General features: G+C 43.9%; 1 long non-coding RNA gene across 1 annotated transcript; it reads right to left on the minus strand.

Annotated features, from left to right (window-relative positions):
* Positions 1-12,037: 12,037 nt before the first annotated feature.
* LOC118497297 lies at positions 12,038-36,721 on the minus strand. The gene is made up of 3 exons (XR_004899821.1): positions 36,711-36,721; positions 34,679-34,683; positions 12,038-12,159 (listed from the first exon to the last, which is right to left on the minus strand). It is a non-coding gene; the product is annotated as an uncharacterized LOC118497297 (long non-coding RNA).
* Between the last annotated feature and the right edge of the window lie 35,368 nt (positions 36,722-72,089).

Consider the following 72,089-nt stretch of genomic DNA (forward strand, 5'->3'; position numbering starts at 1 on the left):
TGCTCTACCCACCGTCCTTCCTGATGAGAATGTGTGTATTTGAATGGCGCACCTCTGCTCCGGCAGAGGGCGGGGCGGAACCGCACTGTGGGGGCTTCCTTGCTCCTCATCTCCAAAAGTCCCGTCTCTCCCTCGATGTCTCCCTTGACACCATGCACTTTTAAAGATGCTGGTTGAAAGATGCATCCTTTCCCCACGTCCAATCTCCAAACTCTTAAAATCAGCAGTGCGATATTAATTAAAGTAAAAGGCAACACACTTTCTGTCCCTTTCTGAAACATAATCTTAAATATAACAAGAAAATGGAAATTGGACATGGTGCTCTTTTCTCCTTATGCCTTATTTTGAAAGCCCAAGGGAATAAGATTTTTATTTGTGTTATTTGAGCACATTGGTGGGTCAAATCTATTTCCTGAAATCGGAGGAGCAAAACAAAGGCCTTCGTTTTTCAGCTGTGCAGGAGGGTTCAAGGTCGAAGGTCTGAGGCAGCGCTCCTCTGCTGGGGTCAGATCGCCTCTAAGCCTCCAGTTGTCTACACCCCGGCATTGAGTAGAGACGCTACATCCACAGCTGAAGCGTCCCTTTGAAACACAGCAAATGATGCAAAGCAACCATTGGCAACGCAGCAAGAAAGAGAAGGGGCCTGCTTGTGGTGTCTTCTCTGTTCCGCTCTGGCCCAAGGGATAGCCATTAAAATATTCTCACAGTGAAAAGAGACATTGATTTATAATCAAGGCATGCTCCACACGCCAAGCCACATTGCAAGACACACGTCCCTGCACGGGGCTGGAGTGGCGCCACGGCCACAGTGGCGGTGGGCTCTGTCCTCTTGGCCTCACAGGTCTACATGCCGGTGCGGGGTTGGCTCCCAGCACAACACACACACCACACACACACACCCCGTGGGGTCTCCCCGCTTAATTATGGCTCCTGTTCCCAGCATATGCCTTCATACTGTCAACAGAAGGAAAAAGCTACTTCCATTTGGACCCAATTGAATGTCTTTAAAATATTCAAAAGTGCTTTTTTTTTTACAATAACATATGGCCATGTACGATAGTTTTCCATTTTTTTCGAACAGTATCTATCCTAAGGATAAATTATATATTCCAAGATTAAATTAAGTGGGGAAGGGTCCTGCTGTTAGAGAAAAATGTTTCTGTGCTTCTGCTTGGCTTTCTATATTACTGTTCTTAAATCTTTAAAAACTTAAATAACCCTATGATAAATTTAGGGAGATGAAAAATTGCATGGGCCTCTATCATAATGGGTTTTAGTATATTAAAAAGTCACATTAAACCCATGATCGGATAAACTAAAATAATAGAACCAGACTTTAGGTGGCATCAATACTGCCGCGTGCATCATCCAACAACGTTTTTGGGTTTTCAGTTACTACGTGAATCCCGTCCCGTCTCCTTTCCTGCCTTAGCAGTGGACAAAGGTTTGACATCTGCTATCGTCCTCGTCTCTGAGTAATAAAGGACAACCATCTTTCTCCTTCCTCTTCCATATTCACAACACTGTGCATCTACATTTTATTTTCAAATGTGCAATGCCCTGCCACAACCGTGACCTCAGATCTTACAGCCATCAAGAGGGCGGAACTCATTAGATGTGATACCATGCCCTGACTTTGGATCTAAAGCTGTTCCCTGCAGGTAGCTGCTTCCAACCTATACCTTCTGGAAACACACAGCTAGGCCAGCTCCGCCCTTTGTGCTCTCCCTCAGGGCAGCAAGTTTACTTCCCTCAAGGCACCAGTGGCAACTTGCAATGATCTTATTTAAATATTCATCTGCTCATTTGTTTTCCATCCTGCTCGCCAGAACCTGTGATCTGTGTGGTGCCTGCGTCCTCAGAATAGGCCCTGGCTACCCTAAACCGATGGGTGTGGCTAAGGAAGGTCTGTGTCTTGTCTAAGGTCAGACCATGGGCTCCTGTCAAAATCATAACTAGAAGAAATAACCATGGGGATGGCAGTCTGGCGCACTCCTCCCCCACGGCTTCCGTGTGCGATGGGCAGGAGGACAGCTAGGGATTAAGGAGCAGCCTCTCGCAGCCTGGGGTCATGCTAATGACCCCTGCCCAAAAGTTAGATCTAGGGTAGTCACGATCGGCCAACAGACAGGACAGGTCATAACACATCATTTCAAACATATGCATGTTTCGGTAGACATGTCATTTTTCTTTTGCAATTGTTCCTCTGTGTTTCCACCCGCGCCTGCCACCGCGGATCGCAGGCGGGAGCAAAGCAAGAGTCGGAAGGTCCTTTGAGAAGTCGCCGCACCCTTTGTCTGCCCTACTGTCAGTGCCCCGCTGTGCTGGAGAGAGAGCAAAGTGGAAACGAACATTCCACACCGGTCTATCTCCCTGCATATGTGAACATGAACTACATCTCTATGCTATAGGATACATCTTACAGTATTTATGGAAAATTACTCATGGCAGCAATTATGCCCTAAAGAATATCCTAGGGACTGAAGGAACAAAGGCAACACTCCGGGCAAACTTCTTACTTTTACAGGTGATCTTGCTCAGGTAGTAGAAGAACATGCTTTAGAAGGCTGAATGCCGTTTCCTTAAACATGCTAAATAATAGCCTGGCTAGATGTGAGACATTCTTCATTTGTTTCTTGTCAATGTTCTATTTTATTTCACATGAAATGATTTAGAATATTAATTGGATAGATGCAATTATTTTGCCATAATGCTTAAAGATTATATCCATGAGTCATTTAACAGGATTATTTTGAAAATAAATGAAATCTAATCAGATTGCTCATTTTGATATACGGTGCCCTATATGATAATTTTAAAAAGCAAAACTTATATAAGCCTACTCTCATGGAGAAAACAGGCATTCAACAAAAAATATAATAAAAGTTTTCTTTGGTAATGAACATGAACTGAACCATTTTTTCACATAACATTTCATCAGTTTTCATGGGCTTCTGATGAGAGGACAGATATACATCTCGTCTATAAAAACACTTTTTCCACTGAATCCAAATCAGGCTTCATCCTGTGCCCCCCTCCCAGCCTTGACCCCCAAACAGATAGTCCCACGTGGGTGGGCAAGCCCTTTGAGAGACGACAATGGGGAATGGAACTCAGCACAAAATAGGCATTATGGAATCCATTAAAGGCCTGCTGTCCGTTCGTCACAGAAAATGAAACGCAAATACTGGCGCAAAGTGCCGCTGACCTCGGAGTACTGAGGCCGTCCGGGCATGGGCTCTAATGCTGGGAAATTGCAGCCCCTGTGCCCTCCAAGCCCTGGGACCCCGTCTGCTCGGCTAATGACGGCCACGTTTCTCAACCACAGACGCACGGGACCAGTGACCAGCAGCACCACAAAGACGTTTGAAAAATCCATTACAAGAGGGCTCTGGCTGACCCTGCGGCTTGAACTAGCACAACAGCTTTTTCTCCTGTTCTCTTCCAGTCTCCAAAGAAGGGGGGAGAAAGATCGATGAAGACATTGCTGAAATCGTTTAAAGAAACTCGGCATGGAAAATAATTGGTTTGGGGAACGCCTTGGCAGTCACATCCACCCAAGTTTGTGGCAAAGCGAATAAACTTCAGAAGCACAGAAGTCACTCCGGAGAGCAGCTGGGGTGTGTCTCTGCCTTTTGGGCAGGAGACCAGTGGAACTTTGGCAAACCGTCCTCACCCACAGAAAGTCCTGTTTTACTTTGGATCTGCTGACCCGTGCTTATTAGACGGTGGAACGGCAGCTGTACTACTCACGGAACTGCTGTTTGTGTGATGTTTAGAGCACAGACAACACGCCCTGAGTATGTGTTGCCAACAATGTAAGTGCTTAGTTTCACTCTTACTATGATATGCGTGTCTGTGTAAACACTAAAAGCACGTTTTCATTGGCCTCACGCAAATCACTCATTTACTCCTCTCTTCTTGGTGCGTGATGGACGGTGTATCTGGACTTCAGTAGAATGTCCAGAGTTTTGCACAGCAGGATTGGAGGGGACTCTCTCTTCCTCCACTTCTGCCCTTTGGGGGCCCCCCTTCCCATGGCCCCCGCCACAGTCTGCCCAATCCCCCGGAACACAACCGACCTGCAGACTTAACCACAGCTCATTTTGGGGGTGCCAATGCTGATCAGAATTCCACACTAAGAATGTGTTTCTTTTTCTTTTTTTCCTTATAGCAAAATGGCAAAGGGCTTCAGTTCTGCGGTCAGGCTGGGTGTGAATCCTTGGACCATGCTCCAGCAGTCCTGTGATTTTAGACAAGGAAGGGGACTTCCTGAGGTGGTTTTAGCTCGGACAATATTGCGATTGGATGTGATTTCCCGTGTAAGGTGCTTCGTATCTGCTTTGTAGATCATTAGTGGTCAATAGGTATTAGCTTTGTTACTGAGAATATTTCACTAAAGTATATCCAACTAGGAAATACCCCTCTCACAAGTTTTATAAATTTGAGAAATAAGTTTGTCCTTTTTTTTCCTCTCAGAGCCTAGATTTTCTTATTTATAAATGAAATTAGCAAGAACACAGAATGGAGAAAAACTGAATGCTGTATAGGATTATTAATCCCAGTTACTATAGAAAGTCCCAAAAGCTAAGTGAGAAGACAGAGCGCCTTCACCCTCTGCAGAGAACGGGGAACCTTTTCTTTCCACGAGGCTAATTACTTGTTCAACCACATGAAACTTTCAGACACAAGTGTGATTATTAGGCAACGCTGTACGATGGTTATAATCAAGTTCTCAAAACACGCAATCGAAACGTGAAGAGGAAATTATCCAGCTGCGTGGGAGACCTTCACAGAGGAGGCGGCGCTAGAACTTGGCCTTGGGGAAGAGCGTGAGAACGTGGCTGTGGGAGGAACAGTGGGAGTGGAGAAAAGGAGCTGCCCCTGAGCAGAACGTGCCTCAGGAATCGCCACCCGCCGTGAGTAAATCGAGAGCGCACATGGCGGAGGTGTGTCTGTATGATGAAGACGAGGGTGTGCCCACACACCTCCACCGTACACACCCGCGGGTGTGCAAAAGCACACAGGGGGCTAGATTAGGAAGAACTTTTATTTTGTGCCAAAAAGATTTCTCAGCACAGTAAATCCCCAATCCTTGGTATCTGTCAATGGTGCTACCTTTTTCCCTGCCCCCTTTGACAATGGTTTTTAAAAATTAGTCTATTATTGCCATCCCTCCCTCTGCTTTGCCTCTCCCCCACGTGCTCACCACGGACACCAGCCCATCACTCACAGGCAGGACACCAGCCCATCCCGCACACACAGGCCTCGGGGCCCGAGACAGTGAGCAAAGGGTCTGCAGACAGACCACGTGACTAAGCAGCTTGGGGACCGACGGCGAGGCGCGTAGCTTGGCTCTGGCTCTATGTCCTCACGTGTGATGGGGGGTCACAGCACCCCCCTAGTAGGGTCATCACGAGGAGTCTCGGTAAACTCATGATGGCGTGTAGGAGACGTCGTAGAGCTGTTGTGTGAATTATAAAGAAGTGACTGCGCTTCCTTCTAGGGCCAGGTTAAGGTAACTACATGGATTCTTCGAAGGCTAACCTGAGCTCCTTATTTTACATGTTTTCTGAGTGTATGTTCACAGTCTATCAAGCAAAATCTTCTAAATGTTCTGCCCGTGAAATCTCCTGATTAAGTTTCACTCAATAACTGTGCTTCAAAGGACTCTGGCTCTTTCACCCAATATCTGCACAGTGAGTGTTTGTGGAAAGCTCCCAGCCTGCCCTGGCCTGGGCGACGGGGGTAAAGGGGTCAGAAACGGCACAGTCCTTGCCCGGGTGAGGCTGGCGGGCGGCTCCTTCAGGTTACAGAGGATATCCTCTTACACGTACTACACTGATACTTTCAACACCGTAAAGTCGAAAAGGTTATTATAACACTTATTATTATCATACTCATTTTACACAGGTGCGAAAACTGGCCCTTAAAACACAGTGACTTTCATCAGCTTCACACATCTACCTTGAGACTTCAGGTTCTTTCATTCCTAATGCAAGACTCTTTCCACTCTACTACTGCATGGTGTGTCTTATTTCTACAACTAGGTCGTCCATCCCTGGGGGGGGAGGGCAACTACCTGTTACTCATTGTTAACAGGTAACATTCAGTACGGCTCTGAGCACATCCTGAAGTTATGTTACATGCGAAGTGAACAAACCTGTCACTGAATCTGTTGGGTCAGACTCGGTAGATGTATGTTCTGGTTTCAGCTCATTCCTCCTGTGCCCTGCGCTTTAGCGGGGCTGGGGGTAAGTCCTGGTGGGAAGGCAGCGGGGAGCTCATATGTGCTATGTCATCAGTCTTCTTCCGAGCAGTGAGCTCTCGCCATGCATAGCACTGACACAGGTGAGACAGCAGTGCAAGGGAGACACTCAAGGTGACAGATGTGAACAGCGACAAGCACATGATTTATCTTAAATCAATGTGCGAGTGCCGGAGAATCTAAATGTGCACTGTGTTACCTCGACGGCTGTTTTCCTGAACCAGGAGGACCCTAGACTGATGAACACATACTATAGTCAATATTAATGGGTAGATAATCACACATTATCTCACTGAGTATTCACCACAACCTCATGAGGTTGGAGCTATTACCCCTATTTTCCCTACAGGTTAAATAACTTGTCCAAGACATTACAGCTGGTGGCTGACTTCCACAACACAATCACTGTTCATTGAACTCATCACGGATGACAGCCACGTGAGTTAGGATGGCATGTGATGAGCAGGAAAAAATATGCAGCCTCCACATGGCAGAAACAAATCAACCAAAAAACTGGGCTCAAGACAAAGTTAACAATGGCTGTTCTAAAGTTGCAGGTGTAAACTACATTGATCGAATGGATTTCTGGAGGGTCGCACACTTAGGACAACGGTCACAGTGCGTGAGGCTTTTCTCGCGGCAGTGTATGACGTTCATTGCGAACCACCAGCCTTTGCAGCGTCTGGACGCTAAAGAGCTCATCAAGCAAGAACATGGAGCTTTCACGGCAGCCCAGCCCATCCACGAGCTTTGACTTGAAGACCCCAGAACACTTTTTTTTTTCATAACATCATCAGGTTGGCATTTGTTTCAGAGATTATAGAAGAGAAACGGAACAGAGCATGGGGACTGGGACAGGGCCCCTGAGCAGCTGTTCTGCAAGGGTCTGCAGTATTGTTCCTCTCTGCCGCCGCGGCCGGCGCCTTCCCTTACAGCGCAAGTAATGCGGGAGCAGCGGAGAGTCTGACAAATGCCCCAGGAGTCGGTCAAAACCCACCTCGGCTCACAGGGCACGTGTCTCCGAGAAAGGCAGCAAAGTAGCACCAGGCGTCCCGATGCAGACTTCAGCGTGGATCTTCCAGCATTTCCGTGGACGGCTGACAACTCTTTGGAAAAAGTGGGAGATGAGGTAGATACTAAAAGGAGGGGGCCCCTGCTGCTTTTGTATTGGACCCGCACGAAAGCAGCCAGTGGTGCCTTGAAGCCGATCCCAGGGAGCGAGTCTGGCTTCGGGGGGAGGCTGCTAACTCGTGAGGTGGCACGTTTTCCGTCAAGAGTTACTTACATCTCACTAACCGCTAGGCCCACACTGCGGCTGGCAGCACCTGGCAGCATTGTTAATGAGTTCACCACCGTTTCCAAGAAAACGCTGACGTTAATAATTGTAATGTTACATTTATTGCAAGAGAAGTACAAACATAAATGCACTACACAAGGAAAGGTCACTGCCATCGAGCTGCTCTCAGTGCTAATGGGGTGTCACAGCGCGCCAGGCGGGAGGGAGGCTGGGTAAGGCCTCCTGTGACAAGGAGGTCTTTCGTGGCCCTGACGGATCGCATCCAGGCACCTGCTCAGGTGAGTTTGCCTGCAACAGTGCTTTCAGCATTTTCCAAATGGCCCCAGAGTTTCTGTCCCTATAACATGCAGTCTGTTACTAAGTTCTATGATGTTTCCTTCATAGGTGTCAAGGCAGTCCCATGATTTCCATGTTCGTGGTCTGGCAGCATCACGTCCTGACCTGGCTGCATTAATTTCTGCAGCTTCTTCCAACACAGTGGAATAAGGAAGCACAAGTGACTGTCTTCCCAGGGAGTTGGGACCCATCCTGCAATCCACGCGCGATTATGGAGTGCAGGTCAGGTACGGGGCTCAGGGCTCGGTGCCTTGGGCACTGGCAACAAATAGCAGGCACTTTCCACTTCCAACAAGTTCATACCAAATGAGGAGGCAATGAAAGTCAAACAGTATCGTTGACGAAATGCCATTCCTGGCAGGTATGAAATAAATTGCTGGGCTAGCACAGGGCTGGTGATTTCAGAGCAGAGCGAGGTCATGGCTGGGTTTTCAGGCGAATCTCCAAGTTCTTGGATTTCTTGTTTTTCAGCTCACACTGTTTACTCCGATAGAGCCAAGCCTACTTCACGTGTTCAGATACGAGCGCTTCTCTCCGGCCCTGGGATAATACATGCCGCCTGTTCCAGATCATCCCTCCTTGAGCTCTGAGCTTCCTCCTCCTCCTGGTCTTCCTCTCCCAGTTACTACGGTCCTTCACATCCACTCGGGAACACCATGTGTTTTAGAGCGTTGCCACGCTCCATGCTTGTGTCTGTTTCTAACGAGCTATTAAACTTCTGAGTTGTTTTTGTTAACTTGACATAGTAAGTGTGCCGGCGCTGGGTCTGTGTGTGTTTCCTTCGTGCAGGAAGCGGGCGCGGCAGGGTGGGCAGGGAAGCCTCCATTCACCAGGTCCCACCGCATCCAACAGAGCCGCGCCCCTCCCCACGCCCTGTGCGCTCTGCAGCGCTGGTCCCCAGCCCGGCTCACCAGGGCGCGCAGGACAGGAGTCCCTGCGGCGGAAAGCAGGCTCTTCTAGAAAAATTTCCTAAGTCCCTCCTACTTGTCTATTACTGCTCCTGCCACGGCCCCTTTTGATGAGAGGCGTGTCACCTTTGGCAAAATATTTCTTGAGTGGGGTCCTTTTAGAATAACCCAAATCAACATTTTTACTGATAGCCTTGCATTTTGTCCCCAGGGATCCCTGTACCTGAGACTCGATGCTAATGACAGTGACTCTTCTCACCGTGCCTTTGCATGAAGGGCTAGGCACAGCCTCTCCCACCAGACTGGGTCAGTGGGCATGGGCCCAGTTCTCAGGGTGGTGGCCCCAAAGGTTCTTTGCTGTGAGGGGTGGCGGCCCCTTCCTTGTCCTGCGTTGAGAAGGCTGGACTCATACTTCAGCTGTATCTATCCAGAAAAAATATTCTGCATTTTGATCTGTCTTATGTCTCTTCAGTATCTGTTATGCCGTTGGTGCCTCAGTTGAAACTTCCAGCCCAGTGCCCTGGTGCCATTGCATCTGGGAACGGCAATTTGTTTAAACATCGTGCAGAAAGCACCAGGGAGCCGCTGACAAAGCTTAGGGAAAGTCTATCTACATCAGATACGGACTGAGATAGGGGCAGTAGGTGGTTTTAACACAGTTGCTGGGTGAGTCTTTTTTTATGTTTTTTAAAGATTTTATTTTTATTTTTAGAGAGGGGGAGGGAAAGAGACAGAGAGGGAGAGAAACATCAAGGTGTGGTTGCCTCTCACGTGCCCCCTACAGGGGACTTGGCCCACAACCCAGGCAGGTGCCCTGACTGCGACCCTCTGGTTCACAGGCCGGCACTCAGTCCACTGAGCCACAGCCACCAGGGCTGGGTGAGTCCTACAAAGTGTTACACGCACACGTACATTCTATGTCTAAATAACATGAGTGGTTCGGGGATGGGCACACACATTGGACACACTGGAGCAGAACTTAGCTCCTCCTTTCTCTGGGATGCGAGAGAGGACCGGATGGCGCCCCTGCAATCCCAGGGGTTGCCCGGGGTGGACCCCGCTCAGAGATAAGAGCCCACCCCCCTTGCTCACCATTCCGTGTGCCTTTTCATAAACCTCCCGCAGAACAGGGGGCAGTCCCACACTGGACACCTTCTTCGGGAGCAGCGGTCCCACGGGCCAGCCGCCATGTCCTCCTCACAGCAAGGTGCCGTTTGGGGACTGTCTTCAGGCGCGAATAGTTTAAACATAATTTCCTTGTGGAAACAGTAATATCTCAGGGATGTAACGAATCAAAGTTTGGCAACTACTGACTGGAACTGAGGACGGAGAAAAACTGCCTGGCACGAGGCGTCCAAAATCACGCGCGTTGAATAAACATCATTAGTTCTAATAACCCAACAATTCCTCCACGCTACTTCAAAGCGTCCATATTTTCGCCATAATTGGTTTGTGGAATTGTATGCATGACATTAATTCACTCTTTTAATAACTTTTGAAGTCATTATGGAATAACCATAACCGCCAGGTATTAATTTTTAACAAGGTATCTATAGTCACCTATTTATCATTGCTCACATGGATGGCAACAGCGTTATCAAACATTTATTAAGCATTTATAAATAATTTTATTCTACTTCTAGCATGGTATAAATATATTATTAATTCTTTCTGAATTATTGATGAGAAATCACTGAAACTGAATATGAGAGTAACACTTATCCGCATGTGACATTTTGTCACACTTGAATCCCCCGTCCTAGGCTAAGTAGGCATAGATCAGTGGAAACCATAGGTGGGGTGAGGAAAGGATATTTCTTGGGGAAAAATAAGATATTTAGGTTAGCATTTGACAAGACAGACACATTTAATACAAATTTCACCAAGCCAGATCTCTCCAAAATGAAAATTCAATTAATTGGCCAGAGGCTTTGGTACCGACTGGATTCTTCCTGACCGCTGAGTCATACTGCATGGGCAACAGAGATAGGGTGAGAGGGGACCCCGCCGAAAACGGAATTCACCTATACAAAATTGTGCATTTATTTTTACATGTTTCAACTTCAGTCACCTTTACACCACTCTCCATTGCATACAATGAAACTATGGAGCCATTTTTTTCCACTGCTCAAACCAGTTTTTGGACATGTTGATTTTGATGCCTGTTAGTGCTTCTGCTGTATTTTGTTCCACCTCCTCCACATCAGCAACACGTTTCCCTTTGAGGACTTTTTTTCATCCGGGGAAACAAAAAAAAAGTCACTCGGGGTGAGACTGGGTGAACAGGAGGGTGGGGCATGGGGGTTGGGCTGTTTTTGGTTAAAAGCGGCTGAACATTCAGCCCGGGACACCCACCACTCACGAGGCAGATGCGCTCGTAAACCATCCATCCTGAAATGGGCAAATGCGCTGAGAGAGTCTTTAAGAAGAATTCACTGAAGCCGAACGCAGCCTCTCACAACAACGGCAGACGGCTCACTGATACAGATGGGTTCCTAGAATGCCCACCTCGTGGAGGAAGTCCGTTCTACAGGGGGCCTGCCCTCCAGAAGATGATTCTTGATTCTGGGGGGAGAGCCCCCCTCATATAAGCACTGTCTTTATCTACTTGGCTCATTGGCTGCATATGCAATACTCCCAGACAAAAGAGAACGCCTTTTCACCGGAGGGGGTAAAAAAGCATGTTAAATCTGCCAAGCTGGGTGAGCATTTCTGGTGCATAAAAGAGTGGGTACGCTTTCAGAACAGTACCAGAAATACCGAAGACACGTGGGCGAACTGACTTAGCATTTCTTCTCCCTGGCTGCAGGAAGTGTCAGAAGGGTCCCTGAGAAACCATCACACCTACTCAGATCTAAGCTAGCGTGTGCTATCACGAGGCGAGAGTAGAGCAATGTGGCCACCACGTCCCCAAACGCAAATGCAAGAGTCATCGGATTGGAATGGAAAGGGTTGAGCTCTAGGGTGACTTTCATGGTCTCTGACCACCTGAAGCAGCGTCTGACCATGTTTCCTTGCCTGAGTCCTGGCCCAGGGTCCCCAGAAGGCCACCCGGAGACCCCGAGTCGGGGAAACCTCTGTGCTGCCCAGAAACCCAAGACGCATCAGGCTAGTGCCCTACAGACTGTGGAACCTCACACTGCCTATTAACATCAGAGAAAACTATTCGTTTTCTGAATCTACCATATTTTTCAGACCATGAAATGCACCTAGGTTTTGGAGGAGGAAAATAGGAAAAAACTTTGAAGCAAAAAAATGTGGTAAAATATTTAATAACATAAATAACATAATATTTCACCAATGTAAATGTAAACAGAATTCAACAGCAGCACTAACAACCACTATTCCTCCTAAATTTGGAGGGAAAAAAGAGCGTCTTATAGTCTGAATAATACGGGCAGTTTTATTTTAAAGGAATGCACTTACTTTCATGCCTTTCGAAAAGTGCAATTTTTCTGGGAATTTTAAAATTTGTTTTCTTGTTATGAATTTTTTTTTCTGTAAATAGTACCCTTTCCTTTCTCCTTGCTACATTAATGTCTTCAGCCATTGTACAGAGATGCCGTAAGACTGGGTGGAGTGCTATAAAATTGTTGGGGCAAAGGCGGTTAGAGTAACTAATGTGAAGACAGCAAAAAAAAAAAAAATCACCAGCTAATCTTGAAACTGAACAACACTCATTACGAAATAAAATAACCTGAAAATGCCTGCAAATGTTTAGAAATAGAGCTCCCTGAAAATATAACGTCCAAAAAGCTACCGTGCTCTTTGCTGCTGTTTGAAGAACTTTTTTTTTTTATTTTTTAAATGAAACAGTGTTTCATTACATAGTTTACCAACACAGCAATAAAAAAATTAGAAAGACAAACACAGGAAGTTAGCATTTACTATTGAGAAGGTTAAGTTTTCTAAAGTAATCCAAGACCTGTTGAAGACATTATAAAACATGGAAAATTATGTAATAAAACACAGATATTTGCTCTCTCAACAGATTACTCGTAAAGTATTTTTAAAGATACTATTATACCGGTCCTGCTTCTTAGTTTTTACCTATACTTATTTTTTTTTTTTGAAATCTTGGGTAGTGCTAATGGAGCTAGGACATAAAAAAATGCATCACCCCCCTTTCCCACTCCACACACATACAGCACCTCACGCCATGGTATCACCACAGTTTCTGAGTAGTGCAGAATGTTTGATGAGTTTGAACAAAAAAAAAAAATTCCCAATTTCCCACATGAAAGGATTGTCATAAGCTTTCTTTCAGTATTCTAACTATACTTGTTTTGTATCACAGTGAATATACCTTTATTCTTTTCCTTGTAAAGCCTGGAGAATTTGAGGTAGTTCAAAAGACAATTTTAGTGCCGTGAAACCCTGCGGAGCACTGAGAAAATCAGAGGTCTTCACAGCTACGTAATAGTGTGCCTTTATTTCAGAGCTGGAAAAAATACAGGATATTTTCATTTTCATCAACTTGATATTGCATTGTCTTCACAAATTTTTCTCTGTAAGGTTTGATAAGTGGTAACTGCTATTTACAATAGTCTCAACATCATAAGAGCAAGCATACCTTAATAGGACTATATTAAATTCCAGTTTGATACAATTAGTACCCCTTTCCCTGGAGTGAACATTAAAGGCTAATCTTTGTGTCTTGTAAGGATAATATGGTCTCGGAACGAGTGAGAGCAGGCGAGACAGTAAAGGAAGTACACGATTCGTGAGTTTGTGAGAGGAGACAGATAGCACTAATTAACCTGGGGGAGAAGGCAGCCAGGTTATACTTTACGGGGGACAAATCTTTTAAAGGCTGGCACATAGATGATAGAGGTCTTCCAATCAATGTAGATAAATAATGAACATCTTTAGAAAACGCCAAACTGTGACCAGTGAGAGGGTGGGCCTGCCATTCCATCTGGAGAATTTAAATATCGAAAAGTCAGTTGTTTGGGCATTAAATTCACACTCGACTCGAGCAGTGAGATATGCGGATGAAAGAAAATCTATGTGTTCCTCTGAGCCGCATGCCGAATTCCCCGGGACCTGCATTGCTCTCCAGGAGAAAAGGACACGTTCTGGCGGGTCCATGACCCCTGTCACAGCCTTACAAGCCCAGGAGGAGCATCACGAAGAAGGAAGAGCTGCAGGAGGGAACTCATCCGGTGTCCTGCCCCCGCAGCTGACAGCAGGGTCAGCGGCGGTGGACAGTCAAGCAGCGGCTGTGTGCGAGACTCGCCCTTGCACGTCGCCCCTGCCTCCCGTGTGCCTGGCGTAGGGACTAAGGCATGAGCTGAAGATGAATCTCATTGTTTATAGGAATGCAAAACGTGTCCTGATAAAAGCCATCTCCAAAGCATCGGGTAAAAACGGGCCATGACGTGCATTCACAGTAGAGCATTCATTTCAGAGCACCGGTGAGCTCTTTCTGTTCTGCCCCTCAGGGCACCCGGAGCAAAGATGAAGCCTTATGTCCAAGGAAGGGAGGAAGGGAGGGAGGAGGGAGGGAGGGAGGGAGGGTAGAACAGAAGAAAAGTGACGTCTGAGAATTTAGAAAGCCCAGAAGATCACTGCTTCATTTCAAAAAGGGCCAATCAAGGAAAAGCTCCATTTTTCTCCATTTAACAGCTAGTTATGCACTCGTACCCCATCATTGTGAGACTCTCGTAGCCTACCACTGTTGATCCAAACAGAACTAAACTGTTCTAGTCAGCTCTCAAAGTAAATGGCCTTCTAGCTTTTGCCCACTGACCTCCTCTGCACTTCTGTTCTCCTTGGTGGGGGGGGGGGGGCGGGGAGATGGGGCGGGAGCTTTCCTTGGGGAACAGAGCAGCGGAGCCCACATCAGCCACGAGGGCAATGTGGTCCACAGGCTGCAGGAGTCCCGGGTGGGGAGGCCGTGAGCCCGGGTGAGGGGCACTGTGCAGGAGGTCTTTCCTTATCAAAAGGTTGTGACCGTTTTGTAACTTTTCCGACTCATGCCACTGAGCGTTTCTGACAGTTTTCTGTAGGCTAGCATCTCTAGAAAGAAGCAGAATAGAAACAGGAAGGCAGCCGAATAAATAAGAAAGTTTAGATTAGGCATCTGCAAAAATGTTTAGTGAGACGTTTGCCTATGTGGGCCTGGATTGTATTTCCCTTTATTTTAATACCATTGAAAGTGATGAAAAGCAGGAAATACTTCCATTGATTTTTTTTTCCTCTGAATTTCAGATTTTTTCTCTTTTTGTGTCAAAGGACGCAATAAAGACATCCGGGAACATGGAGACCTGCCAAAAATACATGAAACTGTGGAGAACCACCAAACTCTCTCCCTAGGAGTCTGAGAGGCCAACCAATAGTTAAGAAACCGGGATAATTCTAGAGGAGAATTTATAATAATCTACATCAATTATTCACAACCACACTAAAAGTATAACAGTAAACAAGTGTACCCTTCCAAACATAATTATTCCTGGAAATTCTAACCTAGAAAATATTTTAAATACCTGCATTAAATAATTCACACAATGGGGCCTTTGATAATATTCCAAGGATTGCATTATATATGCTCAATTACTCTTAAAAATGTTGGAGACACATTTAAGCTTTGTTTATTTTTGGGAGTTTCAAATACATTTTAAACAATAAAATCTCCCAAGCATTTCATTTTTAAATACTTATAAAATATTTTCATATCCTTATAAAAATATTTTCATTTTTGAATTATTTATTTATTTATTTAGAGGGGACGGGAGGACGAAAGAGAGGGAGGGATGCATCCATCTGTGGTTGCCTCTCATGCACCCCCCACTGGGGACCTGGCCCTCGACCCAGGCATGTGCCCCGACTGGGAATTGAACTGGCAACCCCTTGGTTCACAGGCAAGCACTCAACCCACCAGCTGGGGCATACGTTTTCATTTTAAATTAAAAAAAATATAGTTGAAGAGCTGTGGGATACTAGTACTCCTGTGTGGACCGTTTATTCAAGTGTTTTCTTTGATAATAAAAGCAAACACAAGCGGGCGTTTCTGAGGGCGATGTACAGAGTAAATTATTTAGTACAGATACGCTTGTCCGGTGAATGAAGGAGACAGGAACGTTCGGATGCTCAGAAACCTGACCCTGAAGTCCGGAGCCTTCAGGTTCAAGAGCAAGAGCTTGCATAGCCATAAGTATGTGACTACACTGCCACCTAGTGGTGCAAAGAACTAGCCTTGTACTAGAGGTGGATGGCTTCCAGTCAGTGGCGATTTTATCAAGGATCCTTTCCTGGGTACAATAGAGGTAAAAAAAAAAAAAAAAAAAGGTTTTTGAACCAGACAGCTAGAAAAGGCTTAGTAAGAGCTGTTATCTGTCTTTTCTTATGCACTCCTTTGCTAAAGCTTCCTTATTCTCATGGATAAACTTCACACGTGGCTTCAGACCAGCTCTGCAAACTCAGTGCCCAAGGCAGGTATGGTTGCATATACGCGCCCACTGTCTTTGAATAATGATATTGCGATATCTTGCTGCTTGAAAGAAGTCTCTTGTCTATAGTCTGTTTTGGGTTTAACTCCCTCTTCCTTCTTTCACATTTGAAAACCAGAACACAAAAGGGAACGAGCAAAATCTCTTCAAGAATGTTTCCAGTACTTCTTAAAAGGACCCGAGTGATGACCAAGCCAGGATGCAAACTGTGGCAGGTGAACCTCCCAACACAGACACCTCTGTCCCAGGGGCGGCGATGCCGGGCCTCGCCCGTGGAGTCGGGTCATTTCAGGGCTGCGGGAAGAAGAGAACGCCTCTGAGGCAACCCCTTCTTCTCTGAGAGAGGGTGCACAGAACTATTGTGATTGACCTATTTTGTATTTGTTTGGGGGGGCATCATTATTATAGCAGGCACCAAACTGTAGGGAGAAGAAAAGCTGCAAGCACAATTTCAAGGGAAATAACCACGATAAAAAATAAATAGCAGGTGCAGAGCTTACGGGGCCTGGTGTGAACAGAACAACCCATAAGGACTGAGAGCACATACATCCCACTTCCTGAATATGTTCAGAGAGATGCCAAGGCCATTTTTCCTTCTGCAGCAAGTAAAATTCTTTCTTCTAGCAGCCCATGCCAGACTGGTCAAGAACCGCATTTTAAAGTTCAAGCTCAGGAAAAGACTTTACTAACCTGTTGATATTTATGGCTGAATGAGATGTCTAATGAAAAATAAGTTTCCAAAACACATTTCCTAAATAGAATAGTACTTATTCTGATGATAATATCTGGTGGATACAAGGCATTTATATCATTCCACATGCGTATTCTTTATTCTTTCTTGAGGATGCTATGTTGAAGATTCCATTGATAGCCATTTAATGTAATTCCTAACTTTATGAATGAGGTGATAATTCAGAAGAATTAAAAGTAGGGCAGGTGGGCAGGGATGGGCTAGGGTCCGATCCTCTTACATCCTAGTCTCTCAGTTCCCATGTATCCTGGAGACTCTCTGTACTATTTTATGTAAGGTGTGGCTGGTAACTGCAGTCAATGGCACAGCCTACAGGAGAGGCTGGTATTCCAAAGCACTTGAAAGCTGTGGCGTCCGCTATCACTCAACACTATTTTAATAAATACAAAAGCAACACTTATGCACTTTGAAGTCATGACATCTACGAAGCTAAAGGTTTTCAGAGCAATGAGTAATTAGTTATATATCACAAACAGAAGCAAAACAGCAATTTGTAGACCTGTGTTGCTCAGTTCCTTAATTGCTTACACTGCAACTTGTTTCAGCCCACTAAAGACGGGCCATCTAAAAACCCCCAGGCAATTAAGGACAAAGCGTGCTCAGACGTGAACAGCGCTTGAAGAAATGCATGGAAAGACCAGGTTTCATCTATAATGTTATTAGGTAGATAAATCACTGAGAAGAATAAACCAGTGGGGGAAAACCTAAAGCACACATGAAGATCAGTCCTTTAAAAATCTCCTCGGAGATTATGCACTTTTCCCCGCAAAATCAATATTGGTTCAATTGAAGATAAATCACGGGAGAAATCAAAAGTGGACATTACATGAGTAAGTGATAACAGCATTGTTTCCTTCGGTACGAAGGGGACCTGATCACAAAACAATGCAGGGGACGGGAGTAGCATTTGTTCGCTGTTTTCTCACTCAACGGCACTTGATAGTGCGGACATTGTTGTCAGAATGCAGAGTTGGCATTGGACGGAGGCTTTCTGTTTCTTTTTTTTGAACATATCCCTAAATGTCCCATCGTTGAAAGAGAGAACTGGCATTTCATTATGTTCTGTTGTCTCCAGTTCAAATACACAGACCATATATTACTCATATTGAATGTTCATAGAACATCAAGAATTGTGTCTAAAGAAAAATATTTAAAATGTAACATATTCTATTTCTTATTTTTAAACTATATTCTATTAGACGTAAGCCATCAAACCAGTACTCCCTAACTCCACCCACCAGACAACGGAACAGCCTCCGTCTACACAAGCACATAGAATAACACAGCCACACCGTCAATTTACTGCTTGGGACAGAAACCAGTCTAGACATGAGTACAAGTAAGATTTAGATAATACGGATTTCAACACACTATGACTAAGATAAAGCCACACTCTGTATTCTAACTCTGCCACTGACTGGTCTTTGATACTGCTTCGCTCAGAGGCATCGTACGACATGGTCTGTGTTCTCGTCGCGCCCTGCTACTTGCATCATTCCGCATGAGTCCTGTTAACACCATGCTCCCAGGTGTTAGAAGAGAATGACCGCCAAGCACATTTTGACTTGAACAGTGAAAGATACCTATGTCGCATTTGGTTGCATGTGTTTTCCAATGATAAAGAACAAACCAGTGTTGTAGAGATGAGAACTCATGTCAAGAAACTTAGTGTATCTGTGGAAATGTCACAATGAATTCATCTTCCCCTTGCCTTTTAATATATGTAAGTGCATAATGTCAGAAAAGATATAAAGTTGATCCTAGAAGTGGCCTTTGGGTCTGTTTCATAACCACATGATTTACAATCGAGGAAGTGCAGGCATGAGGAAGATCCAGGGTAACGTGTCTGCTGGAATTCAGCGTGTGCGGGTCCACCTCTTGCTCTTCACCTGGATCGCTAATGGGCTTGCAAAAGAAAGGTCAATACTGCTAGAAAGTTTTAGATATGGATTTGAGGGGACTCCTTAAATCTACATGATATGGACTTTTTTTAGTAAACAGGCATTAGTTATTAGGGCCCTTGAGTGGAGAACAGAGTGTAAAACACAGAGCTGGATTGAGGGAAGAGGGAATCAAGTATACTTCGGGCAGGACTTCTGGTTTCACATCTTATACGAACGACTCTGTGCTTTGAAGAGCTTATGGTCCGGACAAGAGGGCACACGCCTTGGAGGAAATTTTCAGGCCATGCCCCCCCCCTTCTGAATGTGGAGGGTGACAGGCTCCTCTTTGGGCACGCGGGTGACCCCTGGTTGAGAACCCGAATCCTTGACACAGGTGAGAACAAGCACAGGCACACATTGTGACTAGGATGCTGGTTAACACACATTTTCCACCGTAATCTAACAACTGCACAATCAAGGCAATTGCATATTAATATTCGTCATTTCTCTTTAGAATCTACATGTGTCTTTAGGTCATTGTTTTCTACATACCAGTCGGATAGATAATACATTTGAGAAGCTCTTACAACAAGCCAATGAACGTCATGAAAGTGAAAGGAAAAAAGGCAGAGATTTATATAGGTCACTCCTGTGCGTGCGCGAGAAGGGAAGAACAAAGAATAACTAGGGATATTTCTGTGGGGTTACCTTCTTTTAGATTTTTTTAGACCCTCAGTAATAGAATAAGAGAAACATTACCAACAACATGTCTTTTTGGTGAAAAGCGAAATACGGCACACTGAATAATGGAAAAGCCGTTGAAAATGTAAGCACAGAGAGTCTTATAAAACAGACAGAATTGGGAAGTAGAAAATGCCTCTCGGGGATAGAGGAATACTCGGTGTTCATAGTAAGCTGAATCACCTCTGAACAGGGATAGAGAAAGAAGATGCATGTATGTTGTTTGGCTAATCTCGTTCAATTCCCTCCCCACCTCTCAGGCACGTCTGTCTGTTCCAGGTACCCGTGTCTCTGGCCCCATTTTGCTTGTCAGTTTATTTCGTGCACTAGGTTCCACGCACAAGTGAGACATATGCATAGCATAGCCTGTGGACATGACCCCAATGCGGTGAAGGCCCAGGAAAGGGGGTGGAGGCTGGGTGGATGTGCAAAGTCGGGGAGGGGGCATCTCGAACAGTATCAAGACTAAAAAAAGGAGATGCACCATAAAGAAAGAAGAGGGAGGGCGAAGCAGAAGGCTTTCGAGTCTTTCACTGATATTCACTGGAAATTCCAGACACAGAGAACTTGAGAATTATGGGATCCGATTTAAGGAGACTTACATCTTCTGACCAAACAGCACATGTGTCCTGTATCTGACTTTCTAAGGCTTCACGTGGAACTCAGGAACATCCCCTCCCATGACGTCGCCCAAATTCTGGGCTGCAATTCCTTGAACTAACACATTCCCCACACGAGAAATCTCTCAGTAACTGAAATCTGGTTGGCACCCTGCTCCGTCCTCTGATCTGAAATTAACGTCTGAGTAATCCTGAGAAAACTACTCAGGCCGAGAACCCAGGGGCCAAGGGCCGAGTGTGCCCAGAAAATGCACCCCGTCTTCCACGGAGCAGAACTACTGTCTCGCGGCCACACCAGACACAAGCTCCTAAAGATCCCACTCCCTGGTCAGTTGCTCAGACTCCTGAGCCCACCCATGCACCATCCTTCGTGACCCGCACACCCAGTCTTGCTAACTGTGCCACGGTGCTATCTCTGGGCACCGCCCACTTGGTACAATGTCAACTACCCACACTCCAGCCCAGTCTACACCTACATCATGCCTTGCAACGACGTTTTTAAAATGCATTTTTAGAGAGAGGGGAAAGGAGGGAGAAAGAAAGGGAGAAAAACATCAGTGTGTGGCTGCCTCTCATGCACCCCCTACTGGGGACCTGGCCCGCAACCCGGGCATGTGCCCTGACCAGGAATTGAACCGGCGACCCTTTGGTTGTCAGGTCAGGGCTCAACCCACTGAGCTACACCGGCCAGGGCGACGCCTTGCAACAGCTTTTATACCAGCCTCCTAACTAGTTGTTTTGGATCACCTCTACCCTCCTCTTTCCAGTCAGGAAGGTTTATTGGCAGTACAGACCTTCTCAGCACCGGTCAATGCCCTCAGGTCCCTTCCTGTTGCCCCCAGGAAGTAACGCCACTCTTCTCCATCTGCCCTGCCAGGCCCCGCTGGGTTGGACGTGGGCTCATCGCCCCACCAACAGCCAGGCCGGTTTCCTCCTCCTCCTTCAACCCTCCAAGCCCACTGTGTTGTTGTCCTGCTCTGAATCATCGCAGACATGGGCCTGCCTCGTGGATTTGGTCCACAGCGCCCATTCTCATGTACTTTCCCTAGACACCGACTTCTGTTCAACCACCTCTCTAGTGCAGTGACATACCGCTGTCCCTACAGAAGCCTTCCCGGACCCCCAAATCTAGATCAGTTCCCCCAGTCGGGAAGAAAGTGTCACTGCATATTTGTTCATCAACTCCATAGCGTTTGTGTAAACCTGTACTCTCTCCGTCCTTTTAGACCCCAGTGAGGAAGACCCCAAGTCTGCATTCCCCTGCTACGCCCCTTGCACTCAGTATATTCCCTGGTCCAGAGAAGGTGCTTAACGAATGGTTTTTAAATGGACAAAATTATTAATATCATGTGTCACAATGCTAAAATACTATTACATTTTAAAGTGATGTCCGTGCTTCGTCCAGTTCCTCATAGGAGAGACTCAGCTACCACCAAAGTGCCAGACGCAGGACCCTTGAGCCTACGGGCTCAGGCAGGGTTTCTTATGTGATGGTTCCGTGGGATGCTGGCAGTATTGTGGTAATTAATAACATTGGCAATACCTGGCCACATCAATACTGTGTAATGATCTCAAAATCCACAGAAGAGCCAACACTGGCAGCATGCACAGTTGCTAGGTGACCTAACATCCGTGGCAATGTTAATTTGCCATGGAAATGGTTGTTGAGTGGATTAATGACACAGTGCACAGCCAACTCCTAATAGAACTGTGATTCGGGATTACCTGAGCCTCGTGTGTAGGAGGAGCCACGCGGTTACTGAGCACGATCCGTCAATACAGCAGCCGTCATCTGCATTCTGATAATTTGAGACTTTGCAAAGGCGCCAGCAATTCTGTTCAAGTAACACGGATATAACGGCATTGGGGAAACAGATGAAGGGGCTGATATAAGAAGGAACTCTCTTACCTGATTATTCCCTTCCTCTGTTTTACATTCCTTCCCAGTGTCTAACATTTGTTTATTTGTTTATTTTATCTATGGCTACGATGAAGATCATCTGAGTGCAAGCTTATTCAATTCTGTGTCCCCAACACCTTGAAAAGCACTTGCACAGACAACGTACTAAGTAGATAGAAGCACATGAATGAATACACGAGTAGATGAATGTTTAATAAGGGAAGTGCGGGCCCTTCATGCCTCGGTTGTTGGAAAGTGGGCTGAGAAATTTGGAAGGATGTTTTCAAAGCTGGCTCTCGGAGGTGATTAACAGGCCTGGTTCAGGGGGGTGGGCAACACACATTTCGCTCTTCTCATGCCACCCCGCCACCCCCGCACCATGCGAGCACTCCGTGGGTAGGAGGAGGGGCAGAGGGCTGGGTTACATGAAGCAGATGAGGAGATGGGAGCCAGACTGGTCATTTCACCGATTCCAAGAAAGGTCACTACTGCATGGTGAACGTGGAGCCATTGGTAGGGCAACAGAGAGGGTTGCCAGGAATTTTTTTCTCTTTTTCTGGTAAGGAATTAGTTCTTTTTCTTCTCCACTAGGGCTGGAACTGCACTAGGGTAAGCAAAGCACTTGTCTTGGACATAAACTACCACGTGCATACACACACCCTTAGCAATCGGGATACATTGTATCTTAACACAAAATTTAAAAAATTCAAAATGAATGCAACATTTTTAATATTTTTATCACAGATGTTTTGCACTTATTTGATTTTCAGAGTTTGCATTATCACAGTATTTGTAGGGAAAACTGGTGTTTTTCATCTTTTGGTGCCCCTTACATTTCCTTCCTCCCTCGCTTTACCCCAGGCGCTCTCCTGTGACCCAGTCCCTGAAGCCGCTGAGCAGGAGACTGCAGTTTACAAAGCGCAGCACTGCCGGAGGGCGCCCCCTGGAGGCGATTCTGGAACTGCACCCTCGCCCAGTAAGGGACTCCGTGTCCTAGTCCAAGCCACGTGGGCCACGCGACCCAGTCAGCCCCCGTCTCCACTGTACTCACCGAGTGTTTGTGATCAAAAGGCTGCTGTAAGGAGACTGACTCGGAATAAACCCACGTGCCCTTGGAATTCCATGAAAATCAAACGGAAGATTACGACTTGCAGTGTCAGTTTGACACATTTATTCTGAAGAAAGCAAACACCACATTTTCTCCGTGGCGGCTGATCCCTGGTGAATGAACTCGGCTTTATTAAATTATACCCTCACATTAGTGTACGAACTAGGGGCTTTGCCATCTTCTTCTAAGAATTTTTCTTTCCTGAAATAGACTGTAATGCAAATATTTGTGCTCCTGTTTGGCCGGGAGAAGCTAGGTTTATGAACTTGTGGTGTATCGCCCTTTCTTGTTTTCCAAAAAAAAAAAAAAAAATTTTGAAAAAAGGATTTCACCTTTACACACTTCCTTAAAAACACCCCATTTAGTCCTATAATCAAGATAATGCTCTTCTCCTCCCCTGGAAATTCCAGTAGCAACTGTGTGACAGAGTCTATGCCTGTGAGAGAAATCACATCATGCATACAGATTCCCCTAAGCTGCTCCGGAGCTGAACCCAAGAACAAGTACCACGGCAGGCAGATGTCTGCTGATAAAGCGTGGTCACAGGAAATAATTGCTGTTAATAATTCATTAAGAACTATTCCTGTCTCTCCCAGCGAACTTGTTCACCACGCCAACCGTTCTCATCCAGCTTCATAATTGGATGCGGAGAAAGGGCACACGTGACTTTTGTGGCCACAGCGCAACGAACTTCCGTGCGGCCCTCTGCCCTCCGAGAAGCAGTTTTCATAAACATAACTCACTCCTCACAGCCACAGGAGTTGTTAGGTGTTATTAAGATCATCTCCATTTTACTAATGAGGAATCTGAGTTGCCAAGATCACCCCCTCGGAATATCGCTGCCTCAGCAGAGCCGACCACGGGCCCCGGGTGTGCAGAGGTGGACTGTTGCAGACGAGTGGCCAAGAGTTGGGCAGGAGCCCGTGCTGGCTTCCCAGTCCCCTGCTGTCAGCACGAAGCCCCCGAAACCCTTTCCTTTCTGCATGGCTACAGGATGGCTACCTCCCGGCCATAAGAAGGTGGGAGAGAAAGAAGGAAGCAATGCTGAATCAGGAAAACAGCAGCCCACCCAGAAGCCCGTAGGAGACTTCAGCCTGTCTCATGCAGAGACCTAGTACCAAGTGCTTCAGTGAGAAACCGGTGCATCCTCCCGTGCGCTGAAGAGTTCACTTCGGTCAGAGAGGGCCTGAGCTGTGCCCGCGCTCAGCCCCTGGGGTGCCCTGCTTGACAGGAGTGTCTTTGTGTGTTCTAAGGTTTGGACACAGGACAGGGTAACAATGTGACTTATAACGGGGGCTTTGGGATGTGCCATCCAGGGTTCAACCTCCAGAGGAACTGGAGACCACAGCTGTCAGCTCCGACCTCCAGAAAGGGCTTGTAGCCAAAGGTCAGCCTTGCAAGCAGTATGTCAGTGATGAAGTCCCTATAAAAATGATGGCTTGGGTGAGCTGGTTTGCTCGGCATTCCCTTACGTGCCTGGTTACACCTAGTGGTCCAGAGGAGGTCCTGCCTCCCATGGCTCCATGGAAAGAGGGTGGGGAATTAGCTCTGGGTTCAAATCCCTCCCAGACTTAGCCTTGTGTGACCCTTTTCATTGCAGGTGATTTGCATCCTTTCTCTGAAATAAATGTTCCTGTACGAACACTGGCTGCCAGCACCTTCTGTGAGGTTTCAGCGAGGTATCAGATATGAAGGTGGCCTTGGGGACGTCTGAATTTGTAGCCAGCCACTCTGAAGCCAGGGTGATCCTAAGAACCTCTGACCTTGAGGCTGGTGTCAGAAGGGAGGGAGGCCTTCTGGGGACTGTCACCTTGGCCAGGAGGTTTACCTGACTCCTTGTGCATCTCTCTCCAGCCCTGGCTCATCTGCTGGGTGCTGCGGTCTCGCCTCGATCCTGGATGTTTCCCTCGGGGCTGGAGTATTTTTGACCATCTTTCTCTTTCTTCACACCCTCCTGGCCAAGTTTCTCTCTCTCTCTCTCTCTCTCTTTAAACAAAGTTTACATTTTCCCCTTTTAGAAAGCATGTCTAATTACTTGCAGTCAAATTGAATTCACGACCAAGCTCCATCGCTCCATTAGCAGTTTCAGAAGGTAAGTTAGAGCCGGTCATGTGAGCGGATGTCCGTCTACCAAGAAAACGGTGGGTGCGCTCTCACTGCAAAGGCGGTGGGGCAAGTTTTACACCTCACCTTAAAACCCAAACCAGAACTGAAACAATTCTCTTTCACGATAGAAACCCCGCTTATAAACGCAGCCCTTCGCATTGAGGAAGCTCTCTCTTCATGGTATGTTCTTTAAATTTCCATTTCAAATATTTGTTACGGAGGTCCGTATTACGTGCTACTCAGTAGTGATCACCTGAAAAGCTCACTGGCCTAGGCGACGGGCAGGCCCCACACCCGAGGACTTCAGCGCCCGAGAGGTGGTGTGGTTATAGAAACACTGTGCTTGAAAGAAATGTATGCCGTCGTTTCTTTTCTCCAACGATGGCATTCCTGCCATTGGAAATCCACTCTGTTCTAGAAGAACTCACAGATAACTCAAAATTAAATCAGGAATTGTTGTTAGATCAAAACACAGAGGACTCAGGCCTTTTGAACCGTGCAATTTTCCCAGGAAGGAAAGCACATCAGGTGCGGGACGTTGCGCCGCCTCCGCGTTGGGCCTGGGTGTGGTCACGGGGAACGGGGGTGACGCTGCAGACGTCTCGCTGTAGTGGGGCTGCGCTCGGGGTCAAAGTCCCACGTGCACACACGTGCATTCTTTTCTGTGGTTCACTCTGAGCCCGAAGTCAGGAGTTTTTGTACGGAGGGCGGCTGACACCGGGGAGGAGGGCAGACTACAGGCTCCCAGAAGCAGAGGTGCTCAGTCCGGGGCGAGCTAGAAGCCGAGAGGGACAGACCGGCCCGGTGCCCACGCAGGGGCCCCGGAGCCCCGCCCGGCGGCCTGCTCTGTAAGCCCTGCCAAGGGCTGCTGGGAATAGCGTGGGCAATTATCGGCAGCAGCGCTGTTCTCATTTGAATATCTGTCCTTTATTTGGTTTGATTGACTACAGCATAAATGTTTTCACATCATTCTCAATCGTTTGGCAAACCTCTTTTTTCCGTCTGGGATTGCAGTTGCTTTAGCCAGCATTTACTTTGCGACTGCGTGGGGGAGGGGTGTGAGGGCGATGGTGATGATGGTGATGGTAATAACGGTTATGGAGAAAAATACACTCGAGATTAAATTAACAACAAAAACAAGAGACAGACCATTTAAACCAGGGAAATACTTTTTTTGAATAACGTTTTGCCAAACAAGGACAATTTTGTTAATTATTTGTTATTACTGCAGTTTAAATAATATTAGCTATAAAAACATTTGACTTCAAACATAATTTTGTCCGTTTACTGTGAAAGTATTTTTCAAAAAGTCTTTACTTAGAAAGAAATGTCTTGTCTTGCTACTCTTTTTAATTTTAATAAAGTATTAGAATAACAGCTGGAATTTTAATGTAACATTTTATTCACAGTCTTTTTGGTTCAAAAAGTCTATCCTTTATTTCTTGCTCTCAGAATAATTCTTGATTTAATTTTGAATTATTTGTGAGTCCTTATAAAATTAACTGGATTGTAAATAACAAGAAAGCAACTGTTGACCAAAGTATAATATAAATATAATTTTCCAACACACTATTTGTATAATGATGGCAAAAGTGATAGCCTTTACTCTGGTAGTGCAACATATTAGCAAATATTAGCAAAATTCCAGGCTTTCTTTGTTATTTAAATCATGAAGTTGGCATAATATTGACTTGGAAACTGTTCTATTTACTGAGATTTATCCTCTGTTTACCATGTTGCCTCATGTACAGGAGGCAATAACTGGTGTTTCTCTCTTTCTCCTTCCCCCCATTCCTCACTCCCCCCCCCCCCTCTCTCTGAAAGCAATGAATAAATATCTTTGGGCGAGGATTAAAAAATATTTAAAAAATAAATACATTCAAGTATTGTGGGACAAATGCTGTAGATAATATAGACAATATATACAATTTATAATTTTAATAACACCAACTAATATTTAAAAAATTTTGGGAGCTTATAAAGTGTGATTACCTCCATCTTGTTGATGGGAAAACTATGAAATCTATGAAGGTTATGCTTCCCTTCTTTTAAACAAAGATGTAACTATTTTCCCCTTTTTGTTGAATTTACTGGGGTGACACTGGTTAACAAAATTACACAGGTTGCAGGTGCACGGGTCTACTGCACATCATCTGCACACTCGACTGTGTGCTCAGCACCCCAAGTCAGTCCTCTGCCCGTCACCACTGTCTCCTCTTCCCCTCCGCCACCTCCTCCGACTGCCCAGGCAATCACCACCCTGTTGTCCATGTCCATACGTTTTTTCTTTATCTCCTTTTTTCTTTTCTTTTCTTTTTTCTTTTCTTTTCTTTTCCTTTTCTTTTCCTTTCCTTTCTTTTCCTTTCCTTTCTTTTTCCTTTTCCTTTTCTTTTCTTTTCCTTTTTTCTTTTTTCTTTCTTTTCTCTTTTTTTCTTTTATCTTCTTTCTTTTTTCTTTTCCTTTTCCTCCCTCCCTCCCTCCCTCCCTTCCTTTTCCTTCTCAATTCCTCTATCCCCCCAGCACCTCCCACATACACCCACACAGCTGTCAGCTTTTACTTTTTGAGAAAGCCACAGTAGGCCCTGGCCAGGTAGCTCAGTTGAGCAGAGTATCATCCTGATACACCAAGGTTGCAGATTTGATGCCTGGTCAGGGCACTTACAAGAATCGACCAAGGAGTGTATCAGCAGGTACAGCAACTAATCAGTGTTTCTCTCTCTCTTCTCCCCCTCATTCCCCTCTCTCTCTAAAATTAATCAACTGAAAACAAAGCCCTAGCTAATTGAGTACTTTCTTCTCTGGGACCCCTGGGAAGCAATAAATGGGCCCGTATGGGAAGGATATCAACAGATTTCACTTATGACTAGCACTCCTTCCAACTCCACAGTATTCTAATATTTGCATAGCATTCACCAATTTATATTAAATACAACTTAAGGCCCAAATATAGTAAAATTATAAAAATTGTTTTATTAAGCCCATCTTGACTAATTCTTATAATAATATTAATTTAGCTCCCAATTACAATACCAATTGCCCTATATAATGACTGCCATTCAAAACAATTTATGCAATTTAGTAGTGATTTTGTTAAACAGTAATATGCTGTGCTTTAACAAAGGTACTATAATTGAGTAACAGTTACTATTTTGGGAAGGAAAAAGGGGCACAACTGATTATATGCATACCTTTCCCACAAAGAAGTAATATGGTATTGCATGATTTTCTTCCCCAGGAAGTATGCATCTTGTCACTTTTGTTGTATGTGTAAAAGCTTAATGTAAATAGTGTAAAAGAAAAAAACAATTCTGCAAGAACACAGTCTTCCTCTTCCCTCTTTTCCACATAAACTCGTCTTTATCTCAACAAATTAAAATTCTCCTGTGTTCACAAATCAGTCCAGATACGTGATCCTTAGCTAATTCAATAAAAATGCTTAACTCCTCTATCCATCCCCTAATTTGAGAAAAAAATCTCTCATAATAAATGAAAACAATTTTATTAAACGTGCTTTATCCAGTAGAGACAGTATTAAATGTAATGAAATTAAAGGTGAAAGAGGAGTGATTGTCCATGAACTCCCTGTGGTGACTGACTCAACGGAATTCTTAAAGCTCAAACACCTTCACAGTGGCTATTTGGACATTTACCACTTACAGGTTTTAAGACAGTATTCTTTCCTTTCATAATCACAATGATTTACTTGAAGAGTCTACAAAGCATCACAGACCTATGGGAAGGTGACACTTTTTATATAAAATATTTTGTATTAAAAGTAAAAAAAGTATAAAAAATTAAAAGCAATATTTACTATGTGTGTTTAACATGATTTTGTATGTAGTGTGTGCCTGTCACTAAAAATTTGAGATAAAGCTTAATACACAATCAATCAGCACTTCCTACTCAAGCCACTTTACAAAGAAAGAGAGGGATGGAATGTAATGAATATTGGGGATTATAAAAGTGAAATCAAACAAAAAGGAAATTGGAAACATGCTGTTTGATTTTACTGAATCAAGGGCTTTTCAATGGAGAGTCAGTCATTCTCATGATTTATATTCAAAACAATGAGTGGTAAATGGCGAGGGTGATACGGGCCTGCCAAAAGCAGAGGAGTGACCTTGCCCTCCCCTCTGATTCCACTCCCTGAGGTTTCCAAAGCCATGAAATGCACAAAACTCCGTGAGATGCCCGCACGCGCCACGATGCACCACGGTGCCCGTGGAGGATTAAAGGCAAATTTGCTCTAATCATGTGTCCGCATGCACCAGCCTGGAGTCGGGACGGCATGCAGCACTCCTTGACCAGAAAACAAACATGAAAAGCTCCACCGCACTCTGTGGCCGATGATATTTTCTGAGTGGTGATTCTGCCATTTGATGTATATTCTTTCTTCTTTCTAAGTAACTTTGATTCTGTGCCAGTCAAGACACAGCCCCGAAAAAAAAAAAGAAAAGTAGTTCAAAGCACGAACAACGCGAAAGAATCTCCAGTGTCAAGTTGAAAAGAAAATTGTGCCCATGTGCCTTACAGGGAGTTTTTATTTCAGTTGCATGGAAAACAAAGCCACAGCCTCACGGAACTGGTGAGAGGCGCAGCGGTTTGCCGGTGCGTCTCGCTGTACATGGGGTGCTAATTGATGTGCTTGAGTCACTGTCACAACAACTTTTATGCTCACATGGCTATCAGCCATAGAAAGAGCATCCATTGAAATCACGCTTGTCTTTTTTCCAAAATGTATTTAGTTTAAAAGTAATTACCCTTGAAATGAAGAAGATACTTCAAAAAGAATATAAGGAAGGTAACTGTCATGGTGACATTTTAGAAACAGGTATATTTTATGTATTTAATTGACTCTAGAAGAGATGAGAAATTACTGAGAGAATCCATACAAAATAGATATTTTCCTTCAGTTTACTAGTCGGTTCTGGCAACCATGTATGGGTCTAAATCTTTTGAAAATGATAGCTCCTATTTTATACTTTTTGAGGCAGAACCCCATGTGAGCTTTGGAATTCGAACTCTGGATGTTGCATGCTATAAAACGTATTATAATTTGGCATCCATACCTGACCATTTTAGAATACCTATATAAATCACATGGGCTTGTTCTTCCCGTTGAAATTATTGCAGTTTTCTTTCATCTTTAATACATCCATAAAGATATAATCATGGTTATATAATCTGAACAGTGTTACTCATAATTCCCAAAATACAGCATGTCAGGTTGTAAAATACACCTTTACAATGTGCATTCTCCATACCTTCTCGTGCTGTTTGGCCAAAGAGTCGATGTTATAACCACAGTAATGTAGGGTTGTTGGCCAAATGCAATAATTCTGTGACACTATTAGCTGTTCACAGTTCCAGTGCGGTTTATGGCATAGTGTGAGATCCAGGGAGAAAAAATGCGGGTGCTCAGAGGGAGCTGTTAGCCAGCGAAGGAAAAAAAAGGAGAAAGAACACGAGTCTAGTTGTAAACCAGGTTCGACCTGCCCTTTCCTGCACTGGCTGTCGCCGGGGTTATTCCCCTCGCTCTGCCCCACCACCAACGGCCACCAGAACTCCCACAGCCGAGTCTTCTCCCCGCATCTTGGTCCACAGAAGGACCGGGGACAGAATCTCTGACATGCACCCAGCCCGCACTGCTTCGCCCATCCGTGGCTTCCTGTAGGGCAGGCTCCAGGCTCCACGCTTCTCTCCTGGAGAATGGTCAAGGGATATGTGAAAAGACGTGTAGCTGCAAGGTTCTAGTCTAAGGATTTGGGATTTGTTCTTTGCTCGTGACTTGTTCCTGAAGGGCCAATGGCAGTGGATAAAGCAGACACGTGTCAAAGTCTGGAAGCACTGTGTGGCTAAAATATTAAAACATAACCTTAAAAAGAGGAAAACAAAATAAATCCACGTGGTTTTTTTTTTGGCACAGTATTACTTGGGAACTGTCTGAATCTACGTTAGTATGTCCACTTCGAAGTGCCAAGTTCGGCCTTATAAACTGAAGACCGTGCATGAGGCACTGCCTCCTCCATGCCCGTCTCGGCCTATAATAAAAATGAGGGTAAGTACGAAAAAGTTACCTCCAAGTGTGCAAAGTGCCGTTGGCACCCCAGCACTAAAACAGTCTTCCAAGGTATAGGGATGCTCACCGCGGCCCCTCCCCCACCTCAACGGACTTGGATGATAAAAAACCGGTATTACGCTTTAGCGCATAAAGTTTCACATGTCACCAGTTTATGGCAGACTCCACAGTTAAAGGAACCGTTCATAGCCATCCACGCTAAAACAAATGGTGACACCAATTTCTGCTAATTCCTTGCATTTCTTTGTAAGAAAAACAACAGGGGACGCACAAAGAACATTTCGGGTGATTCATTGATCCAGGTGCTTGCTTTCAAAAGGAGCAAAGTCAGCCCAAAACAAAAAGACAGAGAGACTTTTTTTTGTGCTACTAATATACACAGATGCAAGAAAACATTGCAAAATAATTTAAGATAAGCAGCATGCATGTGTTTCTGAAATCTGCAGACAGCACCTACACATAACCTATCTCATAATGCATATTTCACGTACATTCAGGTTTTTTTATTGTTTACTTGAAATAAGCCTGTGTGGTAATCATCGTTTAATTGATAATTTAAAAGTTCAGGCACAACTGTAAAGCACACCTGGACAAATCCAAGGGGGAGGGTGGAAGCACGGGAGGGAGGTGGGGATGGTGGGGATGGTGGGGATGGCTGGGGTGGAGGGGGAGCGGTGGGGGGTAAATGCAGACAACTGTAATTGAACAATAAAATAATTTAAAAAACAAACAAAAGTTTAAAATGGCCTCGACACGTATGCTCATTTTATAACAAGGTCTAGAGAGTTGCCAAAGTGAGTCTAAAAATAGTATCAATATTTAGTATTTTATACCTATATTGATTGGATTGCAACTCAGAAGAAAATCTGGTCTTTAATTTTAAAAAAAGTCCTATGATTTGGAAGGAATTAAAAACTGCATCTTAGTGTTACTTTTATTTAACTCCTTTATTGTAAGGTGGTGCTTTTTTCTTCCAATTGCACTTTCCTCACTGCCCTGCTATTCCACTCCTGACCGAGCAGCTGCAAGCGGAAACAGTGTCCCCGTGCACACCAGGGCACTTGCATCCCAAAATACCACATTCGACAACAAAGCCACGGGTGTCGCCCTTCTCTAAAGGGGAGCCCTCCGGAGGCTCTGCCCTGCTGCTCCCGCAGACTCAGACGGTGCGCGTGGCGTGCACGGCTCTCATCCAGTCTGGGTACCAGACGCCGCACCTCGCTGCAGGCGGCGCGCATCCGCGGAAACGGAAGGAGCGCTATCATTGCAAATCTGAATCCCTCTTACGGATGATTTCACACCGTCAATCAATATTTTAATAACAACATACTCTAGAGATCCAGCACAGCACCACAACTATATTACTGGAGTTTTCAAAGTCGTCACACACTGTCGTGGTAGTGACCAGATATCACACCTGCCTTCCAGCCACTAAGATGCACTTCGTATGTTTTCTAGAATCAACCTGTCTCAAATGGAATTTGTTCAATCAGTTGCATGCACAGCGTAAATCCCCCTAAATGTGTTGTAGCACATCACACATCTATCGTAAGGTAAAGAATATTTACGTAAAGTCTGTTTTCCTGAAACACCACCTCTAACGGCCTGAAGAGAGGGTATGACTTCCGGGAAATTAGAAGAGAATGGATTATTCCTACTTCCTGATCGATACGAAGTTTTAATTTTGCTGTTACCTGAATGATGTAGGTGAGGTTATTCTAAATTCTGCAGCTAAAAGTTATGATATTTTTGCCAATAATTGGAGAGCTGTTTTCATCACAGTAGAATTATTTGGTTCTCTGCAGTAAAGGTGATTTGATGTCGATTCTGCTAATTTGATATGCTAGTCCTCAAAAGCACATTCAAATGGCCTTGCACAGACAGGGGGCAAGGGCAGGAAATGTATTCCTCGTTCAGCACAACTCTCATATTTCTTCTTTAAGGTGGAGCTTATTCACTCCGTCAGTGTGACGCACTGAACTTCAGGCCCAGGAGAACTGAACTGTATCTTCTTACACATTAGAAGTTTTCAGTAACTACTACTGTCAGCTTTACATAGAGAAACAAAGTTTACCTTAAAACATATGTCAAAACCTAACTTCAGCATTCCTTGAAGTAACGTATAGATCCCATGCCCACTAAGCTAAAAGCAAAGCTTTCAGTGTTTGGAAATGTGAATCAGCAAACTTGGAAATACAAAAGAATGGAAAGAAAAACCTGAAATTAACAGAACACCTAGTTTCCCAAATTCACTCCTGCTTTGGGGATCATTTGAAATAGGGGCATCAAACTCATTTTCACCGGGGGTCACCTCAGCCTCGCAGTTGCCTTCAAAGGGCCACATGTCATTTTAGGACTGTGTAAGGGTAACTACTCCTTAAGGCAGTTAAGCCAGAGGTCGGTGCTGCCGCCGGGTAGAAACAAGGTGGAGGGCCGGATTCAGCCCTGGGAGGGCCGTGTGTTTGCCACCTGTGATTTGAAATCCACTAGCATAGTCGTGTTCCTAGGTAACAAGGGGCACAGAAACTGGATGGAAGAAGACGGCAATAGTTAGGGAAACTTAACGTGCTCCCCAAACACCTGTATCTTTGTGGGGCCCTGTCCTGGCCCAGTCTGGGAGCTGCAGAGAGCAGGACGCTCAGCCCCTGGGAGAGTGGGCAGCATCTCCCGGAACACCCTTATGGGAGAAGCTAGCACGGTTTGGGGATTGCACCACAAAAGGATCACTGGTAAGACCATGCCTTCCCGGATCTGACTTCGAGTTAACCGAGAGCTTCTCGTCCAGGTGAAGATGCCCCCACACAAGGAAAACACTTGTTCCTGGAACCCTGTGCTTGTTGAACACATTTCTGGAGCTACTGTCTGAGAGCAGGCTTCAGAGCCGGTTTCAGAGACGCACTAGAGAACCAGGTCTCGCTCCTCTCAGGTGCAGCCTCGCACCACACAGACAGCACGGCTCCCTGGGCTCTATCCGCTGACATACACACAGGGCAGCGCCCCACTATGCCGAGTGTCTGGGGCCCCGTTTTCCTTGGCCAGAAATTAACCAGTGAAACCATCATTAGAGGTGCGATAAGCAAACATCTCTCCTCCTTCTTGCGACAAATCTTCTAAGCTTCAAATGGAAATGCAATTCATAACATTTACAATGTATGAGTTCAGACCTTATCATTTAATGCATAAATTTAGCCATGATTAAACGGTAACCATTATTTGTAATTTTAAATAACTCAAACTATGACATTATGCAAGGAGCTTCCCTATTATGCTCTGGCGAGAAAATTAGCAATAATTACTTGCAACTCCATGATTTCACCAAATGGTGGCACATGTACCATGTTGTCTTCGGGCCGAGGCTGTGACTTTCATCCCTAATATGACCTGAGTTAGCCATTTGGGGGGGGGGGGGCGAGGTGTTCAAATGTGCTTTGCTTTCATAAAGTCAGACAACAATTAAAGTTTTGGTCTAATCTATAGAGGTATTTGAACATCTCTAAAGTTTTCAACATCAAATTGTACATTTCAGTTATCAATGTGTCTAGTTGTCATCTTTATGTGGATTTTATAACAAATTTTGAATTTTATATTCAAGTAACTGTTCGGTGTCAGCAAAAACATGCCATTCTTTTTTTGCAGAGTAATGAACTTGAACAATTAGTATTTTCTGTATTGCAATGATACTATCTCTTAATTAACTCGACATGCACTGATTCACCAAATATTTATTGAAAACTTACATCATGGCAAGCAGCATGCCAGGCTTTGGGAATAAAACTTTAAACAAGACAGGCATACCCATGCAGCAGCATGGACCTAGGGCAAAGTGGTGTCGGTGCAAGGATCTACAGAAAGATAAAATGAGGACTTTGCATCAAGAGTCACCTTTCACCTGTGACCAGGACCAGGGCACCTGTTCTGCCTCGGAGGGGTTTTCAGAGTCATCCTGGAACTGTGATGTTTCTTACACATGAGGTTATTTTTACCTTTCTTTCTCCTTTTTTGATATTTTATTTATTTATTTTTAGAGAGAGGAAGGGAGGGAGAGAGAGAGAAACATCAGATTCTCGCACACTCCCAACTAGGGACCTGGCCCACAATCCAGGCATGTGCCATGACTGGGAATCGAACCTGCGACCTTTCTGTTTGCAGGCTGGCACTCAATCCACAGAGCCACACCAGCCAGGACTATTTTTACATTTCTACAAGTTGATGTTTCCCTTTTCCTTTTTGACTCTGTTAGAGATCAAATGATATAGCTTAACAGCTTCTCGTCATCACTTGATTAATAATTAATGTTGGTGGGGTGTGTTCTCCTGTTCAGACTGCTCCTGTGTGCTTTTCCACACTATAAGGTTGACCTTGGAACCTGGATGTCCATCCTATTTTACTGATGAGAAAACCGAGGCTTAGGAAGCTGACATGCAAAGATCAAAGACCTCAGTACGCCCAGGTGTGATCACTACACCCTTTTGTCCCCGCACCACATAAATTATTAAATCAGAGGTCACAAGATTTGAAAATGAAGCAACATGCACTTTCAGATAAACAAAAGTATGTGGAAGGCCTCCTCTGTTCCAGCCCAGTGGTTACACAGGAATTTCAGTGGTTTGACTCTGATAATGTATCCGAAGCATCGTCTATGGAAAGTCGTTATTCATCTCATGAAACGAATATAATTTTTTCCCTCTGTGGCTCCTCCACGAACAGTCTTGGCTGGTGTGTGGCAGCAGGGCGGGGACACAGGTGCCCAGGCATCCGGCTGGAAAGGAACGAGCTGGCAGTTTCCTCTCTTTCCCGATCCCTTGGGATCCAGAGAAGCAATTGGCGGCTCCAGGGCGAGGGGGCCTTTGTTTCCTGCTCTGCCCACCTTGGCTGCTGTTCTCTAGGTTCCTTCACCGGATTTTCTCGCTAATAATGCTGGATCCACGGGCACGAGAAACCATTGTTTAACATGTAAAGAGTGAAGCAGGAGACAGAGGTGATCATCCGTCTGGGATCCCTGGACCTGGCTGTAGGCAAAGTATCTGAACTCTTTTATGATCGAAAACACTCTCAGTGTTTTCGTTCATAAAATACTGGCTCACGCAACTGCTCCATACGTTGTTATGATGATTACAACAGTACATAGCAAAGTAGTGTGTGAAGCCACTACTCAGGTCTATGACACGCAGCCAGCACCCCACAAAGGCTAGCTGAACTGGGTCACCACCAGCACCCCCTCCCCTACCCAGAAGTGGAGCACCTGACTCCTGGCTTTGTCACTCGGGGGGTGCCTCAAAGCTGACAGTCACTCAGGGAAAACCTTATTTGTCCGTGGAAGAACCATCAGAGTGGCCCTCTGGTTGTGTGGGTGTGAAGCAGTGAGACTCCCCTGCTCGTACAAGCAGGGACTACAGGGTTCCTTCCCCCTGACCCGGGGTCAGGCCAGGAGCTCAAGGAGCTGAGTAAGAGAAGGTCATGCCCATGACTGTGATAGCCTGCAGGAGCTACTGAGAGAAGTTCATCAAAAATATTTTTAAGATTATATTTATTTATTTTTAGAGAGGGAAGGGAGGGAGATAGAGAGAGAGAGAAACATCAATGTGCGGTTGCTGGGGGCCATGGCCTGCAACCCAGGCATGTACCCTGATTGGGAATTGAACCTGTGACACTTTGGTTTGCAGCCCACGCTCAATTCACTGAGCTACGCCAGCCAGGCAAAAATATTTTTAAAATCTCTTCAGTGCTTATAGGGTATCAAGAACCCCCACTATTTAATTTAGGTGTTAGTTTAGCCTTGAGAAAGTCTTCACTAGGTGACATCTGAGTACATCCTAAGGATGGAGATTACATATTTATAAGTGTATATATTATATATATATATAAGTCACAGGCTACTGTGACAAATATAGATTTGTACATTTTGGACAAAATGTTTTTTTTAATTACAGGTGTACTTGGAATGTATATTGCCATTCATTTTCCATATGTGATCACATGAAGCATATTTTGAGAATTAATATATCGGTGTCTGATACCGTCTAGGATTGGACATCAGTAAGATGGCCTGATCACACTTATCCTGAAACATCCCCTCTGCCCTCACTCTCGACTACCTACAATGCATACACGTGTTTAGCACAGATGAACAATGTCAGTAGTTTACCTAGGTGTATTCCTAGGTCAAATGATCTACCATGGTGCCTAGGAATGTGCAAAAGCCATGAGGGAGTTTAAGTTATTTCCCTCATATGAAACCGGTGCATTGGGGAGGGATCGGCGAAGAGCAATGTCCACCAGAGGGATGGGCGCTGGAATCTGTGGGGGGCTTGCAGACAGTATCGGCGGGTGGTCCTTCCAAGGACTGCCTGCCTTCCCAGGTTCTCAAGGCCTTGGCTCCTTCAGGCCCCATGACCATCACTAAAATAACAGAGTACCAGAGACGGGTGGCTTTGAGATGACAGAAGTCGTGTGTTCTGGGGGCTGGAAGCTCAGGATGGAACGCCAGCCTAGGCGGGTCCTGGGGAGAACCCCCTTCGGGATTGCGGTGGGGGGCTAGTTTCTCAGCCCGTCCTTGTGCAGCGGACAGAGGGAGCTAGAGAACGCTCAGGGGTCCCTGATTACAAAGACAATAGTCCCAGTCATGAGGGATCCGCCCTCCTGACCTAACCACCTCCCAGAGGCCCTGCCTCCAAATGCCAGCTCGTCTGGGGGTAGGATTTCAACGTGAAATTGGGTGGGACACAGTCCATCACAGGCCTAGATGAGATGAATCTCCGCAGGTGGTACCCAGTCTGCAAGCCTACGACCAAGAATTATTGCGTCAGAACAGGTACTCCTCACATCCCTGTTTCCCACGACAGGAGCGGCACGCCATCATCTTTTCTGTAGCATGGCCATGTTCAAGGTTTCAGACCACTCTTTCTCTTTGCTTCCTTCAGTCCTGTGTTTTGCCCTTTTCAAGATAACTTTGCTTCCTAGTTTATTATGGTAACCACCTTAGATCTTACAATATAGATTGTGCAATATATATATGTGTGTGTGTGTATATATATATTTTTTCTACTTGATTCAAGTTATCCTTAGAGAATCATCTCACTTATTTCTTTATAGTTTGAATAAATAAATTATATAAAGCTGGGATCATGCCATTTTTTGTACCATTCCTGGGACAATTTTTTTTCAATTAAAATGCTGCCTAATACTCTCTCAGTGACAGAGAACTTTGTGACTCAGGTATTAGGAGGAGTACATAAGTATTAAAGTCCAGAAAACTGACATCAAGGGTGCAAAAATAAAAAAATTTCTAACGCAGTAAGAAAATGGCGAAAAGAAAAATGGAGCCTGAGTTCAGCCTTGGTTTTGCGCCTTGACAAATTTCGGTAAGCTCTCCGTTCTGCCGTGGGGAGCATTTTCCCAAGAAGCCCGGCTGTCTGTTTGTAAATCACTCCCGACGTCAAGATAAGCTTATCCGTATATATCACAACACCTCTCTGACACTCAGCTTACTCAGGGAAAAGACCCACAGTCTTAATGCACTGCGTTATAATTAATCACACACATTTCAGAGTATAGAGACTCTTTTGCAAAACAAGGGAAATAAAATAAAGGGGTTAAGATCCAATGATAATTGGCTCTCTGAATGGGTTGGGGGGTCTTTGTTTTTCTGGTGCTTTTTGATCTAGAAGGCTAGAGGACAATGTTGTAATCACTAAAGGAATTTTATTCTTCCTACCAGAGCTCTCTCTCCCCAGCGAAACAATTAGGTGATTAAAGAGGTTTACACAGTGCATCGCTGTGGTCTAATAAGAATTTGTACTTGACATTACCAGTAAATGAAATTCACAGGGGAAAATCTGACTCATACGGGCTTTTAGATACAGGCAAAACAATCAGTCAATTAGTGTGGGGGAGAGGGTAAGAGAGAATGAAGGGGTTGTACCAGATATTGACAAGCCAAATTATCCAGCTGATGGATTTCTTCCCCCCAATGGTTACTTGACAAACAATCACATGCCTTATTGTCCAAAGAAAATGGACTTTAATCTGCTTCTCCACGGCCTTTCTAATCTCCTGAGGAATAGTAGGTTCCTTGAACAGCAGCAACCACCACAGTGAAAAAAAATCAACTCAAATCAAATCTGCAACCCAACACTTTTCAGGATACAGAGGTATATTTACCATACTTAAAATTTTATGAATACCGTATGGCCTTCCAATTGTGTGGGCATTAACTCATTTCACTTCCTCAGAACCTAACCGTGCCTTCCTTCCCGTTGGCATCACACTTTCCTTGGCTAGAGTACAATGGGGATCGTGCTGGTTAAGTGTGAATGGGGTTCACCTCCCCAAGTTCTCATCTTTGTCTTCACTCTCGGTGACCTGGCTACATCAAGGAAATGTTTACCCTGCCCTTCTATTACCACTTGTGTTCAACATATATAATCCTCACTTTCACTCTTCCCTTACCCTCTGAAATCTTAAAGTAACAATGTCGGCAGCCCCTAGCATGGGTCTTTTTACATATGAGGCACTATTTGCTTGTTGAAAATAATAAATGAATAATAGCCTGATTATGTTGATCAAAAGAGCAAAGGTGGACTTCTCTGTGATGAAAGGCAGGGTTCATTTAGTTGTCATTGGTGTCCCTTAATTCTGCAGAATGTGATTACTTCTAAAGGCTGCCACCGTTGAAGGGCTGTCACTCAACACGTCCTTCCCAGAACACGGTCTGCAGGTAGCATTCTCATTTCCCAGAACACAGCTTATTACTCAGGATGTTGTCTGCTGGGCTTCTAGTTAAATGCAATCTGTAACCTAATGAGCTGGTGTTAGGCCTCGTGGTTAATATATTCATCAATACGTTGAGAAGTAAAGAAGTTCCTAATCTGTTCACTAAGTTACACATTAAGGAAGACTGCCAGCTTTTCGACAAGTCACACTACCTTCTCCTGTGACACTGATGGCCCTTCAGGTGCGGTCAAGTTAGGGGTGAGAGGTCCAGTTACGTCATAAAAGCTGCCCTGACGGTTACAGGATCCTCGGAGACACTCCTCTGGCTTCTCCGAGTAGAAGCCGGGCTCATGGGGCCCTGCACTGTCACTCTCTTCCTGCCATGGCTCCGATCTCTGGACCGATCCCGAAATACCTGTGCTGGGCCAGGAGGAGAGCGCCACGCACACGAGTCTGCGGGTGTCGAGCAGCAGCGAGCGCCCGTCTGAGCTCTGCACGGCCCACCTGCCTCCCCCTGCCCGCGGAGGTGACAGGCCCTGCGCGGTCAGCAAATAGCACCCCGCATCGCGGGCAAGTCAGAGGGTGCACGCCGGTGCACACCGGTGGTGTGTCCAGTCAAAGACGACGGGTGCATGGGAAGAGCTAAAGTGGGCGCGCAGGGTGTGGAATCTGCTTTCTGTCCGAACAGGAATTTGGTAACATGAAAGTAGGTCCGACAGTTAGTAAATTGACTCAGCATGGCTGAGAAAGCCGTGGGTAGAGGGTATTGGGTCCGTGCTAACCGCCTGCACTCAAGTCCCGGCTCTGTCCCTTGTGAGTCCTGTGACCAGATAAATTAACCTCCTCACGCGACACGTGCTCTTCCACTGTTAAATGGAAACAGCGCCACCTGCCGTACAGAGCTGCTGTGTCGAGTCGGTCAAAACTCACAAACTACACGGAAGGGCGCCTGCCACGTGGTAGCACTTAGGTAAGTATTGTCGTTACCACCACCATCGCCAGTTTTATGGGAGTGGTGGGAATGAAGGGAATAAAAATGAAAATTGGACAAGTCGGGGTTCAAGTAAAAGCCCTGGAAGCGCAGCGAACATTTCCAGGTTCCCAGCACCTTGAAAACCCAGTCAAGAGTATTCCTAGAGCTGTTACTGATAGGAGTTCCCGGACATTCCTAAAGGCGTGTGCGGCACAGTCTCTGAGCACCGTCCCTTTCCACGACAGGAAGAAGAGTCTCGTGAGAGGGCTGGGAGAAAAGGCAGGACATTGATTTACAGCAGATCTGTTAAAGAAAAGGTTGAATCACAGGGAACATACTCCGCACACCCTCTTAAAGACACTCGTGAATTATTCTCACAGATTCCAGGATGTATAAGGGTAGGAAGGGCAGCACACCCCAGGCTGTGTAGGTAGCAATCACTCATGGCCCATCTTGCTCTCCTTCATTTATGTCGCCTTCTCCTTTCTGCTAGACTCCTTTCCGGATGCAGTCCTTGGAAAACCCAAACAACCTCTTAAAAGGATGAATGCACTGCCATTAAAAGATCCACAGCTAACAATTACTGATATCATCACACATCCCGAGATGTCTTTAAAAATCAGGTATCTTTTAGGGTGGGGGGGCGGGATGGCTGGGGTGGGTGGGAGTGGTGGGGGGAAATGGAGACAATTGCACCTGAACAATATTGAAAAGGAGAGAGAGGAAAAAATATAGAAAAGAAAAAAGAGAAATGGAAAAAATAGAAGACCAAGAGCAAAAGGAAAAAAAATTAAATCAATAAAACCTAGATATCATTTAAATGGGAAGAATAAGCCCTGGCTGGAGTAGCTCAGTGGATTGAGCGTGGGCTGGGAACCAAAGTGTCCCAGGTTCGATTCCCAGCCAGGGTACATTCCTGGGTTGCAGGCCATAACCCCCAGCAACCGTACACTGATGTTTCTCTCTCTCTCTATCTCCCTCCCTTCCGTCTCTAAAAAATAAATAAATAAAAATATTAAAAAAAAAAAAAAAAAAAAGGGAAGAATGCACAGCCTCTGGCCCTCTGCTCACTCAATCTTCATGCTGCGAGTGGCCGCTTGTTCAGATCCTGCTGCTTTGTCATGTGTGGAGGATGTTAGCAGATGTCAGTATAAATTATTTGATCAAGGTAACTAATTACCTCCTTGGAAGACACAGAGAGGGTAGGTCTGAAAGGAAAAAGGCTGAAACAGCACAGCCGGGTAGGGGCCACAGAAGGTACATGGACCGGGAGAGAAGCTGGTGGTGGTGGCAGAGCTGGGGGCTGCAGCCGCCCTTCCCCCCCCCCCCCCCTGCCTCTGCTCAATGCCCTGCTCTGCGGACCGAGGCCCGGCCCTGGAGGGAGTCAGTTAGTGAGAATTTCTTTGGCAAGAGGGCAGGTGATTTTATTGTTGCTTCTCGGGGGAAAAAGTACTAACAAAAAAAATAATGGTATGTCACCACTAAATTTTAAACTATGTCAATTTTTTTTATTAGAACAGTTATTAGGGAATAAATCAGTGTTGCATTATATACAGAATGATGACAGATTAGGTTATTAATATAATTCTGTATATGTCTGTTGATAAACACATGCAACCATTTGTATATGGTATAAACCACATATAATTATGTATCTAAATATACATAAAAGTAGCTATATATTATATATAACTATAGCTTTATATTACAATAGTTATTTTATATATTTATCTTATACTAATTATGTGTATGTCAGTATTTGTATTGAGACATAACTGACATATAACATTAGTTTCATGTGTACAGCATAATGAATATTTTCAGACAGTGTGAAATGATCACCACAATCATTCTAATTAACATCTGTCACCATATGCAGTTACAAAATATGTCTTACTTGTGATGAGGACTTTTAAGATCTGCTCTCAGCAGCTTGCAAATGGGCAATAAAGCGTCATTAACTGTGTTCTCCCTTCTCTACATTGCCTCCCCGTGCCTGAGTTTCTTCATGTTTCAAGGTTGGTGCCATTTGAGCCCGTGGCCCCATTTCTCCCGACAGATATTACGTGGCTATAGCCCATATGCAGAAGTTTATAAGTACATGCACACACGTGGCCATGCAGAGTTAAATGGACTTGATTTTGAATTCCGCCTTCCTGAATGGCTGGACGGCCCTCAGCAGGTGGCTTCCCCTACCTGAGCCCTGTTTTCGCATCCAAAAACATGGACAGTAACAGATACTCCACAAGGTGGCCATTGGGCTGAAATAAGGTTAAAACAAGTAAAGTGCCCGGCCCAGCGCCCAGCCCAGATACGGACTGAAAGGCATCTGCTCATCACACAGCAGCAGCACTGTTAGAGGCAGAGGGGTGGCCGTGGGAAGCCGCCGCTGGTGCCCTCGTGGAAGACAGTGGTGGGATGGAGTGTGCGTGGGGGGGGGGGAGAGAGGGGGGGGGGAGAGAGAGAGAGAGAGAGAGAGAGAGAGGGAGAGAGAGATTGCACACATAGTGACCAGATAGTAAGGGAAGGCAGCTGGGACCTGGGACAACAATTCGGCAGGAACAAAGGGGTGGGGCATTTAGGTGGGTATCACTCCCCCATTGGTGCCCATCCTCATGCCTTTACAGAGAGAAAAAAACGGAAAAGACTGTACGAAAGACCACACGAGACTACATACAGATGCAAGTTTAAACAGAGTTCCCCATGGTTTAGGTCTGGAGGAAAGAGCGGACCAAAGGGGACCCAAGGCATAAACTGTGTTTAGATCGCCGTCTGCTCCAGTAGTCTCCAGAGCTAGATTTGAAAGGAGATGCCGCCAAGACATGGGGACAAGCAATCCGTTGAGCAAGCTTTTTGTTTAGGCAAATAGTGACTGAACTTCGAATAACGGAACTAAATAAAACAATTCTTGCTTTCAAACCCAAGTCTATCAGCCGTGTGATGCTGTCCTGGTGACTTGGCTGAACCTCTTGAAATGGGGACCCTGGTGAGGCCCCATCCATGATTGCAGCATCGCCTAATGCAGCCTGGTGTTCTCTTGGCTTATAACAGAGTTCTTGTTAGAAAAGGGATTAATTTCAAAGATCTGGACAATGGTGCATGAAAAAATGATGCTTTTGTTGCAGAGGTTCCATGTATAACCTGTTAAACATTTGAGAGACCCACGTAACAGATGAGAAAATACCATGAACAAGCCTCATAGTTCGCTTAAGCTCTGGGGCTGGTCTGGAGTTCTCGTCAGATTACAGTACCCAGAATGCCAAGCAGTGGCAAGGGAAAACATGCAATGATGACCTTGGGAACCCTCAAAGCAATTGAGTCTATAATCTTTGGTGTCTCCTTCATGGAAACTAGAATACATTGGTTCTTCTCATTTTTCTTTCCTTTTAATGCATGGCTTGAGCTAGAAAAAACAAAAGCAAAAAGTGGCTGTTTCCCCCTGCTTTCCAAGGGAGGGAGAGTGAGCCCTTCAGTGGAAAAAGTGCAACACAGCGCACATAGACTAACTATCAATTACTGATTTTATGCAGAAGGACTTGCCAAAGTAACATACTGGTGAGCTATCTGGGTGGAAAAATGCCAGGATCCAGATTGTTTTGGGCAGAGGGGCTGGGTAATAAATATTCAACACTGGTTGCCCTGGTCAGCCGTGCAGATCCTTTGATCTCTGGAAACGAAACCGTGTTGTAGCCCACCGCACCTGATTGTAGACAGGTTGTAGTTGTTGTTGTTGTTTGTGGTGGTGGTGGTTGTCAGCCAAGTCCCTGAAGTGCATTCCCCCATTTGCCTTTCATCTCACTGTACCTCTGTCACGGAAGGCACTGGCTTGGTTGCCAGCTGCTATCTGCTAATCGTATAATGCTTTCAGCTTTAACCTAATCTGCCTGATGCTTCTGTTTATTTAAAATAAGGCATTTCTATAGTGAAAAATCACTTTGAATCTAGTCTAAAAGCAATGCTATGATGCTAGCATTTCCCCCGATTAACAACCGAGCTGTTTCATTCAAGTAAGGTATTGTATAAACAAATAACAATTGTTTTCACGAAATCTTACCCTAAAGTGTTTCTTTTTCCACTCACAATCTTGAATACCAGAATGATGGAAGCTGAATATACTATGAATTCAAGTATGAACCTGAATTTATCAGTATAAATAATAATTATTCAAAATATGTATCTATACCTAGTATTATTATTTTAGCATGTCATTTTGGGATGGATTTTTTAAGCAGAATCACTATGGCAGTGGTTTTTAAGACCAAGCAGCAAATTAGTTAGCATGATTTTTTTTCTTATATAAATTACCATGGATTACAAAATTATACCACATAATGTACCTCTAAGAACAAATTCAAACTAACTTCAATAATGCTTACAAGAATGCATATAAAATGTTTAATTTTTATGCTGAATTAAAATGAAATGAATATCTTCTAAAGAGAGCTCTTACAGAATCTTGTAGAATTGTATTATCCAGTGGTAGCCACTAGCCATCCATGGCTACTTGATTTTAAATATAAATTAATTGAATTGAATAAAAGTTTTAGCCCTGGCTGGCATAGCTCAGTGGATTGAGCTCGGGCTGCAAACCAAAGTGTCGCAGGTTTGATTCCCAGTCAGGGCACATGCCTGGGTTGCAGGCCATGGCCCCCAGCAACCGCACATTGATGTTTCTCTCTCTCTCTCTTTCTCCCTCCCTTCCCTCTCTAAAAATAAATAAATAAAATATTTTAAAAAGTGTTAATTTTCCAGTTGTGCTAGCTGCATTTCAGTGGCCAACGGCCATGTGTGCTGGCAGCTACTGTCATGGGCACTTTGGACTCACGGAACATTTCTAACACCACACAAAGGTCTCCCGGAGAGCACTGTCCTGGAACATTATTCTCCTTTTCCAGCACCGGAATTTTAATACACACTCATCTGACGAATGTGGCAGCAAAAAGGAAAGGTTGCCATTTACTGAGGACCTGCCTGCCAAGCACTGTACTTGGTGATTGTACTTATGTAAAACCAAAGCTATGGCCAGTGTGACAATTTACCTGTTTAAAACCAATACTCAAAATAACCCTGCTTTAATAAATACTTTTCTTTGGCAACCTTGAAAAATAATTTATTTTAAAACATACTTTTTCAATAACGTGATCTTATTCTCTTATCCATAAATATATTTAATCCAAATGTTAATACAAATTTCATATACAACAACTAGAAAAAAAGAATGAGTTAATAATAAAGTGAGATAAAATGACTACAATACCTTTCAGGGATAATAATATGTATATAATTTATAAATAAAATATTATTATATATGATTACATTATTTTCTACTGTATTTCAACTTATGTTTTGATAAACCTTTTCCTTAGCACTAGTTTAGTACTTGAGAATAGTTACATTAAACATTCTTTTTCTTTCCTGTATCTCTACATCTTTCCTGCTCTATGTAGCATAACAGCAATACACAACACAGTAAACAGTTTTTCATGGCAAAATTAAAATGACATTAATTCTCATAGATATTTCTCAGGGTCTTATAATTAGTACCTTACGGTACCTTAAAAATCTAATTAAAGTATGTTCAATTTATAAGAATTGATTACTTTTTAGGAAAGATTGTGTATGTTTTAATATGCTTCTTTAAAATTTTTGAATTTCTGCATAAGAAAGTTAACACTGTCCACTGGATCGGGGCCACCACGTCCTGCCATCCTCACTGTGACCGGCCCCCCACAGAGGTGCGCAGTGCATGGCCCCGCCACAGAACACACGTCGGCTTTCTCTTTGATTTGTGCTGCTGAGCATCTCCCGAGATTCCGGCGCACTCCGCACCACGTGTCAACAACACAATGCTCACTACGGCAGTATTCCCAGTCCTTGGTTCTCGTGCGGACGGCATTTGACAGATGCAGTTCCGTGCCTGGGATCCCACTACACTTAACTGAATGTTCTAGAACATATACGAGCAACCTTGCTTATTTATTCATTCATTTACTCATTTAAAAAGTATCTGAGCACGTATCACATACCAGATCTTGGCTCAAGAATATAAAGAATAAGACAGTTCTTTCCTGAAGGTTCCTGGAATATTGGACAACAGAGATATAAAAATAACTCACTAAAATACACCATTGCAACCATAACCAAACGGGCATGTCCAGGCTAATAAGCAAGTACAGTGGATAGTTATGTAAGTGCCAATGAAAGCTCTTTAGCAAGATACAAGTACCTTACAGAAATACCAAAGGCAGGGGAGGAATCAGCCTGGTAAAGGGGGGTAAGTAGAGGCATTCCAGACAGATGTGTAGGCATAGAAATGGGAGGGGAACTCAGCCCTGTTTTATAAGGTCACTCCAGACTATACTGAATTATGACTTTATTTATACCTACGTCCAGCTTATTTGGCAAAAAGCTCTATTTTCCCCTCAATGCCCACCTTTCCCCTTCTTTTCTTTAAAAATGCAATCCCAGAATTTTTGGTAAGTGCTTGGCTGACCATCTAAAGACTACATTTCCCAGTCTCCCTGCAGCCACACAAGGCACGCAACTGAGTCCTGGCCAGTGGTACAGGAGCGACACTGAAACGTGTGGCTCCACACCAGGTCTTCCAAGGGGAGGGGCAGGCTTTCTGTTCCCTTTTTTTGCTCCAGTGCTGTCTGGACGGGCGTCACCAGAGCTCTCTCTTAGAAGCACTCGATGACAACTTCCTGCTGAGGGCGACCGGAGCAGTGGGGGACCAGGAGCCTGGGCCCTTCCCATGGCATCATCCCGGGCTGCCGTGTCAGAGAAAACACGAATTTCCATCTTTTTCTCTGCTGCAGCAGGCTTTCCTGACTCCTAATTAATATACACAAAATATATTTTCAACATTTTTAAAACATTCTACATTCATTGGCACAGTATCCATGTTATAGGACTAGAGCTTCCAATGTACCTCTGGATGAGAATCTCTACTGGAAATTCCATTACTTTGGGGACTGTAAAGTGATGCTAAATAAATACTACTTTGAATGATAACATGTGGTCTCATTTTATAATAAACTTGATAATAATGGGTTATTTGTGTCTTCTTGTAGTTGATACATCCTTGTATAATTACACACTATTTATAGACATGACATTATCCACTTTTTTCTTAGAAACAGTCTAATTATTTGGGTCCTGATAAGTCCATGCTATCTGTTGAATACAGCTTTTGAACAATGTCCATAGATTTTGGGGTATAAAGCAGTTAATTTTATGAATCTTTAAAAAAATAAACTTGGTAGTGGAAATTCATTTAGTGACTTAATTCAGTCATATTTTTACTACTTATTTTAAACCTATTTGTATGTATGATCTTGAAATATATTATGCAAACATTTTATGAAGACGCAATTTGACAGGATTCTCTTCCTCTTTGTTGTAAACTTCAAAAATGTATATGTTGTCCAATATTCTTAGAAAGTCAAAAAGATAAAGAATACTGCAGCGCAAATAAACACACCGACTGCAAAGTTAACCACTTATAATTTATACTTAATTAGGAGTGCAATGCATTTTCATGACATAACTGCCTCATTTACTGTTACAAATACAATTGTGTCTGATTTATTACTAATTTTGATGGGATAAATTAAGACGGCAAACTTTATGACCGCATGCAAAACTATGCTGAACATTATACAAAATCAAAATAATTCAATCTACTACATGAACACATTTAGTTCCTCACTAGAGGCAGAGTTTTTAATAGTCATGATTCAGAAGGAATTAAGTGGCTGGCTGCTTTACAGAGCCAGTGGCTGCCCTGGCCGGGTAGCTCCGGGGGCCAGGGTCTCGCCCCAGTGCGCCAAGGCTGCCTCCGCCACGGTCCGGCCACATGCAACAATCACTCAATGATGCATCTGCAAGCAGAACCGCAAGTCGATGTTCCTTTCTCTCTTGCCCTTCCTCTGTCTCTCTCCCAAAATATCAATGATCATAGTAAAATAATAACAACAATAACAATAAAAGACTGTGCAGGCTTTATCATAGAGCAGTGGAAAACACGTCACTGTTTTGAATTTTAAATTAGGAGGCGTTCCCTAACAATCAGGAAAATATTGTGCTTCAAATAAATGTTACTTTTAATACCACTACTTGGCCTTATTTTATAACAAAATTGATACCAATAGATTACTTCCTCTTTTATGTGATACATCCTTGCATAATTATATACTACTTATACACATGCCAATATAAGTCTTTTTTCTTAGAAACAAATATTCTGATAGGTCCACTAGGTAACCTCAGCCACAGAAACAAAGTAAGGGGGCCTTTGATAAGACATCACCAATCAGCACAAGCGATATCATTGGTACTGGCGAGGGGCCCACACCTTAGCACTAGTGAGACATCACTTTCTAGATCAAAATGCAATCCCAGATGATGAGAGTTTCGTCTAAATTTAACATTACACATTTAGTGTTTTCCATTTCAGTGATTTGGTGATGAGAGAAAGAGAAAAGGGGGGAAAGCTGGTAAGGCTGCTTGAGTCCTGGAAACTGAAATTTAAGGGCTGAAATAACAGGTGCTCTCTGATGGACAGCAGCACAATGCAGTAAACTTAACCCCTAAAAGAAGATCCCAGCCACTCACACAAAGGGAAACGGACTCTCCCTGATGCCCCTGGGGGATCCCATCCTATCCATGTCCTTCTCCCGAGGTTGAATAATATTCACAGCATCTTTTAATTTATCTGTCTGTACTTAAGCATGCATCGGAACCAACAGCTGCAAAGGCAGGACTTGCCAAAGACTTTCCGTGTGCTCATTGGGTTTTTAAATTCAGAATCATTTCTAAAGCCAATTCAACACTAAGTGACGAGCCGAACTGGCCGGCTCCTGCTCATAACGGATGCATTCTTCCAGCCCCTAAGCGCGACAAGCTCTGGCACAGAAGTTTTGCGGTGGATGTATCTTAACTGGAGAGGACAGGGTGCCGCCTCATCAGGCATTCTGGGTGAGCTGCAGGATGACTGTAAACAGACCGGGCACCAGAAACGCTATAAAGCACAAATTCAAATATGACATGGCAGAGCTGTGAAGTGCTAGCAATCGACCGTGGCAGTCAGCCGACTGCTCTGCGGATTGGGGTGGAAACCTCCCGGACAGAGTCGCAAACGGTTATGGGTCCTGAAGCCTGGGCCGCGGCCGTGATGAGCGTCAAGGAGACGTGGAAACGACGGCGAGGCACGTTAGGTCAGCCTAACCATGTCTGCAGAAAGGGTGCTTACAAATTGGGTGCAGAAGGAAGAAGAGGCTTGATTTCGTATGTGAATGTGAAATGACCACTTGGACTCCATGCACGGCCAGGGCAATCAATGTATGTCGTTTGCTGCTACTTGGGAACACGGTGAAGTGACAGTTGTCTAAATTGAAATAAATTCAACATTCTACCGCATCGCACAGACCCTCGGGTCACTGCTGAAAGACACTTGTCTGTCGAAATACCACCTCGCCTTGTTTATTAAAGAAAACTAAAATAAAATGAAAAATACTTTAGCAAATGATGCTACAGTGAATACATATTAAATCCTTCTGCAAGTCCACAATATCAATTACTGTGGCCATTAAAAATATAAGTTATTCTAGGGAAGTGGAGTATTAGGACCTATTTTTAAACAGTGGCCCTGGCTGGCATAGCTCAATGGATTGAGCGTGGGCTGCAAACCAAATTGTCACAGGTTCGATTCCCAGCCAGGGCACATGACTGGGTTTCAGGCCACTGCCCCCAGCAACCGCACATTGATGTTTCGCTCTCTCTTTCTCCCTCCCTTCCCTCTCTAAAAATAAATAAATGAAATCTTTAAAAAAAAAACAGTGAAGAAGCCTTAATTCAGGTCTTGCTCACCAGAGTGAGCAACGTTACATTTGTACCTTGATGGAATTCAGTCTGGCAAACACTTACTGAGATACTACTACTTGCCAGGCACCACCGCCCTGGGCACTGGTCACGTGAAGATAAATTATACGCCGTGTTAATTTATTCGAACCATCTTCTGACTCCACTGAATAACTAAGCATATATTTTAGTTCAGTGGAATTAAACCCCTGCCACATGTGTACTGATATGTTCGACAATAGAATCGACCCAAGGCTAAATTACGTGCCTACCTAGGGGTATTCCTGTATATTTATAGTCACGACTGTGTGAGTGCCCTCACCTCATTGTAGTCACAATGCTTTGCAGGATGCGTGAACAGGTGTAAGGATCATCTCGTCACTTAACCCAAGGCATTCTCCCTGCCCCAGGTATTTTCTCCAAGGGGAGCTACACCTGAATTTTTAAGGGATTATGAGAAATGACTTTGGGGTCCCTAGTGTTATAAACAAGAAGCATTTTCGTGAAGCTACTTGTGGGATGAGGCATTATAGACAGAGCACTGAGGAGGGCATCATGGGGGAAAAATAAAGAAAAGAAGGAGGTTCCCAGGTGAACCAGAGCCGTTTGGGTCTTGTGATCCCCAGGTGCCCCCTCCTCCCTCCTCCGTCCCCCTCCTGCCTTAGCTCTTCCGGTTTGGGGCCAGAGCAACCAGAATTGTGTTCCGCTCAATGATTTAGTATTTTCATGATCTCGCGCAATTCATCTAATCTTCTCACCTTAAGTGACCTTGTCTTACGGCCCTCTCTGTTGATTTCCCCCAGATTTTGCCATTAAAATCCATGATACTCTCATCATCATGAGTTTTTTTTATTTTGTAGTTACTTTTGTATTAACTTCTTTCTGGCAGACTCTGATCGGGCTTTCTTTTACTGAATGGATAAATAAAACGAATGAAAGAACGCCTATGAGATGCTAACAATGCCTTTCCTTCAGACGGCGGCCTAGGTGTCAGGGAAGCAACAAGGCTAGAACTCAGCGCAGATACCTGGCTGGGTGTTACCAGCCCGCCCTGCAGAGCGAAGGATGGAGGAAGAAAACAGAACAGGTCGGTGAGCCTGCGGAGGCATGAAGACAGGATTTTGAGGTGAAAATACTTGTGATCTTCGAGGATGTCTGAGATAGCCTTGCTCCAGAAGTAACTAGACCGTTCAGCTTGTTACATTCCTTCTGCCTCAGACGTTTTATAACAGGTCCTTTCATTTGGGTCCTTATGGTTTTCTATAACAGTGAAATAACAAGGGTCCTTATCTGAGTACAATCTTCCCCTGCTGTCCTTTAATACAAGGAGGAAAGATTTCCCTTACTCATCATGGGAAGCATTATCATACTCCACGAGAGCCAATTTTATTTCTCTGGGGATAGAAATACAGAATACAGGGGGCTCTCCTACCTAATAATATGCTTCATAATTTTCTTTTAGCTATCCATTGCTACACAAAGCAAAGACTTGAAACTTAAAAATGAAAGCCCCAGAAAAATTAAAAGTAAAAATTACCTAAAATGTATTGATCAATAAAATTGTTAGAATTCACTTGTTAATATGAACATAAAAAAGGCTTATTGCTTTATAATTATTTGTCCATGAATTTCTTACCTAAGAGACAATGACCCCATTGAAGACAAGGGTTTGTCTCATTCATTTTTTTAAAATTCCAAGTACCTAACAGCTCATACTACAATTCTTAAAACATGTTTAAAACATATATAATTGAGATATTTAACATTTATATATTGAATGATATTGTATGTGTGTTTATATATACATATATATATAAACAAATATATATATATATATATATATATATATATAAACAAATGAGTGAAAAAAAGACATATGCTTAACAATTAAAATGTAATGTTTCTGGTAAATGACATTCCAGGGACATGTGTAGACTTTATCTTGAGATAAGAATGAGGTTGGTTCTCTGACAGGCCTGTCTCCCAGCTTTGATGCCATGGTTGGATTGCCTGCATCAATCACTCTTTGTATAAGGCATGGAAGGCACATGCTAAATGAGATCTGATGGTATACAAGGTCTGATGGTAGTAAATTCTGAACTATCATTAAGCGGTAGAATTTTAATCCAATTAAGTAAATGAATTGATGTGAGAATGAGCAAGTGCCCATGAAAGAGTGTTCCCGGCAGCATTCTGTCATGAACTAATTACTTACATGGCATGTACAAATTCTAAAGGAATCAATATTGCTATGAACTGAACTATGGCCCTCCCAAATTCATATGCCGAAGCTCTCGCCCCCAAAGTGACGCGGGCTAGAGATGGCGTCCATGGCAGCTGATCAGGTCGTGAGAGTGGAGCCTTCAGGAAGGGGCCAGTGCCCTCAGAAGAAGGTGCACGAAAGCGTATCTCTTGTTCCGCCACGTGAGGACGGAGTAAGAAGACAGCTGCCCACAGCCAGAAAGAGGGCTTCCCCAGAAACGAAACTGACCCACACCTTGATCTTGGACTTCTCGGCCTCCAGAAGGATGAGAAATAAATATCTATTGTTTAAGGCCCCCAGTCTATGTGATTTGGTTGTAATAGTTGACCTGATTAAGACAGACACCTATCAGAACCCAGAGGGAATATTTAGCTTCACTGAAGATGCAGTTAGTTAGATAAGGTCTGGACGGAGGAAGATGCAGATGACCATGGCTGGTTCTGAGCTCCACAATGGAAGAATGACAGGAGACGGTAAAGGGAAACTCTACCTGTATTTAGGAAAGGAGCTATCACCCTGATGGAGAAAGACTTTATACATAAAATAGATTTTATTTATGTCTGATACAAAAGGAAAAATTGAAGTTCATAAGACTGTAAAATAAATTTGGATTCATGATATAAACATAAGCACATAAAATATGAATGATAATGGACTTCCTAAATTTAAATACAATGTAGAGAAAAAGACAGAGTAAAATTTTAACTGGGTATTGGGCAGCCCCTTAAAATCACACCACTAATTTTGGTTTTATAGCCCGATGCCTGTAAATTTACATTCCTCCCTGCACCATAAATATTTGTCATCCATAGTCAGTAACAGCAGACTTATTTTAAGCTGAGAACTCTAAACTATTGAGGGTGTTGAGCATTCTGAGCAGAGAATGAAGATTTTATTTTTTTATGTGTTAAAAGACTGGAAACCCATTATTGTTATTTTTTAAACCATGGGATGTTCTTTAGACCATGGTTTTGAAAAACATTGCCAACTTTTAAACTGGGAAAATGTGTTTTTGACTTCAAATACTAGAGCTTCACCTATGTGTACGGGATGTGTGCAGCTTGACATGATGAGGGGGAGAGGGGCCCCCATGAGTGCCCTGCCGCCTGGGGAGAGGGTGGCCGTGAGCCCCCAGAAGAAAGTCCTGGGCAGGAGGAGCCTGGACAGGTGTGACCACTTCTGTAGCACACGGTGACTGGGTTCTGAAAGCAAACCAGGCACATGCACTTCAAAGCAGAAGCATTCTCCTTTTTTTAATGACAAAAAAAATGATATTGTCAATAGAAAAGTAGTCAAAGAAAGAGAGATTGCCAAAGAACAGTGAGCATAAAGGTGAGAGTCCGAAGGTCACATTATAGAACAGTATTGTGAAGTATTAAAAAGAAAAGGAAGTTTGTTTTCTTCACCACATGGAATACTTGCAAATTTAATTTTATTTGCAAGAGTAATTGGGGTGTAAATGTAGGTAAACAGAGATGACGGCAGACTCAGCATCTGAGGGAAATGTCATTTTCACTTGGTTTGACTAATGTCCCTAGTCAAGTGAGAGGAGCATTAATTTGAAACTATCACTATGCGAAGGGACAGGGTGACAATGGGAAAATAAAAGTTGTTCCCACAGCATCTTTGGAAATGCCTTTTGTAACATAGACGGCGAGTGTAACTTCAGTCCAAGGATGCAAATCTCATCGGACAGTGGTAAAATCTGAGATCCTGAGTTTGAGGAAGATAACCTATTTTCTCCCATATAAGCACATGCATATTTTTTAAACATGGGGATCGGGAAAGGGAGTTTGTAAATAATTATACGGAGCCTATATTGGCAAAATGGTCTTTGGGAAGAAATAAACCAGGGCACATGGAAATGATTTGGATACAATTTGAATGATGCCGTACACTCACATCCCAACATACACATACACACACAGCATTATCACTACCAAGGTAAAGTTTGTTCAGAAACATTTTTATAGGAATGGAGTCAAAATAGTTGTAGGTAATGTTTACCATTCTTACGTAGGTGTTCAACATGATTGTAAAGGAAGACAACCATTGTGAGCTGTTTACCTTGGTTTCTTAACTAAATTCATTTTCTCTATCAGTACTACTTAATATTTATTGAAAAAAAGAATAAATTCTAAATCATTAACTACCGATTTACATAGCTGGTGCAGTTGTTAGGAGTCATGATGAACCCCCATGCCAGGTGATCCTGTGGATGAACCTCTGAAAGTATCTGACTTCTCATTCCTCGTTCAAGCCCTGCACTCTGAAGTCTTACATCACTAAGGAGACAGCCTAGTCTCTCCTAGAAGATGCGAGTTTGAACGCTGTCCACCCAGGTCCTTAAAGGGTGAGGCCTTTTTCAGGACAGCCCGGCTCCTCCTCTGACGGAGTGAGTGAGCTATGAGCCTTCTTGACCTATAGCTCTTCTCCGCGTCTACCCGCACTGTAACGGTACCCAAGTAAGCGCCGCTGTTGTTCCGTCTTCTACTCATTAGGCAAACATTCATTCAGCATCGCTGGGAAAACGAAGATGAATGTATTGTGTCCTACCCCAGTTGACAATGGGGTAGAGACAGCCGAGACCATACATTATACCAGTGGCAGTGACACATACTTGGGGCTTCATTCATTTGAACAGCTTCCAGTGACATCGTACAAACTATAAACATCATTCTCTCTTGTGTGCTGTTCCTAGTCCCTCACCACCCATGCTTCTAAAACGGCCTTCTACCACACGTACCATTTGAAACTGGGGGGGTGGGGTGGGAGATATGAACACGTTATTTTCCAAATCTCTGAAAATACTTCTGCCCTTTGCGTAACTCCGTGGCTTACTGAGATGTAATCATTTCTGAAAATCCAGTTTTATGCCCTCTGGTATCAAAATGCCATTTTGACTTTTATAGTTAATACCATCAATTACATACTTAATACCATTTATGATCTTTGTACAGAAAACTAAACTTAATTTTTCTTATGTAATAAGGTACATTGCTTAATACTCTTTCTACCCAGCTCCCTTCTGAAAGCAGAAAAAAATTAGTAGACTTTAATGGTTGTTTATTAATTACTATTTACCCCCTCTTTTGTGCTTGTAGAACATAATTTTATTCAATGTTCTACCCTCGGGAGCAGTGACTGTAAACCTAACTCAGTGGAACATCCTAAAGAATCAAAAATACTGATTTTTAACACGGTTTCCAAGAGTGACATGCTGACTTTAGGAACAGATGACATTTAACTACATGCTACTCATTAAACAAGAAGATGACTTTATATGGTATACACTAATTTTATCAGGTAAATATAACTTTAAATTTATTGAGACTAATTTTGAGGTAAAATTGCAGAATTATCATTTTTATATTTCCTATTAACTTAATTTTTTTCTTCTTATTATCAAATAGTCCATTGTACATCAACATTAAAGGATACACTTCTAGAAACAAAACTATTTCAAATTCGCCCTGGCTGGTGTAGCTCAGTGGATTGAGCGCGGGCTGGGAACCAAAGTGTCCCAGGTTCGATTCCCAGCTAGGGTACATTCCTGGGTTGCAGGCCATAACCCCCAGCAACCTCACATTGATGTCTCTCTCTCTCTCTCTCTCTCTCTCTCTCTCTCTCTCTCTCTCTCTCTCCCTCTCTCTCCCCCTCCCTTCCTTCCCTAAAAATAAATAAATAAAATCTTTTAAAAAAAAAAACTATTTCAAATTCAATAACTTTCCAAACCATAAATTAAGCAAAATCCTGCTTGCTTGTGAATCCTGGTTTTACTTGTGAAGTAAGTAAAATGACCTATTAATGAAGTTAAACTCATTTAAATGATTATTTTCTGTACTAGTTTTTAAAGAAAGCAAAACAATACCCATTTTAAAATGCATGCATGAGTGTGTGTGTGTGTGTGTGTGTGTGTATGTACACACATACATTTTTTTCCATTTCCATAAAGGCTCTCTCGATTCCCACTCCCACTGGGAGCGGTCTGATGCACCCACGGGCGAGCCCGGTGATGAGCACAACTGTGGGCGACCCGCAGCATCCTCAGCGCCCCCGAGGTCCTCGCTGGCAAAGGCTGCTGGGGCCCTCCGCAGAGCAGGCCCCTGGGAACTGAGGTCACTTCTGAAGCATGGCTGGTAGACTGGCCTTCCTCTCTGTCCCCAGCGCCTGTGGATGGCTCGGCTCTGGTAGTCTCTGGGTGCGGTGACACGGTCGCCTGTCCCCCTGCAGTGCCCTGAAAGGTGAGGTCTGTGCTCCCTGACCCCGCTCTTCCGTTCCCAGGGAGGGAGCTTGCTCACGCTGGGCACCGCTGGCCGGAGGGATGCACAAGGAAACCGGCCCTCCTACTCTTGGGGGCAGCCCTTCTCAGTGTCTTTGCCCAGATACAGCTGTCTGATGGGGGTTCTTCGTGTGGGTCAGAGGCTGAGGCCTCTGACAACGCCATCTCCCAATGGCCACCGGTTGCGAGGTGTAATCTATTTAAATGAACATTATAAAGTACCACAGAATGAACCGTTGGATAGGCAGAGTTTATTTCCTTATTTTTAAGTTCTGATGGGCCGTGAGGACTGCTGTTAATGAACTCAATGAAGGAGATAATGTCAACTGTTTTCTTTTTTAAAGAGAAACTCCATCCTATAAACTCACAATGGATTTTCCGTTCTCTCCCCTGCTCTTCCCAGGATAAATCTATGCTCTATCGAAGTATCAAATACGTTCCACTCTCTTTAAATGATGCACGTTTTGCAGTAGCCTGTGAGGGCGCTGCCCAGGACCCGCATCCCCCAGTTCCCGTGACTGCAGGGCAGGCGACCAGCGCAGCGCTCTCTCCTGCCGGGCTGGCGGGCTGGTAGGACACGCTCTTTCAGGAGAGAGATCGTCCGCGTCTGCCAAGACCATCGGGGAAGGTGGCTGTGCTTTCTCTCCTGGAGGACTGGGCTTTGAAGAAAGGATTACATGTACATGGGGAGACATCAGTCAGCACCATTAGCGGAGCAGGGATGGATTAGAGGCCTCTTCTGTCCCTTGCAACTCGGCTCTCTCCCGTCCCTTTGTGCTCGCAGTCTGAAGTGCCTGCCACTTGAACGCCGTCTCATCGCGCCCTAGAAACCCTCCGCCTCATCGCGTCCTCCTTTCTTCTTGTATGATAATGTGCCTGGGGACAGGGAAGGGTTCTTTTTAACATGATATTTAATGACATGCGTTCTCCACTCCAGGACCTCGGAAGAGAGGGTAACATAATACCTTTTCAAAAACAAAATAAGAGGAATAATTGCAAGAGTAAAAAAGATGTGTCCCATGCAGTATGGTAGTGCAAACAAAGATGGGATTTTAAGAGCGCGCACGCTGAAGGGAGATAGACACACTGGCGCAGTGCAATAGGCAGATGGAACCCACATCGTGGAAATGCTTTCCACTGAGTGTGTACATATGTCGTTCAGGTCCAGGGCAGCCCCTGGAATTCCTGGCCTTCCCAGGTCAGGGATTATCCAGATATGTATCTAGCTTTAGAGACTGCTGTCAGATCCCACGAGGTGAGATCTCGTGGCACATCCAAACATCGTGAATGACTACCTTTTACTGAGGGCTTCCCAGGACCCAGAGAGTATGTCGTCCAAGCATGGGCACGTGCTTCGCTCATTTAGTCCCACAGCAACTCCATGAGAAGAGTGCTACTCTTCACCAGTTCTACAGATGAGGAAACTAAGGCAGGAGTGTCGAGCGAGAAGGCCACGCTCACCCACCGAGCTGATGGTAGCACGAAAGGGCAAACTCGGGCGGTCTGGCTCTCGGGCTCCTGTCTTCCTCATCGGCTCTGCTCTGGTCCCTGGGCCAGAGGCTGCCTGCACCCCTGCATGGGCAGTTCCCCACCTGTGGCGGGATGGAGGGCAGGGATTGTTAGCAAGGTCCTCCAGGTGATGCTGCCTGGATCTAAATTCTTCTGTGAGGTGTTAGGGTGGGTGTGGGGGGTGCTGGGGGTGGGGTGTGAGGTCTGTCGGGGATGATAGCTCATCTATTCCTTACCCACTTCACAAAGAAGGCTTCTGACACCGACCATAACCCCACCGCCAAATTCACGAAGCATCACAGCTCAGCGTGGCTGTGGGGGGCGGGTGGAGGAGCAGATTTCTATTGTGTTTGTTTGCTTCCTGAATTAGGAATCTAATCCAAAAATTTTACATACACACACACACACACACACACACACACGTCTACCTTAAGTTCTCTCTGCCGTTTGGATAATATGCAGGACCGAAAGAGTCATTTGAGGAAGAGACACATTGGTATGTGGTGCAAAGACTAACAGTTTTAGTTCCTGAATGTGGAGACTGGATGTGTTCATCTAAGTGTTTGCTCATGCCTCTTGAAGGTGCTTTTGCAGGGGATTTTGCATTTATTTATTTATGTATTTATGTATTTATTTATTTCGGTCTCTATTTCTGACCTGAGGGAGCATTCAGTGGGGACACGGGGAATAAAGGGCTGGTTGCAGCGTCCATGGTCCCAGTGCCAGCAGAGCTACTGTTTCGTGTGGTTGGGTGTTCTCTCCCCGCATATCTGGCTGCACAAGTAGGGAGAAAAATATTTGAAGGCGAATAAAACAACTCAGTTCAGACATAGTTTTATTTTCAGGACACAGTTCCAACAGCAATTAAAGTACATGGCCCTGAAAATGATGTTTTCTATACAGGCATGATCAGGTGGATGATTAGAGGAGTCGTTGGCGTGTTTTAATTCAGAAGGCGATGGTTTTTTAACTGGCTGTCTGGACATGGCACCTGCTTAGCTAATGTGCAGATAAGATTTATAGCTACAGAGATTTATAGGACATATCTTGATGGGATTCCTATACTATTTAATGGTGTTGGTACTTTTTACTCTGATTTGATATTAGGTGACTAAATTTAAAATATTTCCCTCTGAAATATAAAACTTTCTTAGAGGATGGTCCCTTCAGCAAATCTTTGATGATAATATTGATGAGGAGGATGACAGCAGTCAATTATTGAGGTTCGCTATTGTATTTAGCTACATAGATACTTCCTCATCCAATCTTCCTAATGATGATATGGATTAGATATTCTCCCTTTTTACAGATGAGGAAAATGCAGTTTAGAGGGTTTAGGTCAATTACCAAAGATTACCAAAGGGGAGTTTGAATGGGTATTAAAATCCAGGTCTTAATGACCTTAAGCCCTTGCTCTGTATTATTACAAACTACTGTCTATAATTTACAATTCATGAAATTAATTTTCCCAAAATAAAAAAAAATAATAAAAACCACTGAAATAAAAGATCTACAGCTGTTGAGAAAAATGGTCTATAGTCGACTGTATTCAAATCAGGGAACGGAGATCCCTTAATTTAGTTTCACTGGATTCTACCATACTTTCCTATTTCTAAATAAAACTTTTTATGAATGATTACAAATTTGTTTATAAGGATCCTGGGGTACTTTCTATCAAATAATGCACTACGAATGTTACATAAATTGCATTTTGTCTTTCTATATATAATACAGAGCCTGTACAATCTTAAAGTAGAGTTGTCATGTTGTGCAGACCTTGAATGTCTTCCCATACGCAAGGTGCTCTGGCCGCACAACAAAATGAGGAGGCGCGCCTCCGCTACTGTTCTGTGTCCATCGCCCTGAAATCGATGGCTGTGGATACTCACAGTTAATGTATGCACCCATCACCAGATTAAGATTGTATATTATTCATTTAAAAATACACTTGCATTGCTCACAGACAATTTATCCATTGCAAGTGAATGTTTCTTTTCAACAAATATCGCGGCCCACAGGAGGAGGATTTGGTGTGAGCTGCCAGCTGCAGAAGGACTTGCACCTGGCGCCGCGGAGCACTGCCGGTGGCTGGGCGGGGTTCTTCCGCCCTCAGGATGCGGAGTTCTCAGCCTGCGCTCGGGCTTGCTGTGCCTTTTAGCCGCCGGCACTGAATTATGTGTATAATCTCCACAGTCCATTCAACTCGCCCCCCTGCCCTCGATACGTACTACATAAAGAAAATATTGTAATAAATCCAAGGACTATGCAAAAGAGGGTGATATCAGGTTAATCAGGGCTGTATCAAAGTCAGCATGCAAAATAGCCACAATGAATGCAAAAAGTAGAGATGAACTGGCAAAAAGTAATTATGAAAAGTAGTATTTTTGAGTAGCTGTTTCCCTTTTGAAAATTATTTGTTTGAATAAATATTAATATTTATGAAGAAGAGCTTAACATTTAAAGAAAAAAATATTGAATATATGAACTATGTCAATGGAATACATATTATAATAAAAAACAAAAAAATATTAGTATTTATTTTGCTTTCCTTTGTTAACATCTATTCAATTCTAGAGAGAAACTGAAGACCCTGACTTACATGAACTATTTTGAACACAAGGACCAATGTTAATAAGTAGAATTTTTGTTGTTGCTGTTTGTTTGTTTTTTTTTTTTGAAAGGGAAAAAACTAAATATGAATAGCAACAAGTATACATTAACCAACACAGGGGAGCCGAGCTAGGTAAACAGCAAGCAGAAAGTGTGCAACTGCTGTATTAAATGTATTACAGAATAATAAATAAAATATAAAGAGCATGGTAAACTCCAATCTTCATCACAATATTCTCTCCAGAAATCCCCATCTGGCTGCAAAGTCAAATAACTCCAAAGCACGGAGAAACGTTTTCCCATCAGAACTCGATCCGATTCTCTCCCCTGGCTGCTAGCGAGTTGTTAGCCTGCTGATCCCTACAGGGGCCGAGTCGGGCTGCCCTGCTGGCATTTCCAATACACAACTCCCTTCACGCCATGCCCACTTACTTCAAATCTCTCAGAACGTCTCCAGTGTGGAGGCTTTTAAAACCAACAAACCAATCCAGTGCACGGCGTGGGAAAATCTCGATGACTCTGCTTGCTTCTTAAGTGTGCCACGTCTCATACTCACTCCCGGCCCTGACAGCTGGTTATCAGTTCTCTAAGTCCGACTCACTGTCCCCACCTGTGCACTGGTATCTCGTTCCCATTGCCCACCATTCCCGGGAGGCGTTCCCCACTTTCCCGGACCCTGGGGATCCAGGATCGTGCCTCTCCCAGCACAGGACCCGAACTCTTTGTTTACAAGCATGTGGCCCTAGGCTATGGGCCCTGAGCGGCAGAACCAGGGTTGATTGTTGCTAGAGTCCCCAACACTGAGAGTGAATATGGACTCATCGCCATTTTTAATAAAAAACTGGTGAGTAAGATAGATTGGGAGGAAACGCAAGTGCACCCCCACCACAGTGGCTGCCAACCACAAAGAGGAATGTCCGTGCTTCTAAAGGTTTGGGAGCTTGCCTGGGCCAATAAATTGTCACAATGTCCCTGCAGAGCATTTCAGCCACAGATGTAACCCCCCCCCACACACACACACACAGCACACTGGTGTCTCTGGCTTTAGACAAGTAGAGATTCGGTGTCTCAAAATTTGTTTTGGGAAAAGGTCTTCACACACTGTAGACTTAAATCACACAACACAAAATATGATCTTCTAATTGTATTCGAAGGGCGCCCCTGGTCTCCCTCACGGGTACAGAGTGTGTGTCAACAATGACACGTCAGACCATATGACCAAAGCAGGGCCATCAAAGAAGGGGACTAGTTCCCATGAGATTAGAGAGGACAGTTAGGAGGGACATCAATTCTCTTAATGTTTTTTTAAACAATTCAGTTAATAACATGATGTCATTTGCCCAGAAGAACTAGTTTCTGAACTTCGTCACTCCCAAGTGCAGATTTTGGTGTGTTAACACAATGAGTAAATTCCATGATTCACCTTGCAGTAGAACAAACATTAAAATCTGACAACATTCTGTATTCTGCATATACAGCTTAATTTCCTGCCTCTAGTTCAGAAAGATACATGTTTTAAATCCTTATTCCAGGGATAGTAAAAGACTTAGTCTTTCTCATCTGAATTATTTTTTTTATCCTTAGTGGTCCTTTGCATAGACATGTATGGTAAATAAAAAATACATTCAGGTTGGTTACTGGTCCATAACGCATCATGGTTTATTTCGAGCACTTATCTATAACTGGTTGAGCAAGTAAGAGAATTTGATCCTTGACACAGCATGAGAGAATGGGAGTTTTCTCAAGTCCCTCGGAACCATAACTAAAAAAGATTTGAGAAAATGAACAATCTGCTCCAACTGAACAAAGGGCTCATCCCAACTGATTTTCTTTGATTGGTTGCTAACGGTCCCCTGGTAGGTCCTCACACCCTTGTCCAGTTTATGTCCCAAATCCCTGGTGCCAGTGACTGAGGTGAGGCCCAGGCATCGGCGTCAACTTCTCTTGACACGTCCCCAGTCACACGCTTAAGTTAGAACACACGACGTTTCTTAGATCTGGCTAAGGCATTATTACTTTTGCCCAGGAGTACCAGTTTGTCTCTGATGGCGTATGTCTGCCAAAATCATGTACTGGCTACAATTCTTTGGATGAGATTAATAAAAAAGCTAGTTGATTATAATCCGGGTCCCTCAAGTAGAGTTAATGGTAGGCTGAGGCCACAATTTACATCAGGAGCTACATAGCAGTTGGACTATGATGAAGGCACCATCTATACTCTTGCGAAAAGAGGTGACTTTTCATGCAGAATTACGCTAGTACTTGAATGCCAAATATCTACACTCTGTACTACTGTGTGAATATTCTGGGATGGGGGCAAAGATCTGATTATTTAGGGTTTTTCCCTCCAGGCAAACCTCCCAATAAATTCGAAAGGCAATTTCCCTTAGTAAATACTGCAGAATTAGCTCATTTAATTTTTCTTGAGTTGTTTAATGGCCATTGTATAATACACATGCCCAATAAAATTTGCTAAGTGTCAGCTAAGGGATCTGTACTCATTCTTTTATCGTGTACAAATAAATACTTAAGTATAAATCTTCATGTCCTTAGTATTTATTGCGAAGTCATATCCTGACATAAGAACTATTCTACAAGGGCTTAGATAAATTCAGGAAACTAAACAACTTTTCAGTCTAAGCCAGTAAATTTGCATCTGTGTTCCCATGATGATGTTGCATTTTATTCTCTTTCATATTTCAGAGTGGGTACGTCGCATCCATCAATAGTTGGGAATGGCACTCACTAAGAAGCAGAGCCCTAACACAGGGAAGTGCCACGCTGATGCGAAAGTGGATTGAAAAGAAATGAAGCAAGTGCTAATGAACAGGTGAATGTGACTTGTTTAGCACGGAGATATCAATGAGGTGAGAATCATCCTCACCAAATGAATGAGGTGAAAATCAGCCTGGCAGTGAACCCTGTCATTTCTCATCTGCCTACCAACCATACACATGGTACCACCAGTCCAATGTGTGATTTTTTACTGCTGAGAGTAAGATAAAGTATGTTTCTTTATCGACTCATTCATTCTTTGAATTTTTATTTTTTTGAGGACTTTTGGTAGCCAGTAATGACCTCCTAGTTATCAAACCCAGGTACCTTCTCGGAGTCCACACTTATAACCGTGATCATATTCGAACTCCCCTGTTGTGGAATCGGTGAGGTTATATTCCTCTTATTCTCTTTGCAGCTGCCTAACAGTTTCTTTAAAATCATCTGGGGTGTTCACTGTGGAGTGAATGTGTGTGTCCCCTCGCCCCAAATTCAGTTGTTTGAGTTCTAACCCTCAGAGTGCTGGCTTCAGGGTGTGGGGCCTTGAGGAGATAATTAGGTCACATGGGTGGGGCTTTCACGAAGGGATTAGTGCCCTCCGAAGGGAAGGGAAGGGAAGGGAAGGGAGAGCTCCCCCCCTGCTGCTCACCCTGTGAGGATGGAAAGGGAACACAGCCACCTGCACACCAGGGAGCAGGCCCTCAGCAGGCTCCGCTCTGCTGGGCCCAGAACCGTGAGCAATAAAGTCTCATTGTTTCTGTCACCCAGTCTGTGATGTTTGATTACACAGCAGATCAAACTCTCAAAACAGTGTTTCCCCTGCTGCACACCCCCACGCCTCTTTCTCTCCCGCGAGTGATACAAATGCTCAAAGTTTTTTGCCCTGTTTTCTTCTCCTTCCTTCTCATCGAGCACTGTCAGCATCTCAGCGGCAACCTCTATGCAGCTGACTGACTAGCAATGCCAAACCTACAGCTCTATTTCCCTTCCATGTACCAGTTCTCAATCTCAAATTCCAGGGAGATGTCTGTATAAAAGGTCCAATGAGCAGCCCAACTCCCTGGCCTCAGTCTGGCTCTGTCACCCTGTTCATCAATTCCATATGTCATCCTTGTTCCCCGATTCCTTAGGCCGTGGTCTGCTCTGATGCAGACACTGGGCTTGCCACCAGGGACACCAGGGTGGGTAGGACCCAGCCCCTGTTCTCATAAAACCCACAGTTGAAAGACATACAAATAGACACAAATAATGGAATGCTCCAGGTGGGGCAGGAGAGCGGGGATCTGTAGGGACACAGAGTAGTGACTCCTTGCAGTCTCTGTACATCTTCTAATCACATCACCACGACACCATCCCTCCAAACCTGACACAGCAAGTCTATCCTTTCTTCCCCCAGCTGACAAATCCTTTCACGTGTGGGCCTGGTTGGAATAAGCCTCTTATGTCATATGTCTTTGCCTCTCAAGTGCACTTCCCCCTGTAAGAGTCCACTAGCCTTCCTCCTTCTGCCTCTGGTTTCCTTAACACTCATGACAGACGCCCGTGGTTGGGCATCAGCATGTTTTCTATGCCTCTTTCACAAACGCCGGCACTCACGGTGAAATCGGGCTACGTTGGTTTCCAAAACAGGTCTTTCTGCTAACAGTGGCTTTCTTTTTCTGCAAATACTCTTGTTCCTGGCTCAAAAAGTGGAACTCCTCTATGTGATCAAAGTTTAGGTCAAACTCCCATTGCCAAGTAACAGCAACCCTTCTACCTGAACATATACTTTCTATGAATTTTAGAGACATTTGTATAACTTTCAAATTTATAATATTCTGCAATGCACTACAGTAACTCACACACACACACACACACACAGGCACACCTCTTTTCAGTGGAAGGAGCCAGGTTTTGGAATTGGATGGATCTGCCATTTACAAACTACAATAGCTTGATCAAGTTACTTAACCTCTCCGAGTCTTCATTTTCTCATCCCTAAAATTAAATGTGATAAATAATGTAAAGTACCTTGTAAAGACTACATAGTGTGCTGCAGGTACTCAGTAAAGGCTAGCTGTGATCATAATGAATACGATAAGTAAAAACTTACTGTGGAAAGGATCCATGCCCTTCTGGTCCATTATTTTGGACAGGGTCTAGCAAAGGGCTATGCCTGTACTTGACCGTCCGTAAATGCATTTTCTATCAAAGAATATATAGATGTGTTATGTGTCCTAGCAACGAGATTATCTTTGTCAGAACACCTGAGTGCTTCCTCTGACCACAGATTGTGTTCTTCACAAACTCTTTCTACACACTTTCACTACACAACAAAAGTTTACCACACACATGCTTTGCCATGTACGCCCTCATTCAGGTGTTTAAAGTAACTTTGGAAATGAAATGCTAGCACGTTTTTAAATATGTACAGGCTTTACCTTTAAAATACAGCATATAAATTTAACACATATCTGTATTTGCATTGGTACAAGGTTGAAGGTGTCATCTCCAAACGGTCTGGCTCTTTAAATCACTAAATGCTGTATCAATACACTAAATATTTTATAGAGCAAAGAATACTTTGAAGTAACTGCTCAAGACATACAAGTAGCCATTTTCTCCTGTGCTTTGCAAATACATAATGATGTTTCATATTGCATCTTAAAATATTTTGGCAGGAGAAATAAGTTGTCTAGATTCAGTTAACATATAAGTTTTCAAAAAAGGCACACTCATGGCTCAAATAAGAACTTTGGAGGAAAAAGTGTAAGATTTTCATTCAACTTGATTATTGACGGAACTAGTAAGATGCTAAAACTGGCCCACAGAGCATGTGGCAAACTAGGTAATCATAGGCAGTATTTGGACCGGCTTTCTGGGTGAGACATAAAACTTGTTTATATACAATGGGGTCATAAACCGTAATCTTTAGGGTTATTTGTTCTATTTGATAGGATTATTTGCAATTCTACTAGACAACAATTTTCAAGTTAACTTCTCCCTCTACAGAGCTATGAAGCAGGTCTTACAGAAAAAAAAAAGTCAAGCTTAGCACTGTTCAGAAAGAATACTTAGGAAATGTCTTCCCTGTTTCCAAGTGTCAGATAATGTTCTAAATAGCTGTATCAGGTGTTAAAGAAATACATGCCAAAGTATTTGGCTATGTATTTACAAAACAGGTATGGGAAACACTTACTATAAAAAATATTTATTCTTCCACTAGCATCATCTGTATCCTCATCAACTGTGTTCATTTAATTAAACAGGGGGCAGTGTTCCCACACCAAACTCACCTAGAGTGATCATTGCTGAAGAAATTCTAGAAAATCTGTGAGAATGGAAAATGACTGAGGAGCTGAGAATGAATAGAACACAATCAAATATATTCATGGAAGTGAATTAAAATGGATCAAATAAAAAATTTACACCTAACCCTTTACCACCTAATAATTCCTATTATTTAGGGAATATGTTATTTACTTATTATTTAGGGATTATTCTTTGCCATTTCTATAAGCCTTCCTTCTAAATCTATGTATCTACACATCTATTTACTAATAATCACAGATTATTGGTAAAAAAAATACATAGCATCAACAGCACTACATTTAGCATAAAAGATGGACAAACTAGCACAAACAGAAAAATGTTTGCAAGTAGTTAATAGGAGGCCTGTTTTATACCCATTCATTAAGACATTAGGAAAGGAAGTCCCAAGAAGCACATTACCCTCTTTATTTATGAACATTATGCTCAGTGACATAAGCTGGTCAGAGAAAGGCAAGCACCATATGATTTCACGCACATGTGACATCTAATGAACACCCTGAACTAACAACAAAAGTAGGGACAGACTCACAGAAAGAGTGCAGGCGGAGAGCCAGGGTGGGTGGGTTGGGGGGTGGGGAGTGGAGCCAAAAAGAAAAAGGACTCGTGGGCACAGGCAACCGTGTGGGGGTCGCTGGGGAGGGAGGAGAAGGGGCAGGTGCAGGTGGAGGAGAGTATAAGGGGGATAAATGGTAACGGATAACATAAATAAAGAAGATACTATTTTATTTTTCACAGTTGCTCTCCTATCGTTCCAACAGTATGTGTCTTCAATAATATATCTACTCAGACACTTCAAATGCAACCTAAGGTAACCTTTCGCTCCCACTGCATTCTCTGTCTCGGTGAGAGGCAGCCCCACGCATTGAGTGGCTCAAACCGAAAATCTATGGCCTGTCCTGTCGTCTTGTCTTTCCCCTTCACACTAACTCCACCTGTGAAAGAGCTGGGCTGCCTCGCCTCTCCTACCTATGGCCACAGCCATTACCTGATACCACTGCCACCATGATGAACTCTTCGTCTGAGTTCAAGGAACACATCGTCCCTACTCCACTATTTTCTTGGAAAGCCGCATCGGTCACCCATTTTCTGTTCAACAGAGCCAGCAACAAGAACTATTCCATTTTGTATGATTATACTCATTTTATGTTTCTTGTTTAAACTCTTACAGATGTCCCCTTTCACTCCCCCCGTTGCTCACCCCCACCGAGCCCCTGCCCCCCATCCCTGTATTCTTTTAAAGTCACATTATATTACTACCTGGCTTTGCTCCTTCTAATGACATCCCATCCCAATAAGGAAAAGCATTCGAAACTTTACCATCACCTGCAAGGTCCCACGTGACCTGGTCTCTGTGCAGCTTCCTGATCTCACCTTGCACCTTGGTGTCTTTCCACCCAACAGGCCTTGAAGTTTGTCAGACACGTGATCTCTGTCCTCCTGAAATGGTCTTTCTTTCAGATGTCTTCCTGGGTCATCCTTTCCCGTGTGCACTGCCATTTCTTAGGGAGGTTTTCTTGGTTGCCCCGCCTGAAGGCATCCCCTGTATTTTCCATACTCGCACCAAATTCATTTATCTTTTTATCACTGACTACTCAGCAAGTGTTATATTTACTAATTTATTGCCTATTTTTCACTCTAGAATGGAAGCTTCACAAAAGAGGGCTCCTATCCCCTCTCCCCCCAATTTTTTTTTTACAGTATCCCCAGTGCCTAGAAAAATGGCGGACACCTGGAAGGCATTAAATAAATGTATGCTGAGCGGATGAATTTAAAAGTAAATGACTCAGAGAATACATAGAAACTATTAACTTAAATATTAATAAAAGTTCATTGTCTGATGCATACAATTAAAAATAAAACTCCTGAAATACAAACTTAATCTGTATGTATGTTTTCAAGAGCAATATAATTTCTTCCTCTATTTACACGAAGTAATTATAAGCATACCACCTTTGTTCTTTTTTTTTAAAGATTCATTTATTTATTTTTAGAGAGGGGAGGGAGGGAGAAAGAGAGAGAGAGAGAAACATCAATGTGCAGTTGCTGGGGGCCGTGGCCTGCAACCCTGGCATGTGCCCTGGCTGGGAATCGAACCTGCGATGCTTTGGTTCGCAGCCCGCACTCAATCCACTGAGCTATGCCAGCCAGGGCAAAGCACCTTTGTTCTTAATGGAAGAATAAACCAATAGCCACTTAAGTGAGCCATCCTACATTCTGTTAAATGTTAATGATGAAGCAAACAATATTTGATAGGATTTGAGACATACATTTGACACCATTTGCATCTGTGTCATTTGTCAAAATGGAAAGCATGGATCCCCTGCCTTCCCCCTCTAATTCTACACTGATAAACATACTCTTCTGGCAATAAAATTTGGTAAAAACATAGTCTTAAAGTTTACTTACAGCTTTAACTTTATATACTTTAACTCTAATGTGACACTTTTAAGGTCCTATACATTTGTGAACTGGCTCCCCCAAACAAGTATACAGAAAATTTTAACACATAATGCAATTTTTTAAAATGAGAGCTATTAAAAACCACAATATTTCCTCTAGAGTGGAATCAAAAAGAACAGAGAATTCTAATTTTGTAATTTGACAAATAGAACAGATAATGACTCTCGGGTTTATCAAGTATGCCTTGCCATAATGAACATTATGCCTTCATTTGTTTTCATTAATATGCATCTTGATTGTATTATTTCTTCTTCCTGAACTGTCACTATTCCTGATAGGAAAGACTAAAAAGAAGTGAAAATAAAAGTGGCATTAAGCATTTAGAGAGCAGGTGCGATCAGACCTCGGAAAGGTCCCGCTGGAGGGCTGTCCCGCTCTACTAATATCGACACTTCCTTTTCATGACTTTATTCCACCAACAGGAAAGCAATGATTTTGGCTATGAGAACAGACTGAGTGGGGTGGGGGTAGGGGGGTGACAGGGAAAGAAGGGGAAGGGTCATGTCAAGGAACCTGTATAAAGGACCCATGGACAAAGACAAGAGGGGGGACTGTTGAATGTGGGAGGTGGGGGCTGGTAGGGCCAGGAGGAGTAACGAGGGGAAAAATGGGGACAACTGTAAGTGAACAACAATAAAAAAAGAGCCCTGGCTTGTGTGGCTCAGTGGATTGAACTCCGACCTGAGAGTCAAAGAGCTGCCAGTTCGATTCCCAGTCAGGACACACGTGGGTTGTGGGCCAGGGCACCAATAGGTGACACATGAGAGACAATCACCCATTGAGGTTTCTCCCCCTCTCTCCTTCCCTTCCCCTCTCTGTAAAAAAAAAAAATAAGCCATTAAAAAGAAAAGACCGAGCCGAACTTGTTTCCAGCATCTTCCCTGGGTTGGAGGAGCTTGACTACTCAGGTGAGACTACACCTCTGGTTCATCATTTATAACAAAATATCTCACTTGCAAAGGCCATTTTTTTAAGTCCTCACCCGTGGATATGATTGTTGACAATTTTAGAGAGACAGGAAGGGAGGGAGAGAGGGTGAGGGGGAGAGAGGAAGAGAGACAGAGGGAGAGAGAGAAACATCAGTGTGAGAGAGAAACATCAATTGGTTGCCTCCATTCATGCCCCGACTGGGATCCGAACCTGCAACCCAGGCATGTGCCCTGCCCAGGATCGGACACGCAGTGTTTTGATGTGTGGGACAATGTTCCAACCAATTGAGCCTCCTGGCCAGGGCTCACTTGCCATTTTTTACACTGAAACCAAACTACAGGCATAACGTGCATGGTTAAGAGAAATGCCATGTGAACCTGGCAGTACAACAAGGCTACGGTCTCCATCTGCTTCCTGGTTTTGTCTGAATCCTACTAATAACCCTTTACCTTAATTCTCTGTAAGACACACTTGATTGAGTTTCCTTGTAATGCACATGCCTTCTGCGATTTCCGCAATGCAATGTTTGCACACTTTCTTATGTTGTCCAATATTGTTTACATAAATCCAATGCAATAAAAGCCTTTAAAATTCAGTTTGGTGCAGGAAGTCCTCTAATGAAAGAATTGACATGTTCCTTTAAATAACTGATAAATAATCATGTAGCCCATCTTGTTTCAGAAGCCAGGAAAGCCAGCTCTAAATTTAAAAATGAAATACAATATAAACATTTAGCGATGTGGTTATTATATTTGAAATCTCCTCCTTTGACATAAATTTAGGTACCCTATTTCCATTTTAGTACCTTTTTAAAAAAGATTTTATTTATTTATTTTTAGAGAGGGAAGGGAGGGAGAAAGAAAGAGAGAGAAACATCAATGTGCGGTTGCTGGGGGCCGTGGTCTGCAACCCAGGCATGTGCCCTGACTGGGAATTGAACCTGCGACACTTTGG

Source organism: Phyllostomus discolor, chromosome 11, assembly GCF_004126475.2.
Source record: "Phyllostomus discolor isolate MPI-MPIP mPhyDis1 chromosome 11, mPhyDis1.pri.v3, whole genome shotgun sequence".
NCBI lineage: Eukaryota > Metazoa > Chordata > Mammalia > Chiroptera > Phyllostomidae > Phyllostomus > Phyllostomus discolor.